The sequence below is a fragment of the Salvia hispanica genome, chromosome 1 (assembly GCF_029641045.1).
Source record: "Salvia hispanica isolate PSC_SH4W2 chromosome 1, Shi_PSC_v1, whole genome shotgun sequence".
NCBI classification, from domain to species: domain Eukaryota; kingdom Viridiplantae; phylum Streptophyta; class Magnoliopsida; order Lamiales; family Lamiaceae; genus Salvia; species Salvia hispanica.
The window spans coordinates 41381734-41453093 of NC_142692.1; the positions used below are offsets into that span (position 1 = coordinate 41381734).

Genomic DNA, 71360 nt, shown 5'->3' on the forward strand with positions numbered 1-71360 from the left:
AAAATACTCCCACCAGGCTTTAAGTACGCTTACTTGGAGAAGGACGAGACATTTCCAGTAATAGTCAACAGCAACTTGACCAAAGAACAGGAGAAGGAGTTGTTAGAGGTCATCAAAAGGAACAAGAAGGCAATAGGATGGACTCTCTCAGATTTGGTGGGAATAAGTCCAGATCTTTGCATGCACCACATCCGTCTGGAAGAAAGTGCAAAGGCTCATCGAGGTGAACAACGGAAGCTGAACCCAAACATGCGAGAGGAAGTCTTGAAGGAGGTATTGAAGTTGCTTGCTCTAGGAATCATTTACTCCATTCCTGATAGTGAGTGGGTCAGTCCTGTCCATATGGTGCCAAAGAAGTCTGGGATACAAGTCATCAAAAATGAGAGGAATGAATTGGTACCCACCAGATTAGTGACAAGGTGGAGGATGTGCATCGACTACAGGAAGTTGAATGAAGCCACAAAGAAGGATCATTTTCCTTTGCCTTTCATTATCAGATGCTGGAAAGATTGGCAGGCAAACAGTATTTTTGTTTCCTTGACGGATACAGCGGATATTTCCAAATCTACGTTAATCCGGAGGATCAAGAGAAGACCACTTTCACGTGCCCTTTTGGTACATATGCATACCGAAGAATGCCGTTTGGATTGTGTAATGCACCGGGGACTTTTCAACGATGTATGATGAGCATTTTTTCGGATCTGTTGGAAGTATGCATTGAGATATTCATGGACGATTTCACCGTCTATGGGAACTCATTTGATGCTTGTTTAGCCAGCCTGGATCTAGTGTTGCAGAGATGTCAGGAAAAGCATTTAGTGTTGAACTTCGAGAAGTGCCAGTTCATGGTGACTGAAGGCATTGTCCTAGGTCACGTGGTTTCTGAGAGGGGTATCCAGGTAGACAAGGCAAAGGTGGATGTGATATCAAAATTACCATACCCTACGAATCAAAAAGAGGTGAGAGGTTTCCTAGGCCATGCAGGGTTCTATAGGAGGTTCATAAGGGATTTTGCAAAAATCGCGCAACCACTCACTCGGTTGTTACAAAATGATGTTGAATTCGTCTTTGACGAAGGATGTGAGAGGGCGTTCCAGCTGCTTAAGGACAGGTTAGTATCAGCACCAATAATCAGGGCACCAGACTGGAACCATCCTTTCGAGATAATGTGTGATGCGAGCGATTTCGCCGTGGGAGCTGTCTTAGGACAAAAAATTGATGGAAAAAGCTATGTGATCTTCTATGCTTCCAAAACACTAAATCAAGCTCAGAAGAATTATGACACCACGGAGAAGGAAATGTTAGCCATCGTGTATGCCTTTGAAAAATTCCGATCCTACCTTCTTGGGTCCAAGGGTTATAGTCTTCACGGATCACGCAGCAATAAAGTACTTACTGGCTAAGAAGGAGTCGAAGCCAAGGTTAATCCGTTGGGTGTTACTTTTACAAGAATTTGATTGGGAAGTACGAGATAAAAGAGGAACGGAGAATAGGGTAGCAGATCATTTGAGCAGAATCTTCCAAGGAGAAACAGAAGAGGCTATACTCGATGCCTTTCCCGAGGAACATTTGTACCTTTTGGAGAAATTTCCTAGACTACCTGACTGGGAAGCAGTTTTGGCTCTGACCGGTCTAGGGGAATCAGATAAAGGGAAGCGCACGCTGAATGCAGAACCATGGTTTGCTGATCTAGCCAACTACTTGGTCACAGGAGAGATGCCGGTTTCAGAAGAAGTTTCCCGGGCCCAGAGGATGAAGATTAGAAGCGAATCCAAATTTTATTTTTGGGATGATCCTTACCTGTGGAAAATGTGCTCAGATCAAGTGATTAGGCGCTGCATTCTCGAATGGGAACAAAGAGATGTGTTAAATCATTGCCACGCGTTAGCATGTGGAGGCCACTTTGGGCCAAGGAAAACAACGAGGAAGGTTCTAGACAGCGGATTTTATTGGCCAACATTGAATAAGGATGCTTTCGAATTCTGCCAGTGTTGTGAGAGATGCCAACAGACAGGGGAAATTTCAAGGAGAGATGAGATGCCTCTGATCCCAGTGATCGTGTGCGAAATTTTTGATGTGTGGGGAATGGACTTTATGGGACCGTTTCCGTCATCCTGTGGGAATACCTACATATTGGTTGCAGTGGATTATGTATCTAAGTGGATAGAAGCCAAGGCCACCACAACTTGCGAATCAAAGGAGGTGGCGAAATTTCTCAAGGATAACATTTTCAACAGATACGGAGTTCCTAGAGCCATCATCTCAGACCAAGGAACACATTTCTGTAATCGCACCATCGAGGCTTTGATGAAGAAATATGATGTACACCATCGAGTGTCAACTCCTTACCATCCTCAGTCTAATGGCCAGGCAGAGATTTCTAATCGCGAGATCAAGGCGATATTGGAGAAAACAGTTAATCCGTCAAGGAAAGACTGGAGCAAAAGACTCGGGGACGCATTGTGGGCTTACAGAACTGCTTTTAAAACACCTATTGGAATGTCACCCTACAGACTTGTGTTTGGTAAGATGTGTCACTTGCCTGTAGGAATTGAACACAAGGCATACTGGGCAGTGAAGGAAATGAACATGAAGCCGATAGCATGCGAAGAAGAGAGGAAGTTGCAATTGCAAGAGTTGGAGGAACTTCGGCTGGAGTCGTTTGAATCTGCCATGTGGTACAAAGAAAGAACGAAGTTATGGCACGATAAAAACCTCCGGGTCAAGGAACTTCATGTGGGACAGAAAGTGCTGCTTTTTCAGTCTCGGCTTAAGCTCATGCCAGGGAAACTGAAGTCTAAATGGATTGGCCCATACACCATCGTTGGCATCCGAGCAAATGGAGCAGTAGAGATCCAGGGAAGTGCTCCAAACTCTGTTCCTTTCCTTGTAAACGGTCATAGAGTGAAAATCTATAGGGATAATTCTGAGTTGTGTGTTGTGGACGAGATTCCACTACACACACTCCCTATTATTGCCTAAAAGGACGAGGGTAATTTCCGATGAATTCCTGGGTCATGGGGTAAGCTGATAATTTTGAAAATTTACAACTAAACCAGGGAATCTCGGAAATACAACATGTAAATAGTTTAATTTTTCTTTAAAAAAAAACGATGATAAAAAAATGTACTTATGTGTATATATTTTCGAAGCACCAGACTCCTAGGGGAACCCGTATTTTATGCCCTAACCTTGACTCAGGGGTCTGGAATCTTCAAATTTTATTTTGTAGGGCATGGTCGAGGGGATTCGCCAGGAGAGAGCCTGAAGGAAGGAGTCAAGGAGGGGAAGGATATTTTGAATTTCAAATTCTGGCCGATAATTATGGGAGACGTACGGTTGCTTACATCACGCCTGCAACCGCACCATCTTTTCACCAGAAAAGGCAACCGTCGTCCTTCTCTCTCCATCATTCCTCATTAGACAAAAAAAATTGTGTTTGCTCTTCCTTCTCTCTTCATTCACTCTCTCTCTAACAGACAGACGAAACCCTAACAACAAAATCGCCCAGTTCTTTTCGTTTTCTTTCAGATCTATACCGATGGATTCGACCAAGGGAACTGAGTATGACCCCACTTTGTTGGCCGAATTAACACAGAAGGTGGGAAGCATAGAGAAAGCGAAGGAGGTGTACGCCCTATTCAACGCCAGTCTGATGCCGTCTGCGCCGACTGTACCATCACTGCCAATTCCGGCGGATTCGGCCGCAACACCGGCAAATCTCTCTGAAACAAGATCGCAAGTCGCGGAACTACCTCATGCAAGGGGCGTTTCGCAAGTAGCGGAGACAGAGGAGGCTTTACACAGGCAATCTGAGGACGGTGAACAGACGCAAGACGAGACCTTGAAGGAGACAGAAGGTAATGTACCGGAGAACCCTAATCTTGAGGGTAGGGAAATGTATGAGGGGGAAACCCCTACTGCTGATGAAATTCTTGAGGGGGAAACCCCTATTGTTGTTGAGATATGTGAGGGGGAAACCCCTGTTGTGTTTGAAATTGCTGAGGGGGAGACCCCTGTGTTTGAGAAGGCGGTTGAGGGGGAAACCCCTATGTTTGAAACAACTACTGAGGGGGAAACCCCTATTCCAGGAGATGTCAGGGGGGAGAACCCCATCTATATCGAGGGAGCAACCCCGATGGTGGTTGAAGAGGGGGAAACCCCAGAAAAGCTGTTGGCGGAGTCAGATCTACATTCGACGGTGGAACCGGAGCCCGAGGAAGGGATAAAATTGATCGTAGACCTGGTTGATGACCAGGAAACTAGTGAGCCCAAGATTGATGAAAGGGCCGAAAGGAGGCGCACCAGGAGAAGCCTCCTTGACGAAGTTGATGACTTCATACCTGAAGCGGCAGAGACAGAGGCGCGCTTGGCCAAGGAGAAAGCAAGAAAAGGAAAGGCGCCGGCGACTGCATCTACCCGGTCAAGGAAAGCTCCCTCCGTCCAGGAGGTCGAGGAGACCCTTTCCCCTGAGACCGAGGAAACCCTTGTCGACGAGCACGAGGAGCCCATCCCTGAGCCAAGCTATAACTCTGAGGAGGTTGAGGAAGAGCCAATTCCCGGACGCCCCATGATTTGGCTGACTAAGAGCTTGCTGGAGGAGATGAGACAGTTTGACGACCAGAAAAGAATCGCGGTGTACAAGGAACGATGCAGCGCAGGAAAGATGGCCAAGTCGGGAAAACAGTATAGCAAGAGGGAGCTCAAGATGATTGCATGTGACAAAGAATTCCGCGCCTATATCCAGGCAATAGGGTTTGAGTGGCTGTTGCAGCACAGCCAAGAGAGGGTACCAGTGGATCTGGCAAGGGAGTTTTTCTCCACTTTTCGTTTGAAGAATACCTCAGACCTGGACGCGGATTCCATCACATTCAGACTCTTCAATCAGGAACACGAGTTGAGCATTAGGGAGTGGTCCCTACGGATGGGGTTGTTCACTAAGGAAGAAGATGAAGAGGGGGCTTGGAACGACAGGATGGTGGGGATGCCAAAGAACACACCTGGGTTCAAAGTCCAGACAGCATGGGAACTGGTCACGCACTCTAAATCAGGGGTGTTTAAATCCAGCTACTCCAAGGCCTCCCACATCGAAGATCGAATCCTCCGTTTTGCTCAAACATTTATCAGTTACAATTTGATGGGCAGTGCGAATTCAGCCCTCACTACTACCGATCTCTACTTCACTTGGTGCATGGCAGAGGGTGTTAAGGTGCACCTCGGATATTGGATGGCGCAGGCGTGCCACCAGATGACAAGCAACCCAGGACGTCATATGTACACCTGCCACCTCATCGGCGCTTACCTCCAGAGGAATATAGAAATGAGAATTGCCAAGGCTGCTCCACTTGTAGTCATGTGCGACCCCCCAGAGGTGTTCAGTGTTGATTATTTCTTCAACAAGGGGTTGCTGCAGACTCAAGGCACCAAAACTCTCTTCTATTCTTTAGGAGACAAGGTGAAGGCGGAGCCGGAGGAAGCAGAAGAGGCCATGCCAAGTGAAGAGATCGAGGAGCTGCGAAAGGAAGTCCAGGACATGAAAAAAGAGATACAGATAATGCGGAAGGATATGATGAAGGAACTCGGTGGGATAAGGAACGAATTGATGGGAAATCGGGAGGCAGTGCAGACCCAGAGGGGAAATATTGCTGATTTGGCAGTGAAATGTGCCAAACAGAATGATAGGATGACGGAAGCGGTGGAGCTTTCAATGAAAATGTTGAAGTGGATGCAGCAGACGCTCCCCTTGACCCAGTTGAGGACAACTCCTAGGTCCAGCAGTGAAGTCAGGCAGCCCACCCATAGCAGTCCCTCCGTCAAGCGACCACAACAGTCGCTTCAGATGATCTCCCCGACCATTCCCGTGCAAGTTCCAGCCCCACCAAAATCAAAATTGATCGTGAGAAAGTCAGTACCGGAAATCCCAGAGCAGAGGGAAGAAGAGCTGGAGCAGCCAGCTAGGAAGAAGGTGAAAGTGACCCGCCCCGGAGTCCCACCTCAGTCTGGCTCCCGAGGGAGCCAGCCCCAGAAATGATCAAACATCTCTTGACCAAGTAACTTTTATTTTTTGTTTTTTTCTTTTTTTTATTGTCTACCTGTTATATATGTGTTTATCACTTGTTATATCTTCTCCCACTTAGCCCACTGCGTGGTCTAAGTGTGAGAAGTTCGTGTTTTCTGTTGTTTTATTTGTTTTTCTATGTTTTTCTGTGTCTTTCTCCCACTTAGCCCATTGCTTGGTCTAAGTGTGAGAAGCTTTATGATTTTAGTTTTGCATTGATCTCTCTGTTCCCCCCTTCACGACGATGGCTTAGGGACAAGTTTGAGTGAAGTGGGAGGGGGAGAGGAGTCAATGCATTACCCGTATTACATGTTAAGAGTCTGTTAGTTTTAAGTATTGTCACATGAGCCAGTGGATTTAATACGGCATGATTCCCTTAGTGAAAGTAATTGAAGATAGGAGGCATTTCAACTTAGAAGCTTTTTCCTTAAATGAGCCTAGTTAATTTGAATGAAGCGAGAATGACGGAGAATGCCTCTACTTACTTAGTTGTGAAGCCCTACTATATAGTGAGTTATAAACCTCAGATAACTTTGAGCTAACAAATGTTTAAGGGCCACCACTGAATGCTTAGGGAAGAAGAGCTATGAAGGAGAAAGAAAAAAAGGGGGAATTGGGTTATGAAGGCATAAGCTGGACGAAGTCCAGGGTAAGGCGGTATAAGTTGGACGAAGTCCAGGAGAAAAAATGGAGGAACAAGCTGGACAAAGTCCAGATAAAAAAAAAAAAAAAGAGAGAGAAGAAAAGAAAAAAAAGAGGAGGAATAAGCTGGACGAAGTCCAGAGGGGGGAATGGTCTAAAACAGGAATAATGATAGCCTGACCCAGGAAGGAGAAAACTCTCATAACCCAACGCTTCAGTGGTGTGGCATTAACTTAAGAGAGAATCGATCCTAACATCCCTGGTGAGGAATGAGTGATCGAGTGAACCTAACAATTGGGTAAGTAGAGAGCTATCTTGTCAAGCTGACAGATTGGCTAGGTAAAGGAAGGGAAAAGGCCTATTTGGAGGAGTGCAAACTATTGGAATGACCTTAATCTTGTGGGGACAGATGCCTAAAAATTGAAACTAGCTCATGTATATATGTGTTTTGCGTGTTTGTGTGGTTTTCTTATATTTCTTAGTTTTTCTTGTGTCTAGGTTTAGGAGTCGGTCCAGAGATAACCTCGCTTGAAATTTGCCTTAATCTTTTTCTTTTCTTGTCTTTATACTTGAGGACAAGTATGGTTTAAGTGTGAGCAGTTTGATAAGGCTAATTTCATGCATCGGTATGCGCAAAAAAATGTTATAATTTGCTGGGTCTAACACGTTTCCTAAGCCAGGTGTGTGAAGAAAAGCGCTAGATCAAGGAAGTAAGGAAGGAGATGGTCTAGCGAGAGAAAGGAGTGAAAATGAGCAGAATTTACAAAGAAAAGTGGCGTGACAGAGGAGTCTACAGCTGAGGGCAACAAAGTCATTATCAATACCTCGCTGGGCCCACCTAAAACGCCTATATATAGAGAAGAGCATGCAACGCAGAAGATATAGTTTTTACTCTTCTTAGCTCATACATTTTACACACACACTTGGGAAAAATTCTGGGGATAATCGTGATAGGGGGGGGTACTTTCTAAAGATCTCGAGTTTGGTAACACCGTCCTAGTGAGGGCGAAGATACAATTGTTTTAATTTCAGCTGTTTTTGCTAGTCTCCACCGTCGAACTTCACTTTTGGGAGTCGACTTTGATGTTGATAATGTTTAACTGCTTATCGCTCATGGATCTGAGTTTAGCTGTTTAATTTCAAGTTATTTTGCTTAGATCTCTGTGCTGTTAGCGTAATTCTTAAATAGCTATGTCGATCTCTGCTTATTTCGTTATTGATGTGTTTGATGTGGAATTTGGTGACAGATCTGTGGTTGATTGAGTGTTCGGAGCTTAAATTTGTAGATCTGACGTGATGGAGAATTTCTTCTGTTTGGAGTCCGTGTCGGACGCTTGGATCCGGAGTGGATTTAGCGTCTGAAGTTGGTTTTGGCGTGTGAAAGAAACAGTAGTTGATAGACTTGTTTAATTTCCTTTGTTTTCTATTTCACTTCGTCTAGGTATGCAGATCTGTTAAGTTCTTCGTTATTTATGCATAGATTTGATTTCAAGTAAGTAGCCCTGTTTTTGATTTGCTTATGTGTTTTCTCAAGAAGTTTTATGCGAATTTGGTTGTAGAAGACGATGTCACTGTCAGTTAGTACGAGAGTTAGTTATTCTGCCACTTTCCAGTCGTACTCTGCTTTTTCTTAGATGTGGTCCCACCGTAGAATTATCTCCTAGGTCTAGCTATTAGGTTAAGTTTCTTTCTAATATTCTCAAGTCAAGTTAATTTTAATTTTCCTCAACCCAAGAAAATGCGTGGCAGCAGCCAACACCAAAAATACTCCCAAATCCTTGATTACGAGTCTTATGCATCCTTCTCTGTGGGATCGATCCCTACTTCCCTATACTAGGTTTAGTAAAGTGGTTGAGGGTTTTTGAAGCGGGGAAGTACTTGTGTGTCCGACGATCGGGATTCCGCACAACCTACGAGTTCCTAGACCAAGTGATCTAGTGGACTTGCTGGATCTGGGGAACCTGCCTTATTTGAATATCGCAACACTGCACACACACTACACTTGTACTGTCACATCCCAAGTAGCTTCACTTCACCATCTATGAAAGGCAATCTATTGCACCAAAAATAATATCTCCCCATGGCGTATAAATAAAAAACGTTGCCTCATAGAGGTCTTAGTATCAATTTGCAGAAGAATAAAAGAGTAGCAAAAATCATAAGGTAAAAAGAAATCAACAGATCAATCCAAAACATGGGGGTAGCAAAACAAATATTCCACGACTATCACTCCTAGTCGATGTCATTCATATCCTCCTCGGGGTCATCGTCTTCATCCATTTCCAAAGCAGGTCCTTCCTCGTCCGGTCCCTCATTCTCGCCATATTCACCAACATCCGGGGGCGGCGGAGTTATCGCACGCATGTCCTCCACATTCCCGTGGATGATCAAAGGGTTAGCCGCGTTAGCCTTAAGTCTTGGCCTATTAGGGACACGATCAACATGCGGCTCCTTATCGCGACCATACCTCCATCGGCGGGCCTGTCCTGGCGGATACTTGTGCGCTGGGGGACTAAGCGGCGGTCCATCCCTCGCAGCTGCCATGGCTGGGAGTAGCACTCCTATCAAGCCGATTATATCGCCTCGAGGCTTGTACTCTGGCGGACTGAACCATGTATATGGCAATGCAGCTTGGGCAGTCCATTCGCTCTAAGGACTCGGCAGAGTGTGGATCAATCTCGAGATCCCCGCGTGATGGGTAACTCCTCCATACACGTATGCATCCATCCAGCGATCGTAGAATTCAGTGACGTAGGTTAAGAGAATGGACTTTCCATCCCACTCAAACTCTTGGTAGGTTTCGACAGGGAAAACCTTGTTCTTCGCGTAACGGTCGCGCATCGGTGCGTAATAATGATTAGGCATCTACATAAGAAATCTCAGCATCAGAACAAGGATCGAAGAAGATATCAATAGTGTATAAGATTTCAACTGATGCTGAGAGTACGATGGATATATATATATATATATATATATATATATATATATATATATGTATGCGTCGAACGACGGAGGTGTGAAGGTAATATCATATCAAGAGATAACGGAATTTCCTTTCCGTGCCAAAGGTGTGTATATATATTTTTTCGCGTTTCAACGCTTCGCAATTCGTTCTCATAAGTCGCTCGCCTCGTATTCGGCGTTTGATGCCTCCAAGTTCGATATTATCACAAAATTTTCATTCACGGCACGACTTACAACTATGTATAGCAACATGCTCAAGTTCATTCTCATAGATGTCGTTCATCTCATATCACGCAAATCACAATTCATATAGAATTTTCATAGAGTTTTATTCATTGAAATCATAACGGTCTCAACATATAATCACTTGCATAACAACATTTATCATTTTTTGTGCATAATCACATTTTGCAATTTCGCATGCATACATAATCATTATTTCATACTCCATCACAAATTTCCAAATATCACAACAACTCCCATTCGCTTCAACTTCCAATATTTCATAATTCAAATCAATATTCAAGAGATACTTGTTACCTCATTCATCGTGGTTGAGCGGAGAAGAGTTGCGGTGTTGAGCCTTCGACGATTTTCAATTAATCAATTTACACAAATTTCAGATTTTTAATTCAACAAGACTCTTGGGTCCAGAGCGGAAAGAACGATCGCTCTGATACCAACTGTAACGACCCGCCCATCTAGGGTATAATAAATGCGGCAATCGTTAACTAGGCGGACATAAATGCATCAAAGATCATAGGCTAGGGTTCCATTTAAAAAGGGATTTAACCAAAGCATTTAATGAACAATTAAGTAGAAGAAGAATAATGCCTTAGCAAAGGAATCCAACAAAAGGCTATCGCAATAAATGCTTATCAACGTTTCCAAAATATTCTCAACTGTTCCATATCCAAAATATTCCCACGAGATAAAAGAGTTTAACCCAACCAAAAGATCACAAGTTTTCATAATATAGCGGAAGCGATCAAGAGAGAAGTGAAGCTATGTATGGAGACACAACGACACTTAAAGTTCCAACAGATCATGATATTATTTCCTTCTCAACACCGCCGCCCGCTCGCCACCGCTCAACCTGCACATAGGGAAAACACATGCAGGGCTGAGTACTTATAATCATACTCAGTGGACTAATTGCCGAAAACAGTTTTATCAACAATAGTAATTATCATGCCATTTTCAAGTGTCCATCGGGGTTTTAACTTTAGAAAGACCCGAGGCACCAAAATATATTCTTTATCAAATATCACGGTCGTGCAACCATTTTTCACATCGACATTTACCATATCCTCATTCTACATGACAAAGAATGCGGCCGCAATCCAGGTCACTAGACCGGCCAACCCGTACGCTGACACTCGGTCTAACATTGGTGTACACTAACCCAGGTAGAGTTTGCGGCTCTACAAGGATCCGAATTCGATTAAATCAATAGTGGCATAGCCACGAGGGATAGGCACGACAAAACAAATCAAGGCATGATAACACATATCTCATTCTCATCAATATCAGTTTAGGACAATGTCCTTATTTTAAAAGAAAGCCCACCTTGTCGGCTTAGCTCGATAGTATTCTCTTCTCCTCGTTTATCACGCTGAGAGCGCGAAGTATCACCTTTAAATTAGGCGTATCACAAATCAGTTTCAATCATTGATCTCAAATCATGCATGTTCCCATGTTTCCCTTTTTTCCATCGATAAGTTTTAATCATCATCCAAAATCAAGGTATGATTAGCATATCATTTTTTTTCAAATAACAACTCCAATTTCACCATTAAATCGTGTCACGCATGAGTGTTCCACACACACAACATACGCACACGATCACAACACATGTGCACGCCTCCCGAGGCGTGCACGCACACGCATACACGGCCACACACACACGGCCACACACACACACACACATCCATGCATCCCAAAATTCATCAATTTAGTTCCCCTTCACTCAATCTAAATGCATGTGGACTCAAGAATACCGATTAATCGGTAGAAGAAGAGAAGATCAAAATTTAAAGTACCTTTTCCAAAAGAACGAACGGTAGAAACAAGTTATAGCCTTGATTCTTCAATAAACTCTTGAATTTCAACTTGAATTCTTCTCAATTGATGAAGAAATCTTGAAGAAAAGTAGAAGAAAATTTGGAGAGAGTGGGGGAGAGAATTTCGAAAATAATGAGGAGTGGGGCGGCGGTTTTTCTGATGATTTAGGTTTAGGATTTCTCTCCTATTTATAAAAGTTAAGATATACTCCAACAATTAAATAATAAAAGATTTGGAGAGATTTGTTTGTTGAAGATGGCCTTAATTCTAGTGAGAATTAAGGGGGATTCGAAAATTATAGGCTATTTAATTAGCCTATGATTTAAATTCAAATATTTCACGGAGTAGAATAATATATCACGGAGCAGAATAAATAATTAAATCTCCCCAATTTAAAAGGAAAAGTGGCGTGACTTTTGATTCCTTAGAAGGAATTTAATTTATATCCTAATTTAATTAGGATATGGCAAGATCTTCTTAGATTTGGCAAGATATGCTAGGATATTCTAGCATATTTATATTTATTCATGGAAGAGAATAAATAAGAGATCAAATAATATAATAACTAATTTCTCCCTCACTTCTAGATGAGATTTTTGAAAATCTCATGGATATCAAAGGTGGTGTTTTTCGAAAATTCCATGATGGAATTAAAGTATAATCGGACTTTGGATTTAATTTGGATAATTATCCCAAACAAATAATTAAATTCAAGAAAAAATAGGATTCCTTCTCCAATAATAATGATGGCCGAAAATTCCACACATTTAAATAATGCTCCTATTAAATTCTCACTCATCCCTTAGGAAAATAATTCCCCACAATTATATTACTCCGCATCAAATATTCACACTCAATTCAATCATTTCTTTTCTTCCTCTTCTTTTTCTCAACGCATTGCCCTTTCAACGGCCACGTCATATTTTCCACATCTTTGACTATTCAATAGCCACGTCAATATTTCAACAAGTTGACTATTCAACTCAATCTCAATTCTCATAAGCAATTAGGTCACAAAGACTCCATGTAATTAATTACTCATCAAATAATTAACATATCATAGCATTTAAGGCATTTAATGCAAAAATTTTATAACCCAAAAATTAGGGTTTGAGAAAGTGGGGCGTTACATAAACAATGAATGAACTCTTGGCTTTTTGAACATGAATGAAATCTTGGCTTATTTTGAACATGAATGAAATTTTGGTGTAGACAATGTGGGTGACTTAATTTGATTGACTTTTTTTTTTTTTTTTTTTTTTTTTTTTTTTTTCCTCTTCCCTGTAGCTGTTTTGATTTTAGTTAATTATAAAATGCTTGCATGCTGGAGATTAAATCTAGGTAAAGAATGTATCTCAACATTATACAAAATATTGTTATTAGGTGCACTGCAACTCATATAGCCGTGTACGGCAACATCCATTGAACAAAACTGCAACATTTATTGAACAACACAACAATATGATAATGTAAAAATTTATAATTAAAAAGGATTGAAGTTACCATTATTACTGAAATGGAAGGAAAACTGGAAACAATAGTATAAAATTAATTATTAATCTTTCTGGAAATAATAGATTGAAACAAATAGTGTGGTGTGCAATCATTACATTAAGACTGCAATATGACGATATTAATACTGCAATATACAATGTATAAGACTGCAATATGACGATACTAATACTGCAATATACAATGTGTAAGACTGTAATCTGGTAATGAAAAAATGAACTAACAATTTTATTTTCCCTTTTGCCGGCCACAGTTCCTAGAGTCATAGTGACCTAATTCTCCACATTTTTTACACCGACGCAATGGTTTGATTTTTGACTTTATAGCCTTCTCCGTCGCGGACACTAACGGACTTTAGAATAACTCGCCGAACCTTTGGTCGACACAACTGATGGTGGTTGTACTTCAACCACAACCAACTTTTCAATAAAATAGAAATCTTCAATTGTGTTACCCTTGTGTGAAGATAGTTCATGGATTCTTGTCAAAAGACTCTTCCCAAGCTCATCAATTCCAGCTGAAAAAGAATCAATGATAGCACTATCACCATCAAATTTTTTCATGTAACTGAAAAAAAATGTCAGCAACTTTATTCTTTGGGAGATGCTTTGGAGTAGATGGAATTTCAGTTTCTCCCAAACTTCGAGCTGGTCCATGAACAACATTGGCTAACCTTTATAAAAGCCAAAGCCCTCATCTAATGTAAGGATTTTCTTACCAACATATGGTCAGAGTTCACCGGGGCATGCTGGCACACATACAAATACAACTAGATCAACTGAGAAAACATGAGCTGAATTAGTTCAGATACAATTACCTGCAATATATATTAAATAGAACAACAACATGTATTACATAAATCAACAATTATTGCATACAAAATACGAAATACAGAAACAGAGCATTGCCATAAAATCATAGTTCAATATTCTGCATTACGCCTTATGAAATAGAACACTACACAACCATATGACAAAACATAAGCCAAATTAGTTTAGATAGTATTGACTGCAATATATAATTACATAAACAACAAGATGTAATACTTAAAACAACAATTCGTACAAACTACTAAACAGAAATAGAACAATACTCTACCAAAAATGTAACGCCCCACTTTTTGAACCCTAATTTTCGAACCCGAAAGTGCTTGCATTTATTCCTTTTAGTGTCGTGAAGTCCGTTAATTAAATGACAAGTGGAATTGTTATGTGATTTCTTTGAGACCTAATTTGGTTCGGAGTTATGATTATGGATTGACTGAGTCAACTTCGTTGAATATATGAATAATGTGACGTGACTTTTTTTTTTTTTTGAATAATACATGTGCGGTGAATTTAATGACTTTCGGATGATTGATAATTTGTTATGAGAGCTCGAGAATTGTGATAGTAAAATCACAATGTGAATTTAATTAAATCCTTTGCTTGAGGATTATTTATTGGACTCAATTCCGTGTTGGATCCGATAAATTGAATAAGTCCAATCTTACAAAAGAATAAATTACGGGCTACACAATTTAAATAAAAATACCGGTACTTGAAGCCCAAATTAATTTTAACTAAAACTCTATTCCTTGTCTTGCTCACCAAGACTTTCCATCTCTTCTTCTCCCTCTTTATTCTGCAAAATCCCTTTTCCAAAAAAAATTCATTCATTCCGTCATTTCAGAAGGAAGTATTTTATTTTTATTCCTTTTAGCAAATGAAATTCCAATCTCCTTCCTCCCACGCCGCCACGCTCTTCCTTAGCAATCTGCAAGGAAATCTTTCCAAAAATTCAGACCACAATCAATTGAAATCAATCACCAAATTATTCTCAATACACGGTATATAAACCCCATACCCTAATCTCTCATTCTCACACAAATTCGCAGCCACTCTTTTCTCACCTTTGAATCACCAGAACGGCGGAGGGAGCAGTAGGGAGGAGTTCATCTTCTTTCCTCACCAAATCTAAGTTTCACCACGGTAAATATCCTTCCATGTTCCTCCCCTGTTTTTCTTCATAAGGTAAACTCACGTTTTCAATCGGAACCATTTTTTTTTTCTGACAGAAATTTGGAACCAAATCCAGAAAGGGGGAGAACCAGAAGCTTCAATCTTTGCCTAAACCGATTCATTCAGTGAAGGTATAAACCTCTCCATTCCTCTCAATTCCCCAAACATCAAGCATACCACTTTGTTGCATCCGTCAAAACTTGAAACCGAATTAAAACAATCAACTTAATCAAATTAATAACTTATTTGTGAGTTTAATCGGGGTCGTTCGGGGTGGAATCGGGGCTGCCGAGCTGACCGGCGACGCATAATAGCAGCGGCGTCGACTTTGGTGCAGGGCGACGGAACTCTAGTTTTTCTTTCAATTCGTGTTGTGTTATGTGGGGAATTGACGAGATTTTGAAGGAGAGGCTCTAAAACCCTCTGTGCAATTTGTGTGGTGAATCGAGAGAGAGAATTTGTTGTTGGAGGAGGAAGAATGTGAAAGAGAGAGTTGAGAGGGAAGAGGGTAACAGACGGTTTCTGGATTTGGGAGTATTCTACTCCCTCTCTTATTTTAATCCTTTGATTTTGGTTTCTATTCTTTAAAAAAAAAAGTGGAATAGGGTGTGTAGTACGTGTAAACAAATGAGGAGTATAAGTTTTGGTCACTACTTTCTTTTCTTTTCTTTTTTTATTTATTTATTTGTTATGTATGAGTAAATTAGTAGTGGAGGGAATAATTGTATTATTCCAGGAATGGGAGTATTTAACTATTCTAATATTTTTGTTCACTCCTTTATTTAAATCTTTTGGGCCTTGTTTCCTTTATTTGAATTCTAGGGTGTTGGGCCATTTTAAATTATTGTCTGTTAAATTATTGTCTTGAACTGTTTTAAAAGAATTGTTTGAAGTGGGATAGGTGTAATTAAATTCTCTGGGCAGAGTCTTTCTCTTTGATAAATTGTTGGAGCGTGAGAGGTCGGGATTAATCGAAATAATTATAAGAACTTATAATCTTAACCAAGAAAAATAATTGGAGACATAGGATGCATACATCTTTGCTATTGTTGGTTTTCTTATGTTAATATATGCGTCTTTTAATACCTAAAGGTGATTTCTTGGGCGCGAAACGTGATACCAAGGGGAAGAATATAGTTGAGAATTTAGCGCTTTGAGGTGGGCTTTCTTTAAATAAGGACATTGTCCTAAATGCTTATATATGGAAGTGAATGTTGTGTTTATCATGCCTTATTAAATTTTAACGTGCCAATCTGGAATGGCATTTGCCATTCATTATTGAAATCGAATTCGGGTCCTTGTAGGGCCGCAAACCCTACTTGGATTAGTGTACACCTATGGTAGACCGTGTGTCAGCGTACGGGTTGGCCGGTCTAGTGGCTTGGTTTGTGGCCACATTCCAAGTCATGTATGAGCAGATATGGTAAACGTCTATGGGAAAATGACTGATTAGTCGACTTTTTACATTGGAAATGATTTTTAGTGCCTCGGGCCTTCTTAAAATTAAAACCCCGACGGTTACTTATTGGCATGATAAATGTTATATTTATAACTTGTTTTCGGCGTAGTCCACTGAGTATTTCTATAGTACTCAGCCCTGCATGTGTTTTCTTTATGTGCAGGTTGAGTGGCGACGAGCACTTGCTGGTGTTGAGCACAAATAAAATTTGAAATCTTAATTGCTTATCGTTAAACTTTGGGTGACGTAGTGTCTTCATACACGACGCCGCTCCTCTTGAACGCTTCCGCTGGAATTTACTTATACTCATTTCTCGTTTAACTTTGAACCCGTTTATCTTAGAGAATTTAAGACTTACTTTTTTTGATAATGTCAAACTCTTGTCGTTTCTTTTTGATTACTTATTATCGGTCAAACTTTTAATGAAAACCCTAGTCTTATTCTTGTCTGTTTTAAATTTCTTTAAGTCGCGACCACTCGTATTTATTAACCCTAAAGGGCGGTCGTGACAAAAAACTTCTCGTCAATCAAAATCACAAATTACTCTTCAATTTGACAAAATCAGCAAACAATCCATCACCGAATCTAAATAATCCATATCGCAACAACACATGAAAAATTGATGGAGAATTGATAATCTACAAAGCTCACATTCTGGAAAAAACTCCAAATTAAAGTTGATAATCGATTCATCCATATTTGAACGAATTTGTGGAGTGAATTGCAGAGAGCAAAAAAAGCGATTGCACGGGTGGTGTGATTGCAGAGAAATCGCTTGCAATTCTGTTGGAATCAAATTGAAATTAATTGAACCAATCGTGTGATTGATAGCTCGAATTGAGATGAATTCGGGTTGAACAGGTCGCGTGTAATTTGGAGCTGGATAATGCAGAATCGAGAATCAAAATCGAGATTGGTTGGGTGATTTGCAGCATCTATCGTGATTTTGGGTTGAGAATGATAAGGAAATTGACGTGAATGGTGTGAAGATGAATTAGAAGAGAGAATTCCTATTATGCCCTGTTAGGTATTGATCAGCCGAAGGCTAGATGTAATCCAAGTATAGCTATTACAATCTTGAGGAGATCAACCCTCAAATTACAGATCTGATACAGAATCTAAGGCTATAGCTGAAATCTACAATAACTGAGCCTGAAACACTAAGTAAAAGATTAGTAACTTCAAGATAGTTATAATGTAGTAAAATAACCAAAGTAGAATCACAGATTCAACAAGAAAACAAGGTTTTGATGTGGCTCAAGTTGCACCAGGTACAACTGCACAGATCTATATAACCGGCCCTCAAATATCTAGCCAACTCCGATTTGCACCAAGGGAGAACACAGATCGACCACAGTCGATCAATGCAAGTCACACCGGAACCCTAGATTCACTCCGGTCACAACACAACAACCCTCAAGGTCTAAGAAGAACTCCTTCACACCATAAAACCAACAACCGGTCTAAGTATCACAAGACTTGAAAACCAGCGGTTACCTCACAACCCCACACCTTCGAGCTCACACCAGATAAGAAGGAAGAAGGACTATCTCTCAAGATTACACAGAGAAAGCGCACCAGATTAAAGGGAAGAAACCCTAAATCTGTAGAGAATGAGAGAATTCTACCGAGAGAGAATGAGAGTGAAAGAGAGAGTGAAAGTGAGGCGGAAGAACCAAGAGGGAGTATATATATTACACACAAACAACACCCAATCACACACTGACAAACACGGATTTTGCATGTTTTTAAGGGCTAGATTTGACTCGTTTTAATGTCAATCATGCAAATTATGTTCTTAAATTGCATATGTTATACATTTGGTATTTTTGATGTGTTTGATGATAAATGATAGAAAAAAATAGAAAAAAAGGTGCAAAAAGGCCAAGGTGCAGCAGCCTCTGTTCGAGCCCATTATGCCAGCGATTTTGAGGTCCAATCAGTTCTTAATTCATACCATTCTCTTCTTCTTCGAAAGAGCTTCGCGTGGATATCTCGCACGTCTCAATCGGAGTTTTTTGGAGAATGTTATGACCATTCTACGAACATTGCGCAGTGCAGTCAAAGCTGGCGGAAATTAGGCGGAAAATCAAGGAATGAAGAAATTATTGCCCAAATATCTCCAATTAATTGGGGAATCGAAATTATTATATTTTCTATTACTTGGAGGAGAATTTTTACCATGTCTAAGCCTTTTTTCCCACCTATAAATACCTCTTAACCTAATTCATCATTTTCCATCTCAGAGCCTCCAATCCTTCCCCCTCTACACATTCATTCATCCCATATTCCACACATAACCATCCATCTTCCATTGGAGTGGAGCTCTGCAGATCCAGGCAAGAGAAGACTGGAGATTGAAGATTCAACCTTGGGTTTTATCTATTTCTTTCATGTCTCGTACTTTATTTTTAGTTTTTACTTGTCTATGAGTAGAACAACTTTTGTGGATTTTTTTGGTGAAGATATTAAATTGATTTTCCTTGTTAGCACTTGCAGTTTTTTTGATTTATCCTTGTGCCTTCTATATTCAATTGATTAGCTACCTCTTGAATACATATTAGAGTTGATTAGATTACAAGGGAGACGAAATAGTTGACTTGGAAAAAGGGATAATTCACACTTTAATTCAATAGAACTCGGGAGAGTTGAGGTTTCATGTGAGGTCATTGGTCTTACAATCTTTTAGGAGTTAGGTCTAAGAATTAGAAGGGGACTTCAATTATTACACCTAATCTACGGATTTCTCACCCCGGGAGGGGGTTTAATCTAGTTAAGTGACTGACTTAATAACTCTAGAGACTGTAATTCAAGGAAGCCAATTGTGTTTTGAACCCTAAAATTCTACTTTCTTACGCCTGTTTTGTATCATATGTTTTTATGCTTTCTTTTACTTTTTATTTATTATATGTCTAGTTTATAAAATCAAACCAAAAACTCTGTGTCTCTAGATAGTATGTGATGCTTAGTATATGGTAGTCAGTTGCAATCTTATTCCCTGTGTTCGATATCCTGGTACTGACTTTTAGCTATACTAGATCTACCCTGTATGCTTGCAGGTATTTTTAGTGCTAATAAATAGTGCATCAGGTTTTTAGCACCGTTGCCGAGGAATATTATTGCTTTAAGCTGATATTGTAGAACGGTTGATAATACTAATTTAGAGTGTAATATTTTGTATAGTTTTATTTTGATTTCTTTTTTTTTATTTGTTTTGCAGAGTTGCTATTTGAGGAGAGCACGAATCACAATAATGGATTACTCTACGCTCCGGTGCAAGATACATTCATCTGCTACAATACTTGATATGCTCCGTAGAGCGTGGGTGAGATATAAATTTCAATGATAAAGCTCTTTAGTTTTTGTTTATTTTTTTTAAGTTTCTAGTTTAGTTTTTTTCCTCCTCCATAGAGCTAAAAGCTTAATCTTTTTTTTCTCTTTGTTTTTTTTTTCTTCGTTTTCTCAACAGAAACTTCTTTTAAAAAAAAGTTCTTTCTTTTTCCTTTTCTTTTCTTTTTAAATCATTATAAAAATTAAAAAAAATCTTTTCTTTAAACTTTTTTTTCTCGTTCGATTTTTTTTGTCCTTTTCTGTTTGCCATTTTACATTCTATTTTCGTTTGTTTTCATAAACAAAAAGTTTAAAAAAAAAGAACCCACTTCCTCATTATATTTTATTTTCTCCACATAATGCACACATCCACACTACAAGTTCACATCACGTAATCAAAGTCTTTGGATGCTACCAATTTTCTTGTGCTCAATTGTTAACTAACACAAGGTACGTTCTCTTTTAATTTTTGAGCTTTGAACTTGAATTCTTTTATTTAATGACTTTTTGTTGTTGATATGTATTGGTAGTTTGAGTTGGAGTTTGATGAGCAATGATGAATATGTATGTTTTGGATTGTTGGAATTAATTATTGTTGGTGTGATTGAGTATATTTGATCTTTGTGGATGAAAATCGAATATCACTTTGGCTTGATTATTGATACACATAGTTCATGTTCATAATATTGTGAAGATATTTTATCTTGTATGAATTGTGTGTATTTAGAGCTTAAGTGTTTTGCTTGATCTTGGTCTATTGTTGAAAATTTTTGCAATTAATTGGGGGATAGAGAATATTACGGAGGATGAAAAATGATCATGTTAAGGTAGATAATTTGATTTGCATATTTTATGCCTTGATATGATTAAAGTTTGGAGGATTGCCACATATTATGCATTGTACTACAATTTTATTCATTCTATACTCACATTGCGAAATTGTAGGTACAAAGGCATCCCAAAGGAAGTCCCGAGAATGGGGGATAACTTGAGCTTCAAAGAACGTCAAGCTAAAGACGTTAACCATGCGCTTGTTGGGAGGCAACCCAACATTGGTATCATTTTTTTTTCCCTTACTTTTTATTTTTTATTTTTAGTTTACTCACGTCCCTACCGACTTTTCAGACTTATTCTTAACGTAGTTTTGAATAAGTTTGGGGGGATGAAGTGGTGGACCGTGAGTTTAGTTGTTTTTGCTTATTTTTGTTAGTTTCAGATTAGTTTGTTTTTGTTAGTTTTTTTTTTCAGTAAACCCGAGGTGAATCTTGTCATGAGCATAACATAGAAAACTTAGAAATACTCATGTTTAGGGACATCAGACCGAGTTGCCTATGTTAAAAAGTTTCTTTTATGTGTTGGTTGAGTTGACTTGATGCATTGATTTGAAGGTTTAGTGAAAATGTGCACAATTAATGAATTGCTTGTTTGCTTTGAATCATGCTTATACCTTATGAGACTTGAGCTATAATTTTCTTCTTGTGTGATTTATCTGCATTCATGTATTTGTTTCTAGAACTTGCTCCTAGTCTACCTAAGTCTACATAGTGTTTAAATGATAAAAGAGGACGTTAGGCCATCTTTCTTAGCTACTTTCTATATCCAAATTATTGACCTTACTCAAAACATTTTTTCCCTAGCTAGCCACTTTGAGCCGTCAAAGCTTTTTTCTTTGGAAGCTAAACAAAGGGGAATATCAGGCACTCTTGGTGAATTTTAGTTTATATCTTGTGAAAAGAGTTGGAGAGATAAGGAAGAGAGAAAAGTAGTGTGCTTACTTGTGAAAAGTGCATAGACATCTGTGATATGAAAAAGAAATTTGGTTGTGCATAAAAGAAAAAAAAAAGGAAGAAGAAAGGATGTACAAAAAAAAAATGAAAAGAAAAGAAAAAAATCCGAGGAGTTTGAGAAGTGAGAAGAAATTTAGACAAAGTCTAGAATTTACTGAGATTCGAATTGTTGGTGGGGTGCTAAGTTTGATGTAGTAGAACCTGATCACTTTTGCTATGTTTGGGTTTAGTCACTTTTTAGCCATTTTCCTCACCTTACCAAAGAGCCTACATTATAACCTAAAATAAAGACCTTTCGGATTTTTGATTTTAATCACATAAAGTAGAGGAGGGATTAGACTTCGAGCAAGCCTATGGTAAACTTTGCATGTTGCATGATCAGAGAGCATACACTTTTTCCAATAAACACTTTGAGAGCGAGTGATAAACACACTTCTAAACACTTGTGAGCGCATGTACTTCAAGGTGATCAACGAGCTAGTAATGAAAATGCACTAATAAGCTTTGCTTGATTTGATATGTACTCTTGTCAAACTCTTTATTTCTTGTTACAATTTTTTAGGCAACTATGAAGTCTAGTTCTTAGCATCCGTGTTTCTTTATTAGTTTTTCTCTTGTTTTGTTTGAGGACAAACAAATAATTAAGTTTGAGGGAGTTGACAAACACGGATTTTGCATGTTTTTAAGGGCTAGATTTGACTCGTTTTAAATGTCAATCATGCAAATTATGTTCTTAAATTGCATATGTTATACATTTGGTATTTTTGATGTGTTTGATGATAAATGATAGAAAAAGATAGAAAAAAAGATGCAAAAAGGCCAAGGTGCAGCAGCCTCTGTTCGAGCCCATTCTGCCAGCGATTTTGAGGTCCAATCAGTGCTTAATTCATACCATTCTCTTCTTCTTCGAAAGAGCTTCGCGTGGATATCTCGCACGTCTCAGTCGGAGTTTTTTGGAGAATGTTATGACCATTCTACGAACATTGCGCAGTGCAATCAAAGCTGGCGGAAATTAGGCGGAAAATCAAGGAATGAAGAAATTATTGCCCAAATATCTCCAATTAATTGGGGAATCGAAATTATTATATTTTCTATTACTTGGAGGAGAATTTTTACCATGTCTAAGCCTTTTTTCCCACCTATAAATACCTCTTAACCTAATTCATCATTCTCCATCTCAGAGCCTCCAATCCTTCCCCCTCTACACATTCATTCATCCCATATTCCACACATAACCATCCATCTTCCATTGGAGTGGAGCTCTGCAGATCCAGGCAAGAGAAGACTGGAGATTGAAGATTCAACCTTGGGTTTTATCTATTTCTTTCATGTCTCGTACTTTATTTTTAGTTTTTACTTGTCTATGAGTAGAACAACTTTTGTGGATTTTTTTGGTGAAGATATTAAATTGATTTTCCTTGTTAGCACTTGCAGTTTTTTTGATTTATCCTTGTGCCTTCTATATTCAATTGATTAGCTACCTCTTGAATACATATTAGAGTTGATTAGATTACAAGGGAGACGAAATAGTTGACTTGGAAAAAGGGATAATTCACACTTTAATTCAATAGAACTCGGGAGAGTTGAGGTTTCATGTGAGGTCATTGGTCTTACAATCTTTTAGGAGTTAGGTCTAAGAATTAGAAGGGGACTTCAATTATTACACCTAATCTACGGATTTCTCACCCCGGGAGGGGGTTTAATCTAGTTAAGTGACCGACTTAATAACTCTAGAGACCGTAATTCAAGGAAGCCAATTGTGTTTTGAACCCTAAAATTCTACTTTCTTACGCCTATTTTGTATCATATGTTTTTATGCTTTCTTTTATTTGTTTATTTATTTTATGTCTAGTTTATAAAATCAAACCAAAAACTCTGTGTCTCTAGATAGTATGTGATGCTTAGTATATGGTAGTCAGTTGCAATCTTATTCCCTGTGTTCGATATCCCAGTACTGACCTTTAGCTATACTAGATCTACCTTTAGCTAGGGTTAAGAGCTGGGCCAGCAATTGTTGGGCAGAGTATATTGGCCCAGGACTAAACACTTGGGCCTCCTGCATAATGCCCACAATCTAACATTCTCCACCTTGTGCCTTATCAGGAGTGGCATTGGATTTGATCTTGTGCTTTTCATCATTGCCAAAACATGCCTACAATGTCTTAGACATTATTAAGCACAAATCCCACAGATTGTGGTTTTTAAGACCATCAAGGCTTCCCAGTGAGGTGGTCCTGGATTTGACATGTATCTGGAGAGAGAGAAGATTGAGTAGGCTATGTCTGGCCTTGTGCTCACCATCAGATACATCACTGATCCTATGGCATTGGAGTATGGAATCTTCTTCATTTTCTGAACCTCATCTTCATACTTAGGGCATTGATCTTTGCTAAGAACAAAGTGAGCTGCCATAGGAACAGTACATGGCTTAACATCAGCCATGTTGAACTTGCTCAGAATTTTCTTCATATAGGAACTCTGATGCAGAGTCATCTGGGAGTTCTTTATGTCTCTAACAATATCTATTCCCAGAATCTTCTGTGCATCCCCCAAATCCTTCATTTCAAAGTTAGAACAAAGCATATCCTGCACATGTTCAACAACATTAGAACTTGGACTCATAATGAGCATATCATCTACATACAAGAGAAGAAAGGTAGGAACAGAATCAATATTTTTATAATATAGGCAGTGATCAAAAGCACTTCTAATGAAACCAGAAGACTGCATGCATTGATCAAACTTAATGTTCCATCTCCTGGGAGATTGTTTCACCCATAGAGAGCTTTCTTCAAAAGGCAGACATGGTTAGGGTGTTTGGGATCAACAAATCCCTCATGCTGGCTCATGTATATAGGCTTGTCAAGATCACCATGCAAGAAAGTTGTCTTGACATCCATTTGCTTGAGTTCCCAGTTGAAAATGGTAAATAGAGCAAGTAAAAACCGCACAGTTGTAAATTTCATCACAGGGGAAAAGATCTCATTATAATCCACCCCCTTTTGCTGAGTGAACCCTTTGGCTACAAGTCTGGCCTTGTATCTAGGGCCACTAATCTCCTGCTTTAGCTTGAATAGCCACCTACACTCAACAATAGTACAGTTAGAAGGTTCAGGAACCAAAATCCAAGTTTTATTTTGAATTAAGGACTTCATCTCTTCCTCCATAGCTAAGAGCCACTTGGGGTAGATCATTGACTTGAGAGCCTGCTTGTATGATTGAGGCTCATCACCATCAGCCTCATGAACATTGAAGGCCAGGGCTACCAGGTTCATTTCATCAGCAAACCTCCTTGGCATTCCCTGTCCATGCACAACAAATAATCGGTTAGATCAATATTAGGATCACAATTTTGATTATTTACAACTGGAACATCTTCCCTATTTGGTGAATTTGTGGTGACTTCATCTTCACCACCAGGTTGGGAAGGGCCTGGAGTGGGGACAAACCCCTGGATCAGAGGACCCTCCACCTCATTTGATGTCACCTCCACCTCACTTGATGTTTCCTCCACCTCACTGGTGGGAGAAGTAGCCTCAGTGTAGCAGGCTTAGAGAGACAATGAAGCTCAGACTCATTAAAGATAACATCTCAACTAATAGACACTATAAACCCTGGCTCATCCTTAAGCCACACTCTATACCCTTTTACACCTTCAGGGTATCCAAAGAAGACACATTTCCTAGACCTAGGCTCAAGTTTGTCAGTCTTTTGGTGTATAAAGGCACTGCAACAAAAGACTCTAAGGTGGGAAAGGCTGACATTCTTTCCAGTGAAGACAGATTCAGGGCATTTTCCTTTGAGGGGAACCGAGGGAGACCTATTGACTAAATAGGCTGCAGTAGTTATGGCTTCCCCCCAAAATTTCTTATTCATACCACTCAAGGATAACATACACCTAACTCTTTCTAGAAGGGTCCTATTCATCCTCTCAGCCACCCCATTCTGTTGAGGAGTGTATGGAACTGTCTTGTGCCTTCTGATACCTGCATTCACACAAAAATCATCAACCTGAGAATTACAAAATTGTAAACCATTTTCAGTTCTCAAAGTTCCAATTTTTCTTCCAGTTTGGTTCTCTATCAGCTTCATCCAGTTCTGAAACTTCACAAACACATCATACTTATGTTTCATCAAGAAAACCCAGACTTTTCTGGAATAGTCATCCACAATAGACAAAAAATAAGAGAAAATCTTTATCAAATTGAACCGTTTAATTACATATTTTTAATTTTTAAATAGATTTTGTAATTTTATAATTTATTTTCACATTTTTTGTATTATAAAGTTTTAGTTGGAGTAGTAATTATTAGAATAGGAAAAACCTGTCGAAAAGTCGTGACTCGTGAGCTTAAGCATAAAATAATGCAGTAGTTCATGAGAGATGGCATATTACAATTCACGAACAATTTATCTACTAATATGCCTTCTAAATAACTATCTACTTAAATAACACTGATTTATTAGATACTCCCTCCGTCCGCGAATAAGAGTCCCGTTTTTCCATTTTGGTCCGTCCATGAATAAGAGTTCCGGTTCATAATTATCATAAATGGTAAAGAGGCCCCACATTCCACCAACCCATTCCACTCACATATCATTTAAAACTAATATATACAAGTGGGACCCCTATTCCACTAACTTTCTTCCACTCACTTTTCTTAACATTTCTTAAAACCCACACCGATAAGAAATGGGACTCCTATTGTTTGACGGAGTGAGTATTTCAAAAGAAATTCAATTAATCAGCGTGACTTTCTGCGCTTTGATTCAATTTCCAATTTAGAACTATTAAATGCTTCATGCATCTTTAATTCAAAATTCGAATATGTTAATTCTCTTTCTTCCGTGAAAAATGAAATAGAGGGAGGTAAAATACAAAAATAAGATAGAGGACAACTTAATATTTTATGTATTAATTAATACTCTTATTTACCAATTTTACCTTATATGGTTGACCATGTGGTTGTTTAGCATCACTCTACCACAAAATAGCACCAAATACAAAACACCTTCTAGAAAAAGCATTAATTCATCCTAAAAAAACAAATAAAATCACCTTGTGCCAGCCTCAGAAATAGCTGACCCAAAATTTGTCAAATCTATATATACACACACATTTTTAGTGCAGCAACAATGGCAACTCATGTTCTAGTCCTCCCCTATCCGGCGCAGGGCCACATCAACCCGGCCCTCGCCTTCGCCAACCGCCTCGCCTCCATGAGCCTCTCCGTCACCATGCTCATCACCACTGACTTGATCAACAAAGCAACTGTCTCATCTCAATCCTCCTCTGTCTCCATCGCCTGCATCTCAGACGGAAAGGAGTCCGTCGAGGGCGTGGAGTCCTTCGAGGCCTACTTCAAGCGCTTGAAGGCCGTGCTCTCGGCCAACCTGGCCGAATTCATCGACCACAACCCAGCCAAGCTCCTCGTCTACGACTCCACGATGCCGTGGGCCATGGACCTGGCCCGGCCCCGGGGCTTGCTCTGCGCGCCGTTTTTCACGACGTCTGCGGCCGTGTCTGCGATTTTCTACCATTTGAAAAATGGGGGCTTGAAGTATCCTTATGAGGAATGTGAGGAGGTGAGGCTGCCTTCGCTGCCTTGCCTCGGGGGAAAGGATTTGCCTTCTCTCTCTAAGTTTATGAATGAGAAGCAGACGGTTTTGAATTTGCTTTGTGATCAGTTCTTGAATATCGAGAAGGCGGATTGGATCTTCATCAACACGTTCGATATGCTCGAACGAGAGGTGCGTGTTACAAATTATTGTCTTCGATCGTCTAATGATATGCAATGAAAATAATGGATGAAAATTTGTGCTTGATTTATAACAAATAGGGCTAATTGCTGAAAAAACCTTAAAAACCAAATTTTGATTGCAACTTTAAAAATCAACTGAAAAAACATAAAGTTTGTCTCATGGAAAAAAATTCCATTTGCATAGTGTATAATATTGTTGACGGCATCACTTAACTCATCGGCGCCGTTGATGTCCACGTAAGATTTTTTGGCTGCCATGTCTTTATGTGATGATTGAGAAGAAATGTAAAGTTCATTATTTTTTCAGATTATTTTTACTGTTACGCAATGGACCAGAATTTGACTGAACGTCATGGTTTTTAGCCATTAGCCCTAATAAATACTATGTACGTGTTGTCTTAGAGAACTTAAATGTTGCGTTATACTCCCTTCATCCCGATACAAGTGAGGCGCTCCAAATCGGACGTTGTTTTACAATAAATGATACTACTAATAAATAGTTAGAGTAGATAATAATGTATATACGACTTTCTTCTATATTATTTTCTCTCTTACTTTATCTTCTTTCGACTTTAACTATTTATTACTCCCTCCGTCCCGCTTAAGATGACACGTTTTCCTTTTTAGTCTGTCCCAACTAAGATGACACATTTCCCTTTTTGGTAACTTTCTCTCTCCAATTAATACCCTCAACCACTTTTTCTCACTCCTATTAAAATATTCATCTTTTTTTATCTCTCTACTTTAATACTTCCACCCACCTTCTCTCTCTCCAATTAAGCACTTTAACTAATAACTCCTAAAATCCCGTGCCGGCTAAGCAATGTGTCATCTTAGCCGGGACGGAGGGAGCAGTATCTTCGCAAAACAACGGCAAAAAAGAAACGCCTCACTTGTAGTGGATGGAGGAAGTACTACTTATTTTCATCGAATATTGCATGGGAATCCACTATATATATTGGATACCCTCATGTATGCCAATTCGATACAGTAAAATTCCTAGTACATAGTTCAATTAGAAAAAGCTATGAAATCTTTGAATATATAAATGATTTTGCCTAGACAAAAAAATGTTCTAATGTTATGAATTCATCACTTATCATTCTACAATAAATAAATACTCTATTTGTCCACAATCAATCATTCTATTTTTTTTATATACTATATATTTTGGTTTGTCCACATAATGTTCTAACTTATCATAGGCTCTAATCTAATGAATGTGTCATCAATTATATCTTGGCCATAAGAACATAGCCTCCTTGTCACATAAACCAAATGTGTCCTAATCCTAACACCTAATCCAGAAGTTTGCATAATTGGATACAGATAAATCTTTTATATATCTTGGCATTGTATAACCAAAACTGACCTAAACTGTATATTCTTATCGTATTTTGTTTATTTATCTTCTTTACCAGATAGTAGATTGGATGGTCGGAAAATGGCCAATCAAGACCATCGGCCCAACCTTCCTCCTAAACAACAAACACAACAACAACCAAACCACTATCAACCTCTTCGAACCAAAACAGGACGCCTGCACACAATGGCTCGACTCCAAAGAGACCGCCTCTGTCGTCTACGTCTCCTTCGGAAGCATCGCATCCCTCGGAAAACCCCAGATGGAAGAACTCGCACACGGCCTCATCGCCAGCAACCGCCACTTCCTGTGGGTGGTCAGAGCCTCCGAGGCCGACAAGCTCCCCCGGGATTTCAATCCCGGGGAGAAGGGCCTCGTGGTGGCATGGTGCAACCAGCCAGCGGTGCTGGCCCACTGCTCTGTGGCGTGCTTCGTGAGCCATTGCGGGTGGAACTCGACTCTGGAGGCGGTTGGGCATGGGGTGCCCATCTTGGCCGTGCCGCAGGTGGTGGACCAGACGACGAATGCTAAGTTTGTGGAGGATGTGTGGGGAATTGGGGTTGTGATAAAAGGCTGTGAAAGAGAGGAGATTGCTGAGTGTATTGAAGGAGTTGTGGGAGGAGAGAGAGGGGTTGAGATGAGAAGGAAGGTTTGTGAGTTTAGGAAATTGGCTAAGGATGCTGTGGAATGTGGTGGGACTTCTATCAATAACATTCAGCATTTTGTTGAGGAACTTTTGTGTAGGTAGGTAGCTAGTTTAGTGAGTGAGTATTATTTTTATATACTCATCTCATTTCTTGTTAGTTGAGTCAGTTTATTATTTTGAAAATTATCAATATAAATGAGTCATTTTTATATTTAGTAAAAATAATCCTTCTTCAAAAATTACTTTTACCATCCATGAAAATTTGTCACTTATTTTTATTTTTGTCCATCCCTAAAAGTTTGTCATCTTTCACTTTTACAATTTTTAGTAATGAACTTCACATTCCAATCACTTATTTTCACTCATATTTTATTATAAAACTAATATATAAAAGTAGAATCCACGTGCCACTAACTTTTTCAACTCATTTTTTATTACATTTCTTAAATTAAACTCGTACAGCCGGTACAGGTCAAGTAGTGACAAATTATAAGGACGGAGAGAATATGGACTTTCCAATTTAAGAAATATTTTTAGTACTCCCTCCATTTCTTCATAGTTGAGTCATTTTTCCATTTCGGGAAGTTTCTTCATAGTTGAGTCATTTCCATATATGGTAACTTTTCTCTCTTTCTTACTTTATTCTCTCTTACTTTTTCTCTCTACTTTATTCACTTTATACTTTATTCTGTTACCTTTTCATCTCTCTTGCTTTTTTTATCTATTTATTTAACACACCCAACATTCATTTCTAAAACTACATTCCGAAAAGTTCCACCTCAACTATAAAGAAACGGAGGGAATAGTAGTTACATATAAATTCGCAATATTTCTACGCGTCATTTTATTTATAAATTAGTACAAACTAAACTACTAATAATATGAATATAGATCTCATTATACACTAACACAACTTTCACTAATTTTTCTATTTTTTATTTTATTTTATCTATTTTTTCTCTATTAAATCTCGTGCCCATAAAAAATTCTTATTATTTATTGGAAAAAAAGGAATAGTAAAAAGTAAATATTAATTAGTTGTGAAAAAAAAAAGTTACGGCAATCAATCAACTGAAAAAAGTTACGGCAATCAATCAACTGAAAAATAATAAAATTAAATATATATGGATCCAAATTAATTTGACCGACACATTATGTTCACGTGAGTCGTGACATGTTCAGAACACGAGACTTTATTTTGCCTTTTTAGAACTAAAACGATCAAGGGTGACAATTTCAAGCAAAATAAGCACATGTATGTAATTAAATAGATACACATGAATTGCCAAATTACAAGGAACCCCAGAAAAAAAAAAAAAAGATAAGATGAACAAGACCAATGTCGTCATCGCCATGATCGCAACCTTCTCCGACCATCCTTCTCCGACCATCCCTACGTTGCCATACACCACATTAAAGCTATTGATAAAAAACAATGTCCCAAAATACATTTTCCATTTCTGGATGTAATTACATTTTATAATTAGAAAAGACAACCATTTTGACATCCAAAATGAGGACATGCCATACTTTGTTAAGCTTGACTAAACCAATAATGGAAATTTTTTGTAGTATGGGACTGAATTGTCATTTGTCACCTTATTCTTGGCCATAGATACATTATCCCTATACTACGAAAAGCAAATATGGTAGGCCATTCAATTATTCACACCAAGTAAGTTTTATATATTTATAAGACTATGGGCCCAACATTCTTACTAAATCGGAAAATGAATTCTCCTATTTGATCTACTCACTGCAGTAGTAGTGAAGTCATTCACTCTCAATCTTTCTTCTTTTTTATTTTCTATTTTATTCTTCCTCTATTTAACTCACTTAATATAATTTTTTTACAATCACGTGCCTAAAAAAATGTCTCTACTATTATGCAACGGCGGAAGTATAATATAACCTAATTATGAGCAACTGCGTACCACACCTCGTGCGTGGTTAGGTCGCCTGAAGTCAATAAGCCTAAGTCCGTAAAATTTCCATATCTGTCCCTTCCATTTGCTGACGTTGCATAGAAGACCAAAAAAATAATCATGTCTACCCAAAACCAAGCTAGTACTAATATATATGCCGCCCCCTCCATTTCCGAATCCTGGATCCGTCACTGCAATTGTGTGTTTAATGAACCACTGTGGTTGGAACTCGAATTTGGAAACTTGGGCCACATGTTGACCAGACGACGAATGCCAAGTTCTCGGAGGATGGTGGGGTGTTGGGGTTGGATGGGTGAAAAGTTTTTACGGGAAAAAAACTACAATTGTTTTTGCATTAAATCTAGATCTCTTGTGACAAGGAAAGAAACAAGTACAAAAAGTGACCTCAACTCAATTATTGACATCATTAATACGCATTTCCCTATTTAACCCACCTTTATATCTTCATTCCAACTGCAAACTTATCTTCCAAATTCCAATTCTAGTCATAAATGAAGGATGGACAGAGGAGTAGATGCAGGTAGGAAGGCTCAAGTAGTAGTGATCCCATACCCCGCACAAGGCCACATCAACCCGACTCTTGCATTCGCCAAGTCTTTAGCCTCCAAAGGCCTTCTCGTTGCCTTCGTCACCACCACTTCCATCGCCAAATCAGCAACCTTCTTCGACTGCGCCTCCCTAACCCTACACACCGTGTCCGATGGCTCCGAGCACGTGGAGGGGACCAAGACCACCGAGGCATACTTCAACCGCCTCAGGTACACAAAAGATAAGGTTAAGGGGCTTTAAGCCCCTACCAATCTTGTTTTTATACGGTCTTCAAAATTATCCAAATTTTATGTTAATTGTTGTGAAAAAGTCCCGCTTTAAGAAATATGAAGAAAAATTGGTAGAAAAAGTTAACGAAATTTTGGTCTCATTTAATGATTTAGTAAACCGTGTGGTCCGTTACCTAAAATGAAATTAAATGAGATTTGAAATCATGGACGGAGTGGATATATTTTTTAAATAAAATTTATCGATATTTTTTCCTGTTCTCGCACACAGGTGCAAATTCTCCACAAATCTGGCGGATTATATAGACGGCCACATGAGAGGCGCGAGGGCTATTATCTACGACTCGGTAATGCCGTGGGTGCTGGATATCGCCAAGGACCGGGGTATGGTCGGGGCGTGTTTTTTCACTCATAGCTGCAGCGTCTCCGCCGTGGTCCACCATTTGGGACAAGGGTTGCTGCTGCGTTTTCCATATGAGGATGACGTGGCGGTGGTGTCGTTGCCGGCTCTGCCTCCGCTTGAGAAGAGAGATCTGCCATCCTTTCCTAATTTGGGGCCGAATTTTAACCTCCATTATCTTGTCAAGCATCTTACTGATCAGTTCTCTAATCTTGAGAGAGTGGATTGGATCTTCTTTAACACCTTTGACGAGTTGGAAGCTGAGGTATTTCTCTTTACTCTTTCAAATTCCCAATATACCGACCCTTGGCCTTGGCCTTGGCCTCAGACATTATTAATTTCTCAGCTGTTTGACCAACTTACACATATGAAATCTTTTAATTTCTTATATTCTAAGAAGTACTCCCTCCGTCCCGGATAATTGGGGTCACTTTGACCGGGCACGGGTTTTAAGAATTGTAATGAAAAGTGGGTTGAAAAAGTTAGTGGAATGTGGGTCCTACCTTTATATATTAGTTTTATAATAAAATGTGAGTAGGAATGAGTTAGTGGAATATGGGGTCCACTACAAAAAATGGTAAAAGTGAAATGAGACAATTATGTGGGACGGACCGAAATAGAAAAGTGAGACGAATTATTTGGGACGGAGGGGGAGTAACTTCTATAGTAGAGAACCACTCATTTAGTCTGCATTAATTGTCACATTGGAGATTGGCACCGATTTGAAAAATGTGAAAGAATTCATTAGGAAAATATGAATATCAATGATGTTCATCAGTTCATAATCAATAGTCTTGATAATGGACAATATTTATAAAGTAAGAGAAAAATTAAAAGAAATAATTGCAGTATTAAGTGAAGACTAGGCTGCTCCTTATTATATACTATAAAAATATGAGTTGAATAATTTTTTGAATACCAAAATGCGACATGTATTAAGAGATATCGTATAAAAACAAAATGAGCTATTTAACGGCATGCCACATGTTTTATGTTACTCTTTCCATCACACTCAAGAAATCTACATTCTTAAGTAATAGGATTTTAGGAGAAATTGTTAAGTGGAGTAAGCAGAGAGAAAAAGGTACTCCCTCCGCTCCAAGATAAGTGAGCACAAACTTTTCGGCATGAGGTTTTGTTAGTAAAATGAAAAGTGAATAAAGTAAGAGAGTTAATAAAGCAGAGAGAAAAAGTAAGAGAGAGATACCAAAAAAGAAAATGGCTCCCTTATCTTTAGACGTCCCAAAAAGGAACGTGAGTCGCTTATCTTGGAACAGATGGAGTAGTTGATTATTTTAATGAGGAGAGTGGAGAGAAAAAAAGTAGTTGATTATTTTAACGAGGAGAGTGGAGAGAAAGAGATATATATTTCTAAATATAAAAATGGACATTTTGAGTGAGTTAAAGTAAATGAAAAATGTGGACATCTCGAGTGAGACCGAGGAAATAGTAATCTTTTATCAGCATAACTTTTATTAAAGCTTAATATCATAATCTAGTCCATATATCTTTCATCACGCAGATACTCGAGTGGATGAGAAGCCGATGGGCGATCACGACAATCGGACCGACATTCCTACTACACGGCCAAGACAAGAAGCAAAGCATCAGCATGTTCTTGCCGAAGGCCGACGCCTACCGAGAATGGCTCGAGTCGAGAGACCCCAAGTCCGTCGTCTACGTCTCATTCGGAAGCATCGCCTCTCTTGAAAAAGAGCAAATGGCGGAACTTGGCCACGCCCTTCTAACCACGGGCCGCCACTTCTTATGGGTGGTCCGATCCTCCGAACTCGACAAGCTCCCTCCCGACTTTGCCAGTACCACGGCCGGGAAGGGTCTAATCGTCGAATGGTGCCACCAGCCAGAGGTGCTGGCGCACAAAGCCGTGGCGTGCTTCCTGACGCACTGTGGGTGGAATTCGACTCTCGAGGGGCTGAGCCACGGGGTGCCCCTCGTGGCGATGGCGCAGTGGGTGGATCAGTGCACGAATGCGAAGCTTGTGGAGGATGTGTGGGGGGCAGGGGCGCGGTGCGGCAAAGGAGATGGGATTGTTGGGAGAGAGGAGATTGCGATGTGTATTGAGAGAGTTGTTGGAGGGGATGTTCATATTAGGAGGAATGCTTTGAGGTGGAAGGAATTGGCGGCGGAGGCGGTGGGGAAGGGTGGGAGTTCCGACAATAATGTTGAGGATTTTGTTTCCAATATTTTTCGAAGCTAAAAATAATTATATAATAGTCAAATAATGGTTCAAATATTTATTTACTAATGTTATATTTATTTGCGTATAACTATATGAATATTACTATGTTCAGATAAATACTTCTACTGAATTTGGATCTTATAGTATTTTGTTCACATGACATACTGAAAGTGAAGCAATTCGTAGGACTACTACGAGGGAACATCAAAAAAAGAACAATAAATTAGAGCGACTCGCATCCACAAGCGTGACGTACTCATAAAATCCCACTCGCATTTTACTACTCATAAAATTGATATATATAAAAATGGAGATGTGATCAAATACAAACACTATATGTTGGATAAACTTCAAACTATGATCTGAATTTTTAGAAAATATCAATCAATGACAAAATAATAGCAATAGAAAATATCAACACAGTGCCTGTGTTGACATTGTGTAGACATCAAAATCTTAAATTTTACAGTGTATTGATATTGTGTTGACGTTGTATTGAAAAGTTTAGAATTTATACAATATATATAATGCATTTTATCTCTACCCTATAAAAATAATCTCACTTTCATATTTTTCTAAAACCCATACCATCCTTAAATGAATCTTCTAATAGCGAATGAATATAATAAGATTTTGTAAGCTTATGATCTATTTACAAAATAAAAATAATATAAGTAAATCAGATTTACTCCTACTATTTAGTGCAGCAACAATGGCAACTCCTGTTCTAGTCCTCCCCTTCCCGGCGCAGGGCCACATCAACCCGGCCCTCGCCTTCGCCACCCGCCTCGCCTCCATGAGCCTCTCCGTCACCGTTCTCATCACCTCTGACTTGATTAGTAAAGCAAACGTCTCATCCTCCTCCGTCTCCATCGCCTGCATCTCAGACGGAAAGGAGTTCGTAGAGGGCGAAGAGTCCTTCAAGCGCATCACGTCCGTGCTCTCGGCCAACCTGGCCGAATCATCGACCAAAGCTCAGCCAAGCTCCTCATCTACGACTCCACGATGCCGTGGGCCATGGACGTGGCCCGGCCCCGGGGCTTGCTCTGCGTGCCGTTTTTCACAATGTCGGCGGCCGTGTCTGCGATTTACTACCATTTGAAAAATGGGGGTTTGAAGTATCCTTATGAGGAATGCGAGGAGGTGAGGCTGCCTTCGCTGCCTTGCCTCGGGGGAAAGGATTTGCCTTCTCTCTCTAAGTTTATGAATGAGAAGCGGACGGTTTTGAATTTGCTTTGTGATCAGTTCTTGAATCTCGAGAAGGTGGATTGGATCTTCATCAACTCATTCGACATGCTCGAACGAGAGGTGCGTGTTTCGTTTAATGATATGCAATGAAAATAATGGATGAAAATTTGTTCTAGATTCACAACAAATAAGGTTAATTGCTGAAAAAACCTTGAAATTTGGTCAATCGCAATTTTAAAAATCAACTGAAAAACTCTAAAGTTTGTGTCTCACGGCAAAAAAATCCATTTGCATAGTGTAAAATATTGTTGATGGCATCACTTTAACTCATCGACGTTGTTGTCCACATAAAATTTGAATTTAAGGATGCTTGTTTTTTTGCATCTTAAATTTTGGATATTATAAAAATTTATAACGCACATGATTGCGTCTTTCATTTTGCGTCCTTAAAAGATAAATTTATTGTATTGTTTTTTGGCTGCCCTTTCGTCGTGTGATGATTAAGAGTAAATGTAAATTTCAATTTTTTTCCAGATTATTTTTAGTGTTGCGCAATGGACCATAACTAATTTTATCGAACCTGAAGTTTTTAGCCATTTGCCCTAGTAATTAAATATACTATGTATGTGTTATCTTAGCGAAGTACATGTTTCGTTATTAATATTGAGCGTATCTTCGAATATTGCATGTGAATCCACTAATGTTTGCAGTCGATGATTCTAACAGTAATATATATTTCGCCCCTTCGTTTCCAAATCCTGGATCTGCCACTGCAATTACGTGTTTCATGAACCACCGTGGTTGGAATTTGACTCTAGAGACTTGGGCCACATGTTGACTAGACAACTAAATGCCAAGTTCTTGGAATATGGTGGGGAGTTGGAGTTGGAGTGGTGAAAGGGTTTAGGGAACAAAACTACAATTGTTTTTGCATAAATTAGTTTTCATCTGGATCTCTTGTGACAAAGAAAGAAACAAGTCCAAAAAGTTACCCTCAACTCAATTATTGACCCAATAATCCATGTCGGTGTCCTAATTTACAATAATAGTGCATCGTTCCTATTCCAACACTCACAACAAAATAAAATAAATTAGTAAATTTTGTTGTCTGAGTGAAGTAAAAATAATGTAGTTGGACTACGAGATATAGGTAATTTACTTTGCGGATCTCTCATGCATCTTGTCAGTTGAAATTAGTGGTTGGAGAAAAACAATAAATGAATCCACGTCCTTCACCGAAATAGCAAAGACTAGTCTCAAGACTTTCTAACCAACTCCTTCCGCTCCGCCCAATTTAACGCCTTTATATTCATTCCAAAGAATAAGACCTTTGACACCTTTGACAACTTGGAAACTGAGGTAGTATTTCTCTTTACTCCCAATACACAATTCAGCCAGTGAGTGTTAAAAATCTTTGATTGTACATACGTATTATTTTGACAAATCGAAATCTTTTAATTTCTTAGTATATTCTAAAAAGTAACTTTTATAAAGTTATATGAGTTTACTTTAATTTATATACATACTTCGTTTATTTGTAGTCTTGTAGCAAAAGTGATGCGGTCACCCTGGCCGCCCTTACACTCCGGCCCGACAGTTTGTGAGGGGGTTCAATCAGGGTACACAGCGGCCTGTTAGAGAGGAGGCCTTCAATCCACTGTCCTGACAGGAGCCCATCTCCCAAGGCCTCACACTTGTGCCTGAGAGATGGAAGCTCCCACACGCCAGTAGTGGGATGCGAACCCAGCTCCTTGTAGCAATATCTGCTCCCCCGGAACCAACTGCGCTAAGCCCCTGCGGACTCGTTTATTTGTAGTCTTGATAATGGGCAATGTTTATAAAGTTAGAGAAAAATTGAAAGGGAATAATTGCAATATTATTAGGGAAGAATAGACTACACCTTATTAATTATAGTACTACTATAAAAAGTACTACTCCCTACTCTGTACTACTATCTTTGTCCACCAAAATTTGTCTTATTTTTCTATTTCTATCCGTCCTCAAAAATTTGTCTATTTCACTTTTACCATTTTTGATAGTGGACCCCATATTCCACCAACTCATTCTTGCTCACATTTTATTATAAAACTAATAATAAAAGTAGGATCCACAATCCACTAACTTTTTCAACTCACTTTCCATTACATTTCTTAAAACTCGTGTCAGGTCAAAGTGGGACAAATTTTGGTGGACGGAGGTAATATTAATTTCATAGTAGTAATTAAATTACTCCCCCGTCCCAGTTTATGAGTAAAACTTAGTTATGACACAGGTTTTAAAAATTGGTGGAGTGTGTACATAAATGAAGTGAGGTAGTAGTTGTTGGAGTGTGTAATAATTGAAGTGAAATAGTGGAAAGTGAGATCCTTTTGACTTTTTGTATGTTTAGAATTTTATTTTGTTTTATTTTTATGAAAGTATTGGCATTTGAGTGAAAATTTGATGAATAATGAGATTAAATTTTATGTCTAAATATGGTAAATTCTAAATGTGACACTTAAACTGAGACGGACTTAAATGACAAAATGTGACTCTTAAACTGGGATGGAGGGAGTTTGAGTTAATGAATTTTTGAATACCAAAATGTGATTTTTTTAAAGCTTAATACTATCATTATCTAGTCCATATATCTGGCCTGTCAAAATGGATATCGGGTATTGGATACCCGATATCTAAACCCGAAAAAATCGGATAATTGGATACCCGAAATCCGATTTTTCGGGTATCGGATCGGGATCGGGTAGTGAGAATTTTGGATTATCGGGTATCGGGTTACCCGATATCCGATCGGGTATACCTGAATTATCCGATTTATTTTCTAAAATTTATAAATTATATTTTTATTATAATTAAATGTAATTTAATTTCGTAACTATAATTTAATTTAATTAATACTTAATAGTTAGCATATAAGATATGTAATTTAATTTTTTAATTACATTTTAATTTCATTGACTTGTGATATTTATAATTTTGAATTTTTTGATGATATTATTGTTAGATCTTGATTCTTATGAATTATTGAATTGTTATATTTATAAAGGATGAATGTTTAAACTTATGAATTTTGATGGTTATTGACTTATTGTGGATGCATGAAAGATGTTAATATGTAGTATAACTTATGAATTTTGTATTTTTCAAAGTTTATAGTTATTTTCTTTTAAATTCGAGCTACTATAAGAATTTTGTATTTCTAAAAATTTGTAGTTATTTTTACTTGAAAGTTAGTATTTCAACTTTGTATTAAATTTGAATTAAATAATATTAAATAAATTCTAAAAGTTTCTAGTTTATTTTCCAAAAAAAAAAAAAAATTCAAAATCACAATTGGGACTGGATACCCGATTTTTCGGGACTGGATACCCGAGTCGGGTATCCGGGTACCCGAAATAAAATTCGGGTCGGGTATTGGATATTGGATTTTGGGAATTTCGGGATCGGGTACCCGAAAATTTCGGATCGGGTATCCGCGGGTACCCAATTTGATAGGCCTACATATATCTTCCATATTGGTGATCCAACTTGCATCCGAATAACCTTCAAGAACAGAAGGAAATCCAGAATAAGACAACCTATAATCCATTGTTCCTTTTAAGTACTTAAATACTCGATTCATGGCTTGCCAATGGATTAAACTTGGATTATGAGTATATCGACTCAACTTTCCAACTGCAAAGGCTATATCGGGTCTGGTACTAATCATAGCATACATTAGTGATCCAATAGCCTTTGAATATTCAAGCTGATTCACAGCAACTCCTTTATTAGGTACGAGCTTTGCACTAGGATCAAAAGGAGTCTTAACTGGAGAACAATCTTTGAAGTTAAATTTTTCCAAAATCTTCTCAATATAATGTGATTGAGAAATGGAAATTCCTTGTTCTCCATGTGTGATCTTAATTCCAAGAATCACATCAGCCTTCCCCATGTCTTTCATCTCAAACTTAGATGACAAAAATGCCTTTGTTTTATCAACTTGATCTTGGTCAGTACCGAAGATCAACATGTCATCCACATATAGGCAAATGATAACCCCTTTACCGGTAGCATCAAATTTGCTATATACACACTTGTCTGCTTGGTTTAATACAAAACCATTAGACAATATTACGTCATCAAACTTCTGATGCCATTGTTTGGGGGCTTGCTTTAGTCCATAAAGAGATTTTACCAATTTACAAACCTTATGTTCATTACCAGGCATGACAAAGCCTTCTGGTTGTTTGATATAAATCTCTTCATTTAATTCACCATCCAAGAAGGCAGTTTTGACATCCATTTGGTGAATTACAAGATTATGTATAGCAGCAAGTGCTAATAATAATCTAATTGTGGAAATCCTAGCAACAGGAGCATAGGTGTCAAAATAATCAATTTCTTCTCTTTGCCTAAAGCCTTGGATAACCAATCTGGCTTTATATTTGTCTATGCTTCCATCCACCTTCATCTTCGTTTTGAAGATCCATTTGCTATTTAAAGCTTCACAACCAGGTGGTAAATCAGTCAGTATCCAAGTACCATTTTGGATTATAGAATCCATCTCCTCTTGGATTGCCTCCTTCCAAAAAGCGGAATCTCTTGAAGCCATAGCTTCTTTGTAAGTCCTTGGATCATCACCAATAGTAAAGCAATACTGATATTGAAAATTAATTTCATTTCTTGATCCTTCAAGTAAGTACAATTGGAAATCATTTCCAAATGACTTAGCTTTTCTTGCTCTACTACTTCTCCTAGCCTCAGGAGGTGTATCTATCACCTTTCCAGTAACATCATCAGAGTTACTAGATCTTGCAATCATTCCTCCAGGTTTAGGTATAGACGTGAATCTATCCCCATTGCCAAAATCAGCATCCCTTGACTCAATAATAGAGTGCACAGATACATAGTCATTAGGTTCTAAGACATAGAACCTATAACAAACAGAATTTTCTGAATACCCCAGAAACACACAATCTATGCCTCTTTGACCTATGGTTTTCATTTTAGGGTCAGTTAGTCTTACCACTGCTCGACAACCCCAAACTCTAAGATAACTCAATTTTGGAGGTTTCTTATGCCAAAGTTCATAAGGGGTAATCTTGTTCCTTTTGTTAGAAACTCTATTCAACAAATAACAGGCTGTTAACATAGCCTCACCCCAAAATCCTTCACTTAGACCAGAATAACACAACATTGAATTAATCATTTCTTTCAACGTTCTATTCTTTCTTTCAGCTACACCATTTTGTTGTGGTGTATATGGAGCAGTCGTTTGATGTACTATACCAGTCGATTCAAAATACGCTGGATCATAATACTCACCTCCCCTATCAGTGCGAAGAGTTTTAATCTTCACACCATGATAAAGCTCTACACTTTCCTTAAAGATTTTAAATTTATCAAGAGCTTCATCTTTTGAATGACATAGATAGACATGACAAAATCTAGTCGCATCATCAATAAAAGTAACTACATACTTTTTATTACCAAGTGATGGAGTCGAATGAAAATCACACAAGTCACTATGTATAAGTTCTAATACCTTAGTTTCTTTATTTACATTCTTATTGAAAGGTTGTCTAGTTATTTTAGTTAACATGCAAGTTTTACACCTTTCATTATTCAACTCGAAAGCAGGTATCAAACTCATTTTCGACATATCTTTTAATCTCTTATAATGAACATGACCAAGTCTAGCATGCCACAATTCTGATTTACTAACATGATTACCAATACTTGAAGAAGTCATGCAAACAGAATTATTCATAAAAGAGACATCTAGATTCAACCTAAACATGCCACAAAGATAACCAAAGCCAATAAAATTACCATGCCTTGACAAAATGATTTATCACTTTCTAATACTTGTTTATAGCCACAACTATTCAATACAATACCAGAAACTAAGTTTTTATGAATTCCAGGTACATACATAACATTTTCTAACAACAACGAATTTCCAGAGGTAAATACTAGGCTAACAGATCCTATTCCTTTGATTGGTTCAGTTGCAACATTGCCCATCTTCAAGGAAGATCCATCTTCAATTGATTTAAAGTCCTTGAACCATTGACGATCCTTGCATACATGACATGTTGCACCCGAATCAATCCACCATGAGATATCATCATCCTGCACATAAAATGCTTCAGAGATTATTGATGCATAATAATTCTCAACCGAATGATCATTAGGTACAAAAGACGAACCTGATTGCTTTTCCGGATCCTTGGATCCATTTTGACCAGCCTCGTTTTTCCCTTTTCCTCCACCCTTTCCAGACTTACAATCCTTCTTGAAGTGCCCGGATTTGCCACACTTCCAGCAAGTCAGTTTGGGCTTCTTATTCCCATCCTTACTGTTATAACCTTGAAACTTCTGTTTCCCTTGAAACTTACGTTTCTCTTTACCAGCCTTTGAGGATTCACCCTCTTCCACCATGTTCACAGAAGAACCGACCACGTTTTTAGTATTACCACCAGAACTCTTTTCCATATCACGTATGGACTGTTCAATTTGGAAATCACTTCCAAGTTCGACCAAGTTCAGTTCCTCCTTCTTGTGTTTCAGATTATTTTTAAAATCCTTCCAAGAAGGTGGCAATTTATCGATAATACTAGAAACAGAAATAGATTCATCCATTTTCATATCATATTGGGAAAACTGTCCCAATATCATCAACAATTCATTATATTGTTCCATGACAGGCCTCGAATCAACCATTTTATAGTTGATAAAGTTACCAACAAGAAATTTCTTGCTAGAGGCATCTTCTGCCATATACTTGGCTTCGAGAGAATCCCACAATTCCTTAGCAGACTCTACATTTTGATACACATCAAAGAGGGAATCAGACATACCGTTTAAGATGTGACCACGACATATGTAGTCATCGTTCTCCCACTTCATCCGCCTCCTCGTCTGTTCCAGAGTTTCATTATCAACAGCCTCGGGCATGGGAGTACTCAGAACGTACACCACCTTGAGATTTGTCAGCATGAAATGCATCTTCTTTTGCCAGCGTCTAAAGTCCTGGCCAGCAAACTTATCTAACTTTGCGAAACCTTTCGCTCCTTCCTTCATCGTTTCTTTGTTCGACATATTGATTTGATCTTTGTTAGGGAGATATAAAACAGAGAAACAAAAACTGGATATCTGAAAGTCGTGTTTATCACTTTCAGATCAAATCAATTTCGGGGTTCAGCCAAAATGTTTGATCGGATAAAATTCAGAGTTTTGGAAGATCATATGTCTGTATTTTCGATCATTATGAACCAGAAAATGATCAGTAGAAGAAGAAGATGAAACAGTGCAATGAAGCATTGCACCTGTTGGGAGATGAAACCGAAAATAACCGAATTTCAAAGGTTTCCAAAATTGCAATTTAGTCCAGCCAGGGGCTCTGCCCCTTGGACCCCGCCAGGGGCTGCCGCCCCTTGGACCCCGCTACCCGGGGGCGCTGCCCCCGGACCCCCGTTCATCTATCTTGGAGCTTCGCTCCTAATATTATAACGAATTCAAATAAGCGTGCACTCCGCACCTCCATACTTAAATGATGTATCATTATAACAATAACCGATCATTCAAGTTAATCCAATTACACTAAAATATCTAACACCACTTCCTATGGGTGGTCCGATCCACCGAGCTCGACAAGCTCCCTCCCGACTTTGCCAATACCACGGCCGGGAAGGGTCTAATCGTCGAGTGGTGCCACCAGCCCGAGGTGCTGGCGCACAAAGCCGTGGCGTGCTTCGTGACGTGGGTGGAATTCGACTCTCGAAGGGTTGAGCCACGGGGTGCCCCTCGTGGCCATGGCGCAGTGGGTGGACCAGACCATGAACGCCAAGTTTGTGGCGGATGTGTGGGGGGCTGGGGCGCAGTGCGGTTGGAGGGGATGAGAGTAGGAGGAATGCTTTGAGGTGGAAGGAAATCGCCAATTTTATAATGACATGCAACTAGTGTAATGATTTAGTGAACGGTATACAGTCTCTTTCCCAAAATGAAATAAACAGTGAGATTTAAATTGTAGAAGTCCCGATATAACAAAATGAGACATAGCCTGAGTGAATATATTTATAAATAAAATTTAGCTATAATTTTTCCTGCATTCGCACCCAGGTGCAATATCTCCCAGAATTTGGCGGATTTCATGGACGACCACATGAGCTGCGCGAGGGCTATTATCTACGACTCGATAATGCCGTGGGTGCTGGATATCGCCAAGGACCGGGGCTTGGCCGGGGCGTGTTTTTTCACCATGAGCTGTGGCGTCTCCGCCGTGTTCCATCATTTGGGACAAGGGTTGCTGCTTCGGTATCCGTACGAGGATGACGTGGCGGTGTCGCTGCCGGCTCTGCCCCAACTAGAGAAGAGAGATCTGCCTTCCTTTTGCCATGTGGTGGATCCTGAGCAATGCGCTGTGAAGCTTCTTACTGATCAGTTCTCTAATCTTGAGAGAGCCGATTGGGTCTTCTTCAACACCTTTGACAACTTGGAAACTCCGGTATTTTTCTTCCCTTATAATTTATCACTTTAACTTACACGAATTTTAAGAAATGTAATAAGACATCAGTTGAAAAAATTAGTAGTAGTATGTTGATCCTACTTTTATATACGGAGTATTAATTTTATGTTAAAATGGGAGTGAAAATTGTTGAATTATTAAACTCAATTACTTCAATATTAAGAAAAGGCTCGGTGGAAGTGATGAAGTAGGTGCATCACCTACTTATCATATGTGGATGAAATTTTGTTTCTTCATGGCTTAAGAGAAGGCCACAATCTCTCTACGTCACATGGCGGTGGGATGAGTTATCAATCTTTAATCTCTTCATGGCTAAGTAAATTGTCTCTTAGAATGATTATGAGGAGGTGACGTAGCATGTATGTGTATAATAGTTAGCCATACATAGTTGACTACTTTATTATCTTTGAAATCTATAAATAGGTAGTTGTAGTTCATTATAAAATCAATCAAGAAAGAAAAAATGAGTGAGTTGGAGAGAAAAGAGTCGTAGCTCAAGAGAGAAAGAGAGAAGAAAGCTTTGTAGTGCTGAAGCACTTTTGTTGTGTATTTTGTAATCCTTTTGTGAGAAGCCTATAAATATTTATCCTCCATATTTCATCTTTGTTGAGTGTTCTTATATTTTGTGTGTTAAATATCCAACAAATCTGGTATCTAGAGCCACTCGATCCTACCTATGGCGGCAATGTTGAACTTGGTTCAACCTCAGATTCCTAAATTGGAGAAACACAATTATGGAAATTGGAGTATTCAGATGCGAGTCTTGTTGCAATCACAAGAGTTGTGGGATATTGTTCAAGACGGCTACACCGAACCTGCTTCCCAAGAAGCCGAAGATGCCCTGACGAACAACCAGAGGAACGCCCTCAAAGACGCTAGGAAACGAGACAAGAAGGCATTATTCAATATCTATCAAGGTATTGATGAAACCACGTTTGAGAAAGTAAGTGCAGCCACCACGTCAAAACAAGCCTGGGAGATTCTAAAGAATGCTTTCACCGGTGTTGATAAAGCGATACGAGTTCGACTGCAGATCCTACGTGGTGAGTTTGAAAGTTTGGCCATGTCTGAAACGGAGAGCATTTCAGACTATTTCACAAGAACATTAGTTATTGTAAATCAAATGAAAAGGCAAGGGGAGAACATTGAAGATGTTCGTGTCATTGAGAAAATTCTTCGTTCCTTGACGTCAAAATTTGAGCACGTCGTTGCTGCTATCGAAGAATCAAAAGATCTCAACACCATGTCTATCGACCAGTTGCAGAGCAGCTTGGAAGTCCACGAGCAACGCATGAAGAAAAAGACCACTCCATCACTTGAGCATATGCTACAAGCAAAGATGTCAATCCAAGAAGACAAGAAGTTTGCGCCTGGGACATCACATGGTGGATACAACCGAGATCGAGGCCGAGGCCGAGGTTATCGTGGTCGAGGAGGACGCGGCCAGAACTACCAGTATGAAGGAGGACGTGGACAGAATTACCATAACCAAGGAGGACGAGGCCAGAATTATCAAAACGAGGGAGGACGACAGAATTTCACCTATCGAGGCAGAGGTCGAAATTCTTATGGACAACGAGGACGAGGAAGAGGTAAGTATAGAGGCGGTTATTCTCAATCCTACAATCGACAAGGGTTTGATAAAGCAAATGTCGAGTGCTATACTTGTCACGAATTCGGGCATTACAGTTATGAGTGTCCAATAGCCGAAAATACCAGGACCAATCAACAAGTCAATTATGCCGATGGTGGAGATGATAATGAGCAGGTAACTTCAACCTCTCTTTTTATTCACAAAGGACTTGAAGGTGATCAGTGCAGCATGTGGTACTTGGACACTGGAGCAAGCAATCACATGTGCGGGAATAAAGAACTCTTCGTGGAGCTGAAAGAGACATCTTATGGGGACGTGACCTTTGGAGATTCCTCAAAAGTTGCTGTTCAAGGAAAAGGTAACATCCTGATTAAGCTGAAGAATGGAAATCATGGTTTTATATATGACGTCTATTATGTGCCTGCCATGAAAAGTAATATTTTGAGTCTTGGTCAATTGCTGGAGAAAGGATTTGATGTTAGTATCAAGAATTCCCGCCTTACTATCAATGATGCTCGTGGTAATTTGGTTGCCTGTGTGAAGATGTCCAAAAATAGATTATTTGCTTTGAATATGAAACATGATATGTTGAAGTGCATGAATTCCATTGTTAAAGATGAATCGTGGTTATGGCATTTGCGTCTTGGACATCTAAATTTTGGTGGTTTAAAGCTTCTTTCCACAAAGAATATGGTGAAAGGTTTGCCGCATATTGATCATCCTGAAGAAGTTTGTGAAGGTTGCATACTTGGCAAACATCATAGGCCAAGCTTCTCTAAAGAAATGAGATGGAGAGCATCACGCCCGTTGCAGATCGTTCATACAGACGTATGCGGTCCTCTGAAGCCTGTTTCTAATGGAGGTAATCAGTATTTTTTGACTTTCATTGATGATTATTCCAGAAAGACTTGGGTATATTTCTTGAAAAGAAAATCTGAGGTGTTTGATATTTTCAAAGAGTTCAAAATTCTTGTTGAAAGACAGAGTGCGCACTATATTAAAGTTCTCAGATCCGACCAAGGTGGTGAGTTTACATCCGATTTGTTCGAAAAGTTCTGCAAGGAGCATGGAATCGTTCACCAGCTCACACCTCCATATACTCCTCAACTGAATGGTGTTGCTGAAAGGAAGAACCGAACAATTCTTGATATGGCGAGAAGTATGATGAAAGGGAAAGACTTACCTCGAGAATTCTGGGCTGAAGCTGTCGCAACAGCAGTGTATCTCTTGAATCGATGTCCAACCAAAAGTGTTCGCAACATGACGCCTGAAGAAGCATGGAGTTCGTTCAAGCCCGGTATTGCGCACTTGAGAGTTTTTGGCTGTATTGCTTATGCCAAAATTCCTGAAGCTCGAAGAATCAAGCTTGATGACAAAGGTGAAAAGTGTATCTTCGTGGGATATGGAGATCGAGTAATGGGTTACAAATTGTATAACCCACTCACGAAGAAGGTGATCTTAAGTCGCGATGTGGTGTTTGAAGAAGATCAAACATGGAGCTGGGAGGATAAGAAAGCTGCAAGCTCGTCCGATATTGTACCTGATCAGCAAGAAGAAGCACGTGAAGTAGAAGAGCCAGATTCACCAACATCATCTCAAGGTCTAGTCGGAAGGCCAAGAAGAATGCGCAATCTGAATGATATATATGAAGCTACTGAAGAAGTTGATGGAGCTGGAGAGGAAAATGTGAATCTTATTTGTTTTTTTATGGATGCTGATCCAGTTGCTTATGCAGATGCTGCGCAAGATAGGAAATGGAAGATTGCAATGGACGAGGAAATCAATGCGATTGAGAAAAACGATACTTGGTCATTGACGACATTGCCAGAAGGCCGAAAAGCAATTGGTGTGAAATGGGTGTTCAAAACAAAGAAAAATGCCAACGGTGAAGTGCAAAGGTACAAGGCGAGGTTGGTGGCGAAAGGATACAAGCAGAAGGCTGGAATCGATTATAGTGAAGTATTTGCTCCCGTTGCTCGTCTTGAGACGATCAGAATGTTTATCTCACTAGCCGCTCAACACAATTGGAAGATCTATCAGCTTGATGTGAAGTCTGCATTTCTAAATGGCTTTCTTGAAGAAGAAATTTACGTGGAGCAACCTGAAGGTTATGTCAAACGAGGAGCCGAAAATAAAGTCTACAGATTGAAGAAAGCTTTGTACGGGCTCAAGCAAGCACCTCGCGCCTGGAATTCCAGAATCAATGAATATTTTCTAAGGAATGGTTTTGAGAAGTGCCCATATGAACATGCTCTATACTTGAAGAAAGATGCTAAAGGTAACATGTTGTTTGTTTGCCTATATGTTGATGATCTAGTTTTTACTGGAAATTGTGAAGCAATGTTTCATAAATTCAAGAAGAGCATGATCAAGGAGTTCGAGATGACGGACATTGGCTTGATGGCACATTTTCTGGGAATTGAGGTAGTGCAAAAGGAAGATGGGATATTTATCTCTCAAAGTTCATTTGCAAAACAAATCTTGGAGAAGTTCAAAATGGAGTCTTGCAATCCCGTTAATACTCCCGTGGAGATTGGTCAAGAATTGAGGAAGCATGATGGTGAAGCAGAGGTAGATCCAACTTACTTCAAAAGCCTGGTTGGAAGTCTACGATATCTAACGTGCACTAGGCCCGATATTCTCTATGGAGTTGGACTAATTAGCAGGTACATGGAAACGCCGTCACAGTCTCATTTGAATGCGGCCAAGAGGATTTTGCGCTATATTAAAGGTACGCTGAATGAAGGTATACTTTATCCCTCTAATCAAGAAGTTAAGCTCATTGGTTATTCGGATAGCGATTGGGGAAGAGACTTAGATGAAAGAAAGAGCACTACCGGCTACTGTTTTTATATTGGAGATGCCGTCTTTACCTGGTCATCAAAGAAGCAAGCTATAGTGACACTCTCAACATGTGAAGCTGAGTATGTTGCAGCAAGTTCAACGGTGTGCCATTGCATTTGGTTGAGAAATTTACTAAGTTTTCTGGGATTCGCGCAACAAGGCCCGACAGAGATATTTGTTGATAATAAGTCTGCAATAGCACTTGCGAAAAATCCGGTGTTCCACGAAAGAAGTAAGCATATTGACACTCGTTATCATTTTATTCGGGAGCACGTGAACCAAAATGATGTGGAGTTAGTGTACTGCAAGTCCCAGTATCAAATTGCAAACATATTTACGAAGCCACTAAAGCAGGATGTGTTTAGAAGATTGAAATTTATGCTCGGCATGAAGACATTGAAGAATTGAGCTTAAGGGAGGATGTTGAATTATTAAACTCAATTACTTCAATATTAAGAAAAGGCTCGGTGGAAGTGATGAAGTAGGTGCATCACCTACTTATCATATGTGGATGAAATTTTGTTTCTTCATGGCTTAAGAGAAGGCCACAATCTCTCTACGTCACATGGCGGTGGGATGAGTTATCAATCTTTAATCTCTTCATGGCTAAGTAAATTGTCTCTTAGAATGATTATGAGGAGGTGACGTAGCATGTATGTGTATAATAGTTAGCCATACATAGTTGACTACTTTATTATCTTTGAAATCTATAAATAGGTAGCTGTAGTTCATTGTAAAATCAATCAAGAAAGAAAAAATGAGTGAGTTGGAGAGAAAAGAGTCGTAGCTCAAGAGAGAAAGAGAGAAGAAAGCTTTGTAGTGCTGAAGCACTTTTGTTGTGTATTTTGTAATCCTTTTGTGAGAAGCCTATAAATATTTATCCTCCATATTTCATCTTTGTTGAGTGTTCTTATATTTTGTGTGTTAAATATCCAACAAAAATGAGTTAGGAATGTGAGATCCACCATAAAAAAAAAAGTAAAAGTGAAAGATGATAAATTTTGAGGGACTGACGAAAATGAAAATAAATGACAAATTTTCAAGGACGGAGGGAGTACAAGAATATATAATCTAGATTCATAACATGTTGGAAAAATGCACCTGTAGCGTTATTTGATTCCATGATTTGATCGAATCTTACATATGAATCAACTAGTTTTAGTATACTCATGTATGTTAATTTGATACATGAACAATTTTCGGTTTATAATTCAGAGGAAGCTATGATATCTTTGATTTTGTCGAATAATTAAATAAATTAGTTCTTACACTCTAAAAGAATTCTCTAAGAAATGGAGTACTCCATTAGTCCGAAATATAAAGTTCCACTTTATTTCGACGTGGATAGTAAATACTTTGTACACCTTCCGTTGCATAATAGTAAAGTCATTTTTCCATTTTGATACGTTTCATAATAGTAGAGTCATTTCATTTTCAGTAAAAGTAAACACATTAATTAAAATCCATTATATTTTCAATAAACAGATACTCGAGTGGATGAGAAGCCAATGGGCAATCACGACAATCGGACTGACGTTCCTACTACTCGGTGAAGCCAAGAAGCACAACATCAGCATGTTCGAGCCGAAGGGCGACGCCTACCGAGAGTGGCTCGAGTCGAGAGACCTCAAGTCCGTCGTCTACGTCTCCTTCGGAAGCATCGCCTCTCTTAAAAAAGAGCAAATGGCGGAACACGGCCACGCCCTTCTAGCCACGGGCCGCCACTTCCTATGGCTTGTCCGATCCACCGAACTCGACAAGCTCCCTTCCGACTTCGCCAACACCGCGGCCGGGAAGGGCCTAATTGTCGAGTGGTGCCACCAGCCCGAGGTGCTGGCGCACAAAGCCGTGGCGATGGCGCAGTGGGTGGATCAGTGCACGAATGCGAAGCTTGTGGAGGATGTGTGGGGGGCAGGGGCGCGATGCGGCGGCAGAGATGGGATTGTTGGGAGGGAGGAGATTGCCAAGTGTATTGAGAGAGTTGTTGGAGGGGATGAGATTAGGAGGAATGCTCTGAGGTGGAAGGAAATGGCGGCGGAGGCGGTGGGGAAGGGTGGGACTTCCGACCTTAATGTTGTGGATTTTGTTTCTAAGATTGTGTTTGATGATGGCGGGGATTTTAGCCCCACCTCTGTTCTTGTTTGAACAAGTTCAAGTTAGTGGAATGCGTTAGTGGAACTTGAGGTCATTAACACTACTTATACAGACGGTCAACAATGGTGCCGTCCTACGATTGCTACTGGACTATATTTAATAGGCCACCAAAATCACATGACTCTATATCATTTAATCCATTAACAATACTTATACGGACGGTCAACGATGGTGCAGTCCTATGATTGCTACTAAACTATAATAGGCCACCAAAACATTCCTAACTCTTGACTTGGTTCATCACATCACACCTCCATAAATCCAAAAGTAAGAAACAAAGAAAAGCAAAGAAATGGATGCAGAGGTGGTGATGATCCCATACCCAGCCCAAGGCCGCATCAACCCGGCTGCCGCCTTTGCCGAGTCCCTCGCCCTCCACGGCCTACGCGTCACCCTCACCACCACCATTTCCCTATCCGAAACCGCTACATTCCACCACTCATCCATCACCATCCACCCCCTCTCCGATGGCCACGAGCAAGTCACCCAGCCCGAGACCCTCGAGGCCTACCTAGCCCGTCTCAAGGCCAATCTGTCACGCAGCCTGGCCGCCTTCTTGGACGAGTGCGGCCAGGTTAAAGCCGTGATCTACGACTCTGCAATGCCGTGGGTGCTTGATATCGCGCACGAACGAGGCTTGCTCGGGGCTACATTTTTCACTCAGCCTTGCAGTGTTACCGCTGTTTATTACCATTTGGGACAAGGGTTGCTGAGGTTTCCACACAATCAAGACTCGACTGTGAACTTGCCGGCGCTGCCTCCTCTTCGACCGCATCATCTGCCTTTGTTTGCACATCTTGATGAACCGAGGATTACTTTGGATCTTGTTGCTCATCAGTTTGATAATCTTGAGAGAGCTGATTGGATCTTCTTCAACTCATTTTACAAGCTTGAATCTCAGGTACTACTCGCTTTTTTTTCAGCGACACAAAGCTTATCTAGTGTGCACGTTGAATCACGTAGTTTGGTCATATTTTGGCCAGTCTCATAAGATTTGAAAACGGAGTATTGAATTGTGAAGTTTTAGGTTTTTTTTACTATTTCATCCGACATCCGTGTGTGTATGAAACAACGTCGTTTGGTGATACTAAAAAAACGTTGAGGAAGAGAAAAAAAATTGCTTCTTTAAAAGTAACAACGTTGTTACGAGTACCACCAAATGATGTCATTTTGTACAAGAATGAGACAACAAAGAAAAGAATTGAAATTTCGTGATTTAGCTGTACCTCGTCCAAGAAAAGTCATGTTTTTCAATTTTTATCTGTCCACAAAATTATTCCCATTCTATTTACAAAAAATTTCTAACAGTTTATTGCCTTCATGCGTTACTTATTTACAACTTTTATATGTGTGCCCACCACACATTAAAAGTGTAGGGTCCATTTTTAACTAATACTCCCCACGTCCCAGATAGTTTGTGTCATTTTTCTATTTCGGTCCGTCCCACTTAGTTTGTCTCATTTCATTTTTTACAATTTTTGGTAGTGAACCTCATATTCAAACTCATTCATACTCTCATTTCATTATAAAACTAACATATAAAAGTAGGATCCACATTTCACTAACTTTTTCAACTCACATTTCACTACATATTTTAAAACCCGTGCCCAGAGGCGGAAACAGAAATAATTATCGATAGGGGCTGAGATTTCTAAATTTTATTTTGATGTATATTTTTGAGTAATTTAGATAATTTGTAAGGGCTTTTACACTATAACTTACACTAAACTTGACTAAATTTTAAAAAAAAAAGTTTAAAAATTATTTCATTGAGGGCTTAAGCCCCTCCATCTTTGACTTTGGGTCCCTTATGCTCGTGCCTGGTCAAAGTGAGACAAACTATTTGGGACGGAGGGAGTAGTACTGTTTGAATAATTTTTTCTCTTTATTCTGTAATTTATCAGTCGCGCGTTGAAATCATGTCACATAATATTTAAGACTATTTTTTTATGGACGTACGAAGTATTTTGTTTTCAAATTTATATATTAATTAGAATTGGATCATATTTTCTAATTACATGACATTTTACCCCGTGAAAATATTAGTGTATATGCTTCATGCTCTAAATTTGATGTGTCATTGAAGGTATTAGATTGGATGGCAAGGATATGGCCAGTCAAGACTGTTGGACCAACTTACTTGCTACTCCAAAAAAGCAAGAGATCAGTTTCGAACCACATCATCAACCTGTTTGAGTCAAAACAAGATGAAGCGTGCCAAAAATGGCTCGACGCCAAGGGGAGCGGCTCGGTCGTGTACGTCTCTTTCGGAAGCTTAGCGTCTCTCCAAAAGGAGCAGATGGAGGAGCTCGCCCACGGCCTAGCAATGAGCAACTGCCCATTTTTGTGGGTGGTGAGAGCTTCTGAGATGGATAAGATAAAGAATCTTGATTTAGAGAAAGGCCTTGTTGTTGAGTGGTGTCATCAGCCACATGTACTGGCCCATAGCGCTGTGGCGTGCTTCCTGAGCCACTGTGGATGGAACTCGACTCTCGAGGCACTGAGCCACGGCGTGCCTCTTGTGGCCATGGCGCGGGAATATGATCAGCCAACAAATGCTATGTTTGTCGAGGACGTATGGGGGTTCGGGATCGGAGTTAGAGCTGGCGAGGATGGAATCGTTTCGAGAGAGGAGATCGCGATGCGGGTTAAACAAGTTGTTGAAGGAGATGAAGGGATTGAGCTCAAGAAAAATGCTTCTAAGTGGAAGAGTTTGGCTCATGAGGCTGTGGAACAAGGTGGGACTTCTGCTACTAATATTGATGAATTTGTTTCCGCACAAAGAAAAATAGAATAATAGAGAGATGAAACTCACTCGGTCCCAATAAACTTGTTGTATTTTCCATTTTCAGCCTACTTCCTTCGTCCCTGAATAATTGTCACTCTTTGACAGGACTAAGAAAAATTGATTGAAAAAGTTAGTAGAACGTGGAAACCACTTTTTTATATAGGTTTTATAATAAAATGTGAGTGAATTGAGTTAATGGAATGTGAGACCTATTTACCATTTATGGTAAAAATGAAGTGTGACAATTATTGAGGACGGACCGAAATGGAAGGTGGAAACCACTTTTTTTATATAGGTTTTGTGAATGAAGCGAATATATTTCTAAAGAATTTAGCCAACAATTGTAAATAACATTTTCAAGAAAATATTTATTATTAATCTCAAGTCCATTCAAACAAATAAGTATGAATTATACATATTTTTCCTTCAATTAATAAGTATGACAGGTTTGAATTGAAAAAAAAATATTGGTTTGCCAGGCAACTTTAAAACATTAATATGTATGACAGGTTTGAATCTGAAAATTTGTTCAGATTCATGACAAATAGGCCTAATATTGCCTTAAAAACATTAAAGTTCGGTCAAATTTTGGTTTGCCAGACAACTTTAAAAAATAACCGGGAAAACATCATATTTGTATCTCACGGCGAAACAATCCGTTTGTCTAATAATATATTGTTGACGACATCGTTTACTTCATTGGTATAAGAATTTTTGGATGCCTATTACACAAACTTGATATGATGATGGATAACAAATTAAATTTCATAATTTTTACAGGGGATTTTTAGCGTCGCACAATAGACTAAAATTTGATTGAACTTCATGTTTTTTTGCCATTTGCCTCAAGAATATTGTGAATGTGTTATCTTTTTGAACTCACATGTTTCATTATCATATCCAATATTTAATCGAATATTGCATGCATGTGAACGTTGCCAATTCAATGCAGGCAAATTTTCAGTATACAATTCAATAAGAAAAAGCTAGGAAATCTTTGCATACACATATGACTAAACAATGATCTAACGTTCTAAACGTTCTGAACTCATCACTCTTTTTTTCCTACAATAGATTAAAACTTTATTCGCCCATAATCAATCATTCAATTTTTTCTTTCTGTTTTGATTTATCCAAAAAATTAGTCTCATATTGTCCACTACCAATACTATTAGTACTAGACGAAGGAAACATATATTAACTGATCATAAAACGTCTTACCAACTAAGCTGTTCATAAGTTAGTGCTAATTCTTAAACCATTTTAATTCTTATTATATGTCAAAACCAGATATTAGAGTGGATGACCAGAAAATGGCCAATGAAGACCATCGGCCCAACCATCCTCCTAAACCACAAAGACGACACCAACAACAAGCACACCACCATCAACATGCATGTTCAAACCGAAACACGACCCCTGCATCACCTAATGGCTCAACTCTCAAAACCCGCCTCCGTCGTCTACGTTTCCTTCGGCAGCGTCGCCTCCCTCGGAAAGCCGCAGATGGAGGAGCTCGCGCACGGTCTTGCCGCCACCAACCGCCCCTTCCTGTGGGTGGTCAGGGCGTCCGAGGCCGACAAGCTCCCCCGGGACTTCGACCCGGGGGAGAGGGGCCTCATGGTGGCGTGGTGAGACCAGCCCGGGGTTGGGATGAGAAGGAAGGCTTGTGAGTTGAAGTGATTGGCTAAGGAGGCTGTGGGATGTGGTGGGACTTCTACTTGTAATATTCAGAATTTTGTTGATGAACTTTTGCGTAGGTAGTCTGTCTATAAATGTCACATTTTTTATTAGCTTAGATTCGGAGAAATTGTTTGACCTTTTCAGAAAAAGTGATAGAATTATAAAACTAAATGATAGTTAGACTATATATTCTACTAACTCATTTCACTCATATTTTATTATAAAATTGATATATAATATATAAAAATGAATCTCACATTTAAAATCCAAGCCAAACTCAAATGGATTTTCTAATGGCAGACGAAATAAGTAATAAAATGTGAGTGTAATGATTTTGTAAACTGTGGTCTATTTACAAAATAAAAATAAAATAAGTAAATCAGATTTACTATGAATACATTATCATAAATCAATAATTAAATCATAAGTTCATAACATCTCAATCTCCAAAATCTGTCTTTAAATTGTTTATTTGCTGATAAAAAAATAAGAAATAAATTATAACTCCTTTCACAACACACACACATCTCAATCTCCAATTTATGCCAGCCTAAAAAATAGCTTCATTTCTTTGTAATCCCCACAACCCAAAATTTTTCACATCTATATATATATAAACTCACATACTTAGTGCAGGCAGCAACAATGGCAGCTCATGTTCTAGTCCTCCCCTTCCCGGCGCAGGGCCACAGCAATCCGGCCCTCGCCTTCGCCACCCGCCTCGCCTCCATGAGCCTCTCCGTCACCGTGATCATCACCACTGACTTGAACAACAAAGCAACTGTCTCATCTCAATCCTCCTCTGTCTCCATCGCCTGCATCTCAGACGGCAAGGAGTCCGCCGAGGGTGAGGAGTCCGTCGAGGCCTACTTAAAGCGAATCACATCCGTGCTCTCGGCCAACCTGGCCGAATTCATCGACCACAACCCAGCCAAGCTCCTCATCTACGACTCCATGATGCCGTGGGCCATGGACGTGGCCCGGCCCCGGGGCTTGCTCTGCGCGCCGTTTTTCACAATGTCGGCGGCTGTGTCTGCGATTTTCTACCATTTGAAAAATGCGGGTTTGAAGTTGCTAGATCGTTGGCACTAGAATTTCTCTTTGTTTTTGATTGAGATAATGGTTGTATAGTCTCTGTTTTAGGAGTTGTTATGGAGGTGAGTTTTCAGGGAGAAAGTCTGATACTTAGATAGATGAAAATGGTTCAACTTTCAAAAGACTCTCCATCTCTACTAATTAAAGATGGAATACGAGACACCTTTTCTAGGAAATGAAAACACATGCTAGAGAATTAATGACTAGTGTCATAATCAGCCAACCTACTAATGAGACTCTAAACAAAAAGCATAATTAAACTTTTTCTGCTGCACATTAACTACAGTTCTCCCTCTTAATGTGCTGCTCCATGACACCAAGAAGTTCTCTGAACTTGAAAAACTTTTCCTTTGGAAGTGCTTTGGTGAAGTTGTTTGCCACTTGATCTTCGGACTTGCAAAATGTGAGCTGAACTTCACCTTCTTCAATGGCTTCTCGAATAAAATGATATTTGATGTTGATGTGTTGAGTGCGGCTATGAAAAACAGGATTCTTGCTCATAGCAATTGCTGATTGGTTGTCGCAAAACAGCTCGGTAGCCTCATTCTGCTTCATTCCAATATCGCCAAGAATCTTTCTCAGCCAATACACCTGTGATGTCGCCATAGCAGCTGCAACATATTCAGCTTCGGCAGTTGACTGTGCCACACTCTCCTGCTTCTTTGAACTCCAAGAAAACACACTTGAACCAAGAGAAAATGAGTAACCCGTAGTACTCTTCATATCATCCAAACATCCGGCCCAATCGCTATCGCAATAGCCTTGCAAATTAATTTGGGCACCTTTGACATACTTGATCCCAAAATTTGTTGTGCCTTTGATGTATCTAAGAACTCTCTTTGCTGCACCAAGATGGATTTGACTTGGACTATTCATGAATCTTGGCAACATACTAGAAGCAAACATAATGTCCGGTCTTGTCGCACAAAGATACAACAAACTTCCAACCATACTTCGATAGATAGAAGCATCAATCTTCTTTTCACCATCTTCTTTCTTCATTTTCTCATTCACCACCAATGAAATCAAAGTTGGGTTGCAATCACCCATTCCAAAATTTTTCAGAATATTATTTACATACTTTCTCTGACAAATAAACACCCCATCATTTTCTTGGTATATCTCCATATCCAAGAAATGATGTAGCAGCCCCATATCACTCATTTCATATCTCTTCATCATCTCAATTTTAAAATCATGTATCATCTTCTCATCATCACCACAAAACAGCAAATCATCAACATATAAAGCAACAATGAGAGTAGATGTACCTTGAGTCTTCACATACAAAGTAGACTCACTTTTGCTCCTTTCAAATCCGTGCTCAATGAAATATGCATCGATTTGGCTGTACCAAGCTCTTGATGCTTGCTTCAATCCGTACAATGCTTTCTTCAACCGATAAACTTTATCTTCGGCACCTTCGATTACAAAACCTTGAGGTTGCTCCACATAAATTTCATTGGTCAATTCTCCATTCAAGAAGGCTGATTTGATGTCAAGTTGGTATAATAACCACCCCTTTTGAGTTGCAAGAGCAATGAGCATCCGGATTGTATCCAAACGTGAAATCGGCGAAAATGTTTCGTCGTAGTCAATTCCGGGCTGTTGTAGCCTTTTGCTACAAGTCTTGCCTTGTTTCTTTGAAATGATCCATCTTCATTTACTTTAACTTTGTAGACCCATTTCACTCCAATGATTTCTTTTTCTCGTGGGCGTTCGACCAACTCCCATGTCTTGTTCTTTTCGATCACATCAATTTCTTCTTGCATAGCTTTTCGCCAAGCTTCGTGCTCCATTGCTTCATCAAAATTTTCAGGTTCCATGAGGCAAACATTGCATCTCTCATAGACATCTTGCAAGCTTTTCATTCTAGGAGCAGGACTTGATGATGATGTGGACGAACTTGTATCCGAGTTGGAGCTTCAATCATTTGGGGATGAAAAGTCAGTACCTTCATCACCATCTCCCTCATCTTCGACAGTTGAAACTTGCTTTGTTACATCAATGATTGATCCATTCTTCTGCACTTCATTTACTTCACAATTCCAACTTGCATTTTCGTCGAATATCACATCTCGACTTGTGATAACACTTCTTGTCTTCAAGTTGTAAAGTCTATAGCCTTTGGACATGTTGCTATAGCCAACAAGTATACATTTCACACTTGTTTCATCAAGCTTTTGCCTTTTTTCTTTTGGAATTTGGGCATAGCAAACTGACCCAAAAACTCTCAAATGCTTCACTGATGGCTTTCTTCCACTCCATGCTTCAGTTGGAGTTCTATCCATCACAGCTTTTGTGGGACATCGATTCAGCAAGTATACTGCTGTATGAACGGCATCTGCCCAAAATCTTTTAAGCAATCCTTTGGCATGTATCATTGATTTTGCCATCTCCATCACCGTCCTATTCTTGCGTTCGGATACACCATTTTGTTGTCGTGTGTATCCAACACTTAGTTGTCTTCCAATGCCTTCTTCTTCACAATACTTGGTGAATTGCTTTGAAGTGTACTCCTTTCCATTGTCACTTCTTAGCACTTTGATGGTACGACCACTTTGATTCTCCACAAGGAGCTTGAATTTCCGAAAGACTTCAAACACTTCGGATTTTTGCTTCAAGAAGTAAACCCACGTCATACGAGTAAAATCATCAATGAAGAGAATGAAGTACCTGTTTCCACCATTAGAATTTATCGACATTGGTCCGCACACATCGGTGTGTACAAGCTCTAGAGGTTCCTTTGCTCTCCAAGCAACTCCTTTTGGAAACGGTAGTCGGTGATGCTTTCCAAGTGCGCAACCTTCACAGACATGCTGCTGTGTTTCTCCAATTTTTGGCAAACCATGGACCATATTTTTGTTGTGTAGTAGCTTGAGACTATTGAAGTTCAAGTGGCCAAGTCTCAAATGCCATAACCATGATTCATCCATTACTTGAGCTTTCATTGCCATATTTTCAGCATACTTGAATGTGAGAGGAAAACTGCGACTCTTCTCCATTTGAATTTTTGCCACAATTTGCTTCACCCCCTCTTTATCTAGTATGACACATGAATTTCCCTCGAAATGGACAGTGTATCCATGTTCAATAAGTTGTCCAACACTCAACAAATTCTGCCTCAAATCTGGTACAAGTAGCACATCACTTATGCGCTTCATCCCTTTCTTCGTGTCAACACTTATCGTCCCTTTTCCCTGGGCTTTGACAAGAGCACCATTTCCCATCTTAACTTGAGAATTTACAGATGTATCAATGCTCACAAAGATGGACTCATCACCTGTCATGTGGTTACTACAGCCACTGTCAATGTACCACACATCTTCATCTTTTTGTTTTTTGCTTTGTGAAGCATAAAACATATATTCTTCACTCTGCTTTTCTTCCAAAAAATTTGCATGCTGCTGCTGTTGTGGTTGATTGTTGGCGTAGCAATCCTTTTGAAGATGACCAAACCGACTACATTTGTGGCATTTCGGCTTGTCCTTGAACCAACAATCCTTGTACTCATGGTTACTCTTTCCACAGTGAGTACACTTCTTCCCATTTTCAGCTTTGTGAAAACCTCTACCACCATGTTTGGTTTTCTCTTGACCTCTTCCACGACCATAGGTTCCACTACGGTTTTGTTGGCCACCACTAAACGAAGATTCACCAACACTTTTAACATTCAAATGCAGTTTTGATTGAAATGCACTCTCAATCGGCTTTTCCGATTGCCTTAACAGCCTTTCTTCATATGATTTCAAAGAACCCATCAACTCATGAATGCTCATTTGAGAAATGTCTTTAGTTTGCTCAATAACAGCAACTATAGCATTAAACCATTTTGGAAGACATATCGAAATCTTTTCTATCATTCTCTGGTCTGAAAGCTCTTCACCATACACTCTCATTTGATTTGTGAGCTCAATAAAACTTGAATGAAACTGATTTAAGGTTTCATTGTCTTTCATTTTTGTATTCTCAAAATCTCTTCATAGAGTTTGGAGTTTAATGGCTCTAACCTTTTCATCTCCTCCAAATTCTTTTTGAAGAATCTCCCATGCCTCCTTTGATTTTTCAGCTCCGATGATTCGAGGGAAAATCGAATCGGCGACGGCTTGTTGGATCTTTGACAAAGCTGCAGCATCTCTTTGCTTCGTCTTCTTTAACTCCTTTATTTGAGCCGCTGTAGGATTCTCGTTTGCTTCATCATCGTAGCCTTCATCGACGAGCTCCCACAAGTCCAATGAGGCAAGTAGTGTCTTCATCTTCTTGCACCAAAACTCAAAGTTCTCTCCGACAAAGATTGGTAGAGAAACATGTCGTGATTTCTCCATTTTGTATGAGATACTCTGCTGAAACTTGACAGCAACTATTGCTCTTCCTTTCACCTTCTTGAGGCTTTTTTGTTGGAGAAATCCTAGTATTTTAACTAGACTCTGATGCCAAACTGTTAGATCGTTGGCACTAGAATTTCTCTTTGTTTTTGATTGAGATAATGGTTGTATAGTCTCTGTTTTAGGAGTTGTTATGGAGGTGAGTTTTCAGGGAGAAAGTCTGATACTTAGATAGATGAAAATGATTCAACTTTCAAAAGACTCTCCATCTCTACTAATTAAAGATGGAATACGAGACACCTTTTCTAGGAAATGAAAACACATGCTAGAGAATTAATGACTAGTGTCATAATCAGCCAACCTACTAATGACACTCTAAACAAAAAGCATAATTAAACTTTTTCTGCTGCACATTAACTACAGAAGTATCCTTATGAGGAATGTGGGGAGGTGAGGCTGCCTTCGTTGCCTTGTCTTGGGGTCAAGGATTTGCCTTACCTCTCTACGTTTATGGATGACAAGCAGACCATTCTCAACCATCTTTGTGGCCAGTTCTTGAATCTTGACAAGGCAGATTGGATCTTCATCAACACGTTCGACATGCTCGAGAAAGAGGTACGTACGTGTTGGAATTTGCTGTCGGCGTTGATATCCACATAAGATTTTTTGGTTGCCATTTCTTTATGTGATGATTGAGAAGAAATGTAAAGTTCATAATTTTTTTCCAGATTATTTTTAATGTCGCGCTATGCACTAGAATTTAAATAAACTTCAAGGTTTTTAGCTATTTGCCTTAATAAATATGCATATGATTTTGTCTAGACACAAAAATGTTCTAATGTTATGAATTCATCACTTATCATTGTAGAATCAATAAATACTCTATTCGTCCACAATCAATCATTCTATTTTTTATTATTATTATTATTTTTAAAAATTATGGTTTATTCACATAATGTTGTAACTTATCATATGCTCATATGCTCTATTCTAATGCATATATCATCAATTATTTCTTGTCCATAGGAACATAGCCTCCTTGTCACATAATCCAAATGTGTCCTAATCCTAACACCTAATTCACTTTAAGGAAGTTTGCATAATTAGATATAGATAAATCTTTTATATATCTTGGCATTGTATAATCAAAACTGACCTGAAATGTATGTTCTTATCGTATTTTGTTTATTTATCTTCTTTACCAGATAGTAGATTGGATGGTCGGAAAATGGCCAATCAAGACCATCGGCCCAACCTTCCTCCTAAACAACAAACACAACAACAACCAAACCACTATCAACCTCTTCGAACCAAAACAGGACGCCTGCACACAATGGCTCGACTCCAAAGAGACCGCGTCTGTAGTCTACGTCTCCTTCGGAAGCATCGCATCCCTCGGAAAACCCCAGATGGATGAACTCGCACACGGCCTCATCGCCAGCAACCGCCACTTCCTGTGGGTGGTCAAAGCCTCCGAGGCCGACAAGCTCCCCCGAGATTTCAATCCCAGGGAGAAGGGCCTCGTGGTGCCTTGGTGCAACCAGCCGGCGGTGCTGGCCCACCGCGCTGTGGCGTGCTTCGTGAGCCACTGCGGGTGGAACTCGACTCTGGAGGCGGTCGGGCATGGGGTGCCCGTCGTGGCCGTGCTGCAATGGATGGACCAGACCACGGATGCTAAGTTTGTGGAGGATGTGTGGGGGATTGGGGTTGTGATGAAAGGTTGTGAAAGAGAGGAGATTGCTGAGTGTATTGAAGGAGTTGTGGGAGGAGAGAAAGGGGTTGAGATGAGAAGGAAGGCTTGTGAGTTTAGGAAATTGGCTAAGGATGCTGTGGAATGTGGAGGAACTTTTGTGTAGGTAGTTAGTTAGTTGGTTTACGTAGGGACGTGAGTCTTACTTTTATGTACTCTTTTTATTTATATTCGTTAGTTGAGTAATTTTTTATTTTGAAAATTATAAATATTAACGAGTCATTTTTATTTTTGGTAAAAAGTACCCCTCTCCCGAAATTATTCCATTCGTTTTTGAAAATTTGTCACTTATTTTTATTTTCGTCCGTCCACACAAGTTATCACTTTTTATTTTTACCATTTTTGGTAATAGACCCTACATTCCACTAAGTCATTTTCACTCACATTTTATTATAAAACTAATATATAAAAGTAGAATCCACGTGCCACTAATTTTTAGAACTCATTTTTTATTTCATTTCTTAACACTCGTACCGGATTAAATGGTGACAAATTATTAAAGACGGAGAGAATATGAATTGTCCAATTTGAGAAATATTTTAGGAGTAGTAACATATAAATGCACATTATTTCTATACATCACTTTATTTATAAATTATACCAACTAAACTACTAATAATATGAATATAGACTTTTTTATTCACTAACGCTACTTCCACTAAATTTTCTATTTCTTATTTTATTTTATCAATTTTTTCTCTATTAAATCTCGTATCAAAAAGATTCTTAATATTTATTGGGAAAAAAAGGAATAGTAAAAAGTAAATATATTAATTAGTTGTGAAATAAAAGAAAGTTACGGACTCACAACAATCAATCAACTAAAAAATTATAAAATTAAATATACTCCCTATCTGTCTAATTAAAAAGGAAACGTTTTCCTTTTTTTGTTTGTACCATTAAAAATGAAACGTTTCCTAAAATGGAAATAACTCTATCTCTACTTTTTCATCTCTCTTACTTTACTCTCTCCTCATCAACTCACAAAACAACACTACATAAAATCTCGTGCCAATTCCCAAATGTTTCATTTTAAGTGGGACGGAGGGAGTATATATCTCCGACACATTAGAGCATCCGCAATGGTCGGCTAGCGACCGGCTAACCGATTCGTCGCGCTAGCCGATCGGCTAGCCGAACCATTGCAATCGGCAAACGCGATTTCGGCGAGCGGATCGGCGTGGGCTGGCCGATCGCTCGTCGCTGGCCGAAGCGCTAGCCGATCGGCTAGCCGCCATTGTGGAGGCCCGATCGGCCAGCGATCGGCCAGCGCCGATTTTCGATTTTTTTTTTTTTTTTTTAAATCATATATAAACGCGATTTTCGTTTCATTTTCATTTGCACCACTTGTTTTAACGAGTTTTCTCTCTCTCTAACTTTCTGTTCAAAAGCATCATCGAGTGATGGATCACAACAACGAGTCCAGTCCGGCGACGAGCGGCTCTCACACTCCCACAGTACCCGTGGGATCTGGATGGGGGCAGATAGGCCCGGGATTTAACATCCCTTGGAATCAGATGATGGGGATGATGGCTGGTGCGCCGGGGGGGGCGATGGGGGGGAAACAGGGGGGTATGCCGGGGGGTAATGCCGGAGGGGATGCCGGGCGGCGGGCAGTCAGCGCCCGGGTAGGGGGGTATGCCCCAGATGCAGCAGCAGATGATGCTGCAGCAGATGATGGGGATGATGTGGCAGGGGGGGATGCCGCACGGTATGCATCCCGGGATGCCGGGGGGGGTGCAGGGGTCACCGGGAGGGGACGCGGTATATCGGCCCTCGCTTAATTTTTTGACGGCTTCGTCTCACACGTCGACCCCGGTGGAGACGCAGTTCTCTGGCGATGCCCTTCTGTCATTGCATGATATGGGGATCGATCTCGGGGACGATGATACTCCCGTTTCTAGCGACGCCGGCCGCGCCGAAGAAGAAGACGAGGGGGAAGGGGAAGGGTAAGGCGGTCGGCGAGTCATCGCAGCCCGCTGCCACTGGCCGGAGGAAGTGGACGGAGGATGAGTACGCCGCGGTGGCCAAGGGGTGGTTTGAGGTGTGCGACGATCCACTGGTTGCGAACAACCAGCGGGTCGTCAACATGTGGGCGAAGATCAGGGCTGCCTATAAGAGCCACTGCCCGCACGGGAAGGACTTCAGCAACGAGGAGGTCCGGAAGGGGTGGGAGCGCACCAGGGCCGCGGTGGGCCGTTTTGCGAATTTGTACGCCAACGCCCTCCGTCAGCTCAGAAGTGGGCAGACTGAGGACGACGCCCAGAGGATCGCCGCGAGTCAGTTCCCCTTGGAGGGGAAGTATAAGGAGTTCACCTTCTGGGAGTGCTTCTTGTTGTTGAAGGACTCCGAGAAGTTCCGGGCGGGGTGCGACGCTGGGTGGCCGAAGAAGCAGCGACTTAACTATAGCGGCGACTGCAGCGGCGGCAGCGGCGGATCCCTCGACCTCCCCCCGGATGGTGAGGAGTTTCCATCCCCTCCTTCATTTACTGGTCGCCCCCGCCCGGTTGGACAGAAGCGGGCGCAGCGGGCTGCGAGGGGCGGATCCCCCCTATCGCCCCGCGAGGTCCAGTCCTCCGCCCTCCCAGCCGCCCCACTCGAGTACACTCTCCATTCGCGTAACCAAACGCGGGCTCAGATGTTACAGGTCTTCCGAGAGTGGAAGAACGCCACTGACCCCACGGAGAAGATGTTTCTTTACGAGATGCTCGAGAGCATGCGTGCTGATTTAGAGATCGCGAGGTCACGGCTGGGGGGTTCCGACGTGGGCTCAGATACCACGGGTGGCGGCAGCGGCGGCGGCGGCGACGGCGATGAGGAGTAGAGAGTGGCGGGGCTCGTGTGTTGAAGCCCTTTTTTTTAAAAAAAAAATCATGTACTTTTTTTTTTAAATCTTTGTACTTTTTTTTTAATGAATGGATTATTTTTCCCGTATATGTGTCGTAAATTTAATTCCGTATATCGCAATTTTAATTCCGTAAATGTAGTATATTTTGAATTGTTTTTATTGCGGCTGGCCTATGGCTGGCCTAAATCTGACGTGGCAGGTGGTTTTTTTAGTGTTGCTGACGTGGCAGGGGAGAGAATGGCTGGCCTATGGCTGGCCTAAGCACCATTGCGGATGCTCTTATGTTCACGTGACATGTTCAGAGTACTGTTTTGCCTTTTAGAACTAAAACTATCAAGGCTAACAATTTCAAGCAAAATACGCACATGTATGCAATTAAATAGATACACATGAATTACCAAATTACAAGGGAAAAAAAAGGATAAGATGAACAAGACCAATGTCCCGAAATACATTTTCCATTTCTGGATGTAATTACACTTTATAATTAGAAAAGACAACCATTTTGACATCCAAAATCAGGACATGTCATACTTTGTTAAGCTTAACTAAAACAATATTGGGAATTTTTTGTAGTATGGGATTGAATTGTCACCTTATTCTTGGCCATAGATACATTATCTCTTCGCTACAGCCTACAAAAAGCAAATGTGGTAGGCCATTCAATTATTCACACCACGTACGTTTGTGGTCCCAACATTCTTACTAGATCAAAAGCACGACAGATATGTCTTTTGAAAATGTCTCTCCATGAATTCTCCTGTTTGATCTATAACATAACCTAATTATGAGCAACTACGTACCACACCTCCTGCGTGGTTAAGTTGCTTATAAGTTGTAAGTGCGTAAAATTGCCACATCCGTCCCCTCCGTTTGACTTCGACGTTGACTCGAAGACAAAAAAAATAATCATATCCATCCAAAACCAAACTAGTACTAATATATATGCCGCTCCCTCCATTTCCGAATCCTAGATACGTCGTTGCAATTGTGTGTTTAGGGTGTCCACAATGGTGGCCCTCTTGGGCATGCCCAAGCCACCATTTCTTGGGCATGCCCAACAAATTGGCTCTTGCCCTCAAAACTTGGCCACCACAATGGTAGCCCTCCGGGCCACCATTTTTTTTTCTATTTCAACAATTAAAATTATTTTTATACATTTTTTTTATATTTTAATATTTCTAGAATAAAAATTATATGCATATAATAAGTAAAAAATGCATACTTAAAAAATATGCATACTTTAAAAATTACTAAAAAAAAATTGAAACCAAATTGTCGTAGTATTATAGATAGGGTAAAATTATACAACGACAACGTTTTAAATACAATAAAAAAAATGACGCACACCGCCCGACTACTTCGGCCACGATTCAGTATTGAACAACTGATACGACAACGCTCGTACGCCGGCTTCGGTGCGGCCGCTCTCAGCAAGGCGGAGTTGGGTCTCGTATATGCCACTGAACCTCTTCAACGCTTTAGTAATCCTTCCGAACTTCTTCTGGACCTGGCTAGCTGTACGCTCGATGCTCCCATCTGGTTTGAATTCGTTGTACACATCGAGAACGCGATTCCAAAAGCAAACGTCGGTCTGATCCGTACCGACGATAGAATCGGTCGTGACCGCATACCAGGCTCTGGCTACAGCAATGGATTCTTCATTGCTATAGTAGGTCGACCGCCGGCTTCGACCGCCACCGCCACCGCCATCGCCATCGCCGCCGCTGCCACCGTCACCGCTGCCGCGTCCGCCGCCTCGCCGACCACTTCGACCGCCACCTCCTTCGGTGCCTTGCTCTCCTCGGCGGTCGGCGCTTCGACCACCGCCGCCGCTTCGCCCCCCACCATTTCCGCCATTTCGCCCACCTCCACCGCCGTTTCGCCCCCCAACGCCTTGATTTCGCCCGCGGCCGCCTTGAGTTCCGGACACCGAGGTGTCTGGTGGTGTTCCCATCAACTGTTCCCACGTGAATCTATCAGATTCAGATAGAGGGGATTGGGTGTATTGGAATTGGGAGGATTGGAATTGCTGAGACGGGTTGTTGATCGCGTCCATATTGGGCCGGTAGTCGCCGAACCCTGATTGGGGACGACCCACGTTCCTCTGCGGCTGAGAGGAGGACTGACCCCGGAGTTGGGGTGTCTGTTGCCACGGCGGCGGCGATTGTGGACTCCACAGGTTCGTTGGAGGGGGCGTCGGACTCGATCTCCACAGTTGGGAAGACGAATATGCGCCAAATCCCGATTCTCCATAGCCGGGAGAATCATCTCCATCTTGCATTTTGTAGACTTTGAAAATGGTAGATAGTGAAATTTTTAGGGTTTAGAATTGAGGAAGATGAAAAAAATGGAATGAATATAGTATTTATAAATATAATTTTCGAATTAAAAAAAAAAAAAAAAAAAAAAAAAATCGGTGGGCAGGGCCGCGGCTCTCGGCCCTTGCTGTGGCGGGCCGAGCCGCCTGCCCAAGAGCCTCGGCCTGGCCGAGCGCTCGGCTCTCTCTCGTCCACCCCCCCGAGCCGCGGGCATGCCTCGCCTCAGTAGTGGGGGGTCGCGGGCTGCCCAAGCCCGGGCCGAGAGCCGCGGCTCCCCCACTGTGGACGCTCTTAATGAACTATTGTGGTTGGAACTTGACTCTGGAAACTTGGGTCACATCTTGACCAGACGACGAATGCCAAGTTCTTGGAGGATGGTGGGGAGTTGGGGTTGGATGGGTGAAAAGTTTTTACGGGAACAAACCTACAATTGTTTTTGCATAATCATTCACTCTAACCATTTTATTTCTCTATTAAACAAATTGTAAAATTGTAAATTATAAAATTGAATACTTGTATACGTATTTTCTTAGGGTAATAATACGCTACATGTATTATGCAAGTTCCTTATGTGATTAATGCTCTCATTTGACCCACGTTGTTTATTTTATAAAAAAATTCACCTAATAATTATATAACATTAAATTGGTCATTTCGATAAAATTCAACTAATTATCTTCTCAAAATAAATAATTTTAAACAAGGAAGTACATATTGATCTATTGGATTTTGTATACTTGATTAAAAAAATCTTTATCAAGTTGAACCGTTTAATTACATATTTTTAATTTTTAAATAGATTTTGTAATTTATAATTTAATTTCACATTTTTTGTATTATAAAGTTTTAGTTGGAGTAGTAATTATTAGAATAGGAAAAACCTGTCGAAAAGTCGTGACTCGTGAGCTTAAGCATAAAATAATAAAGTATTTCATGAGAGATGGCATATTACAATTCACAAACAATTTATCTACTAATATGCCTTCTAAATAACTATCTACTTAAATAACACTGATTTATTAGATATTTCAAAAGAAATTCAATTAATCAGTGTGATTTTCTGCGCTTTGATTCAATTTCCAATTTAGAGCTATTATATGCTCCATGCATCTTTAATTCAAAATTCGAATATGTTAATTCTCATTCTTCAGAAAAATGAAATAGAGGACATATATGTAATTTTAATTCTTCCACTATCCATAACTTAATATTTTATGTATTAATTAATACTGTTATTTACCAATTTAACATTATGTGGTTGGCCATGTGATTGTTTAGCATCACTATACCACGAAATAGCAACAAATACCAAACACCTTCTAGAAAGCTAGAAGCATTAATTCATCCTAAAAAAACAAATAAAATCACCTTATGCCAACCTCAGAAATATCTGACCCAAAATTTGTCAAATCTATATATACACACAATTTTAGTGCAGCAACAATGGCAACTCATGTTCTAGTCCTCCCCTATCCGGCGCAGGGCCACATCAACCCGGCCCTCGCCTTCGCCAACCGCCTCGCCTCCATGAGCCTCTCCGTCACCATGCTCATCACCACTGACTTGATCAACAAAGCAACTGTCTCATCTCAATCCTCCTCTGTCTCCATCGCCTGCATCTCAGACGGCAAGGAGTCCGTCGAGGGCGTGGAGTCCTTCGGGGCCTACTTCAAGCGCTTGAAGGCCGTGCTCTCGGCCAACCTGGCCGAATTCATCGACCACAACCCAGCCAAGCTCCTCGTCTACGACTCCACGATGCCGTGGGCCATGGACCTGGCCCGGCCCCAGAGCTTGCTCTGCGCGCCGTTTTTCACGACGTCTGCGGCCGTGTCTGCGATTTTCTACCATTTGAAATATGGGGGTTTGAAGTATCCTTATGAGGAATGTGAAGAGGTGAGGCTGCCTTCGCTGCCTTGCCTCGGGGGAAAGGATTTGCCTCTCTCTCTAAGTTTATGAATGAGAGGCAGACGGTTTTGAATTTGCTTTGTGATCAGTTCTTGAATATCGAGAAGGCGGATTGGATCTTCATCAACACGTTCGATATGCTCGAACGAGAGGTGCGTGTTACAAATTATTGTCTTCGATCGTCTAATGATATGCAATGAAAATAATGGATGAAAATTTGTTCTTGATTTATAACAAATAGGGCTAATTGCTGAAAAAACCTTAAAGACCAAATTTTGATTGCAACTTTAAAAATCAACTGAAAGACCATATTTACTAGATATTTTGAAGTTCAATCAGCCCCTAATGCATATCAATCTCTTCGTCTTCGAGAGAACTTCGCGTGGGTATCTCGCACGTCTCAATCGGAGTTCGGTAGAAGAAGTTATGGCCATTATACGAACATTGCGCTGTCCAGAAAATCTCACCCAACCGGGTGAATTATTACCCTATAATTCCACCCGGCCGGGTGGCGTAATTATGCCTGCGAGATTCCAGAGAGTACCAAAGAAGTCCCACCCGGCCGGGTGAATTTCCAGTGGATTAATTCCACCCGGCCGGGTCCGTCAATCTGACGTTTTTCAAAGCAGAAACGCTATTTTTTGGCACACCCGGTGGGACGCCTGCACACAATGGCTCGACTCCAAAGAGACCGCCTCTTCGAACCAAAACAGGACGCCTGCACACAATGGCTCGACTCCAAAGAGACCGCCTCTGTCGTCTACGTCTCCTTCGGAAGCATCGCATCCCTCGCACACGGCCTCATTTTCTTTTTTGGTATCTCTCTCTTACTTTTTTTCTCTGCTTTATTAACTCTCTTACTGTATTCACTTTTCATTTTACAAACAAAACCTCATGCCGACAAGTTTGTGCTCATTTATCTTGGGGCGGAGGGAGTACCTTTTTCTCTTTGCTTACTCCTTAACAATTTCTCCTAAAATCCTATTACTCAAGAATGTAGACTTCTTGAGTGTGACGGAAAGAGTAACATAAAACATGTGGTCTGCCGTTAAATAGCTCATTTTGTTTTTATACGATATCTCTTAATACATGTCGCATTTTGGTATTCAAAAAATTATTCAACTCATATTTTTATAGTATATAATAAGGAGCAGCCTAGTCTTCACTTAATACTGCAATTATTTCTTTTAATTTTTCTCTTACTTTATAAATATTGTCCATTATCAAGACTATTGATTATGAACTGATGAACATCATTGATATTCATATTTTCCTAATGAATTCTTTCACATTTTTCAAATCGGTGCCAATCTCCAGTGTGACAATTAATGCAGACTAAATGAGTGGTTCTCTACTATAGAAGTTACTCCCTCCGTCCCAAATAATTCGTCTCAGTTTTCTATTTCGGTCCGTCCCACATAATTTGTCTCATTTCACTTTTACCATT

At 39.8% G+C, this 71360-nt stretch overlaps 5 protein-coding genes, 2 long non-coding RNA genes and 2 pseudogenes across 8 annotated transcripts; 8 read left to right on the forward strand and 1 right to left on the reverse strand.

Annotated features, from left to right (window-relative positions):
• Positions 1-14674: 14674 nt before the first annotated feature.
• Positions 14675-15263, reverse strand: LOC148933822 (uncharacterized). The gene is made up of 2 exons (XR_016137140.1): positions 15132-15263; positions 14675-14995 (listed from the first exon to the last, which is right to left on the reverse strand). It is a non-coding gene; the product is annotated as an uncharacterized LOC148933822 (long non-coding RNA).
• On the forward strand, positions 15072-17069 carry LOC148933823 (uncharacterized). 2 transcript variants are annotated; one of them, XR_016137133.1, is made up of 4 exons: positions 15072-15210; positions 15297-15371; positions 16333-16398; positions 16863-17069. It is a non-coding gene; the product is annotated as an uncharacterized LOC148933823 (long non-coding RNA). The 2 variants fall into 2 exon arrangements; XR_016137136.1 differs by lacking the exon at positions 16863-17069 and adding an exon at positions 16545-16856.
• A 9883-nt stretch (positions 17070-26952) lies between these two features.
• Positions 26953-29778, forward strand: LOC148933824 (UDP glycosyltransferase 9-like). The gene is made up of 2 exons (XM_089062421.1): positions 26953-27567; positions 29000-29778. The coding sequence occupies exons 1-2, from the start codon at positions 26953-26955 to the stop codon at positions 29687-29689; spliced, it is 1305 nt and encodes a 434-aa protein (XP_088918547.1). The 3' UTR covers positions 29690-29778.
• A 2156-nt stretch (positions 29779-31934) lies between these two features.
• Positions 31935-35048, forward strand: LOC148933825 (UDP glycosyltransferase 9-like). Its single transcript, XM_089063185.1, has 3 exons — positions 31935-32291; positions 32581-32974; positions 34232-35048. The coding sequence occupies exons 1-3, from the start codon at positions 32032-32034 to the stop codon at positions 34925-34927; spliced, it is 1350 nt and encodes a 449-aa protein (XP_088919311.1). The 5' UTR covers positions 31935-32031; the 3' UTR covers positions 34928-35048.
• Positions 35049-35621: 573 nt separating this feature from the next.
• Positions 35622-36247, forward strand: LOC125220658 (UDP-glucosyltransferase 74AE2-like). The gene is made up of 2 exons (XM_089061678.1): positions 35622-35846; positions 36029-36247. The coding sequence occupies exons 1-2, from the start codon at positions 35622-35624 to the stop codon at positions 36245-36247; spliced, it is 444 nt and encodes a 147-aa protein (XP_088917804.1).
• Positions 36248-44184: 7937 nt separating this feature from the next.
• Positions 44185-51241, forward strand: LOC125200022 (UDP glycosyltransferase 9-like). The gene is made up of 2 exons (XM_089063186.1): positions 44185-44585; positions 50530-51241. The coding sequence occupies exons 1-2, from the start codon at positions 44232-44234 to the stop codon at positions 51187-51189; spliced, it is 1014 nt and encodes a 337-aa protein (XP_088919312.1). The 5' UTR covers positions 44185-44231; the 3' UTR covers positions 51190-51241.
• Positions 51242-51458: 217 nt separating this feature from the next.
• On the forward strand, positions 51459-54182 carry LOC125200021 (UDP glycosyltransferase 9-like). The gene is made up of 2 exons (XM_048097824.2): positions 51459-52099; positions 53285-54182. Exons 1-2 carry the CDS (start codon positions 51491-51493, stop codon positions 53993-53995), a joined length of 1320 nt encoding a protein of 439 aa, XP_047953781.1. The 5' UTR covers positions 51459-51490; the 3' UTR covers positions 53996-54182.
• A 7100-nt stretch (positions 54183-61282) lies between these two features.
• On the forward strand, positions 61283-62945 carry LOC148933826 (UDP glycosyltransferase 9 pseudogene; annotated as a pseudogene).
• Positions 62946-69451: 6506 nt separating this feature from the next.
• Positions 69452-69964, forward strand: LOC148933827 (mogroside I-E synthase pseudogene; annotated as a pseudogene).
• Positions 69965-71360: the final 1396 nt, after the last annotated feature.

Bases quoted from the DNA above. Each gene is read 5' to 3' on its own strand.
- LOC125200022 (XM_089063186.1), top strand. From the start codon at position 44,232: ATGGACGACCACATGAGCTGCGCGAGGGCTATTATCTACGACTCGATA. The intron at 44,586-50,529 runs GTATTTTTCTTC...TTCAATAAACAG, and splicing joins TTGACAACTTGGAAACTCCG to ATACTCGAGTGGATGAGAAG.
- LOC125220658 (XM_089061678.1), top strand. From the start codon at position 35,622: ATGGCAACTCCTGTTCTAGTCCTCCCCTTCCCGGCGCAGGGCCACATC. The intron at 35,847-36,028 runs GTGCTCTCGGCC...GGGGGTTTGAAG, and splicing joins CCTTCAAGCGCATCACGTCC to TATCCTTATGAGGAATGCGA.
- LOC148933825 (XM_089063185.1), top strand. From the start codon at position 32,032: ATGGACAGAGGAGTAGATGCAGGTAGGAAGGCTCAAGTAGTAGTGATC. The intron at 32,292-32,580 runs GTACACAAAAGA...TCTCGCACACAG, and splicing joins GCATACTTCAACCGCCTCAG to GTGCAAATTCTCCACAAATC. The intron at 32,975-34,231 runs GTATTTCTCTTT...TTCATCACGCAG, and splicing joins TTGACGAGTTGGAAGCTGAG to ATACTCGAGTGGATGAGAAG.
- LOC148933824 (XM_089062421.1), top strand. From the start codon at position 26,953: ATGGCAACTCATGTTCTAGTCCTCCCCTATCCGGCGCAGGGCCACATC. The intron at 27,568-28,999 runs GTGCGTGTTACA...CTTCTTTACCAG, and splicing joins TCGATATGCTCGAACGAGAG to ATAGTAGATTGGATGGTCGG.
- LOC125200021 (XM_048097824.2), top strand. From the start codon at position 51,491: ATGGATGCAGAGGTGGTGATGATCCCATACCCAGCCCAAGGCCGCATC. The intron at 52,100-53,284 runs GTACTACTCGCT...GTGTCATTGAAG, and splicing joins TTTACAAGCTTGAATCTCAG to GTATTAGATTGGATGGCAAG.